The 70553-nt window shown below is 35.9% G+C and overlaps 2 protein-coding genes across 3 annotated transcripts; one reads left to right on the top strand and one right to left on the bottom strand.

Annotated features, from left to right (window-relative positions):
- The first annotated feature begins 9922 nt into the window (after nt 1-9922).
- On the top strand, nt 9923-47087 carry MYEF2 (myelin expression factor 2). 2 transcript variants are annotated; one of them, XM_074366077.1, is made up of 17 exons: nt 9923-10223; nt 15281-15489; nt 16726-16778; nt 18013-18020; nt 18123-18216; nt 21763-21954; nt 22631-22784; nt 23345-23394; nt 23514-23577; nt 28237-28338; nt 29809-29859; nt 30159-30227; nt 30539-30637; nt 30941-31012; nt 32786-32994; nt 33074-33125; nt 38850-47087. In XM_074366077.1, the coding sequence occupies exons 1-17, from the start codon at nt 10063-10065 to the stop codon at nt 39011-39013; spliced, it is 1803 nt and encodes a 600-aa protein (XP_074222178.1). In that variant the 5' UTR covers nt 9923-10062; the 3' UTR covers nt 39014-47087. The 2 variants fall into 2 exon arrangements, with proteins under 2 accessions (XP_074222178.1, XP_074222179.1); XM_074366078.1 differs by lacking the exon at nt 30941-31012 and having other exon boundaries at nt 9925-10223.
- On the bottom strand, nt 39579-49458 carry SLC24A5 (solute carrier family 24 member 5). Its single transcript, XM_074366592.1, has 6 exons — nt 49447-49458; nt 46730-46830; nt 44742-45025; nt 42419-42625; nt 40381-40482; nt 39579-39901 (listed from the first exon to the last, which is right to left on the bottom strand). The coding sequence occupies exons 1-6, from the start codon at nt 49456-49458 to the stop codon at nt 39579-39581; spliced, it is 1029 nt and encodes a 342-aa protein (XP_074222693.1).
- Nucleotides 49459-70553: the final 21095 nt, after the last annotated feature.

The raw sequence follows: 70553 nt of genomic DNA, 5'->3' as shown, positions 1-70553 counted from the left end.
AGAAAGTAAATAAATCAATTTATTTCTCTACTTTTTGGCCAAAAAATGTTGACTGCTAAGTGGATGTATATGGTTGTTTTACAGATTTGTTTTTAACAAGATACTAAAATATGGGAAAAAATGATGATCTAGTTAGCTGTGAAGATAAAAATCCAATTTATTATGACTAAATAATAAATGGTAAGATGGTAGAAGAAAATTTCAGTTTATATAACTACAGATCAGCTTTATTTCAAAACATATTGGTTCCCTGTTTCTCCTTCTATGCACTAAATAGTCCTCCTTATATGACGAGGATTTTTTCTTAAGTCAGAGAGCAGAAGTATTAATTATCTACCTTGTTAGAAGATGTGGTAACTATAGAAATTTAAAGAATATGACATCCCCACTCTAATGAATATATTCTAGAATGAGGATGTCACAAAGGACCTGGAAGTGAGAATTTCCTCCAACAAGCTAGGTTAGAATTCTTTTCAGAGGAAAATTTTGCTTGCTATGAATTCTTGCCACCCTGGTTCCGATCGACTTCTTGCTCTCAAGTTTTCTATAGTGGGATTGTCTCTTGAATTTATTAGGCTAACATGTTACCTTCAGCTTTTCATGAAAATCTACATCATGTCTGGCTTAAGTTTGTTTATTATTTCTGAGCTAAAATGTTTTCAAGTAGTTCAGCTTTTTCATTTGAAATGTTGCTATATACTCAAGTATTGGATGCTACAACTTTCAAACTAAAAAATATATTAAGACAAGTTTAAATTACTTTTGTTATAAACATTAAAAAATTGATCCAATGCTTATTTAGCTTTAGATATTGTTAAATTATTAGCTATGTTCAAAAGCCACCTGTTTGTTTTTTAAAACTGCATTCCTATTTTGAGTATCATTTTTAGGTACTCATGCCTTTTTTTTTTTTTTTCCTACATAAGTGGTTTTAATCTTTTTGGAGGATTAAGTATGATTTTGAAATTTTAATAAGAAATATATGCCCTCTCCCTAAAAATACAGATATACAGATAATTTCACTCAAAATTCAGGGCATTCATGGACCCTTAGAAGTCCATTTTTATAATCCCAAGGTAATCCAAGGAGCAGTTTAAAAATTTATGCTATACATGAATGATCCATTGTCTCAGTCTCAGTTTTGCAACCAAGTATTGACTTTCTTAAAGTCTTGTATTTTTTTTTTTTACCACCCTATTTCCTGTTTTCTTTCCTTGGAGTTCCTCCTTTAGGTCATTTTATCATGTGATCTCTAGAGAGTAGCCAATGGTGAATATGCTGAAATAGGATTAGAGAGTACTGTAATAAGATGATTAGGTTAGATTAGAAAATGAATGTGGGATTTTTGTCAACAGTGAAGAAATTACCTAAGTAAGTGGGCTCATAAGTGAATTGAGCATGATGACACTTCACTGATAATGATCTAATGCTAGTCTATTTGATGAGTCCCGTTGAAAATGAGATGTTATGTTTTGCTGGTAAACTTTTCTGCAAAGAAAAATGTACTAAATGTGTCAGTTCAGAGTGAACTATTTAAATGAAGTTTAATTTGTTTTTAATTTTACTGCCCATAAGCCTTAAATTGTTTCATTTAAAGTGTACTTCTAGTCCTTTACTACATTTACTGTTGAGTCTAATGAGTGTGATAGGGTACCTTGGGCACAATCTCCATGAGTGTAGGAGCCTTAACCACAGTATAACATTTAATTGGTTTAAGTTATTTTGCTGTGTTAAAGAAACAGAGAAACAGAATCAGTTTATTCTGCTACAGTGTATGCTTCTGTACTGTGAATCATATGTTAATATTGTAACTGGCAAATAGGGATGTCAATAGAATGTGAAAATCAATTGGCTTATACACGATTTTCCCCAATACATTAGTGTTTTGACTACAAGTAAAAGCGGCTTAACTCTAAGTCTACTTACAAAAGCTGAATGCAGTAAGCTGTGGAGGAAAGCAGTCCTATATACAATACCTATTCACTCCTTCTTCTTGGCTCAATTTGGCTGTATGCTCTGTCTTGAAAATGCATATTGAGTAGCTCCTGACCGTTATGCATTTGCCCTTGTTTCCATAATTCAACCTTTCCTTACAATTTTTCATCCTTTTTTATTAACTAAAACATTTTTGTGAAGTTCTAGATATATTGTAATGTATATTTTAAACTTGTATTTTTAACTGTGCTAGTACTTTTAATAGGTTTGTAAATATTTTTGTATTGTTCTTATGAAGTTGCATGGGTTTTACATTGGCTTTTCGCCAACATGATTTTTTTTCCCTAAATATTGCCAGTTATTTTTTTTTAATTGAAGAAACTTTATTTTTAGATTAGTTTTAGGATTATATAAAAATCAAGCAGAAAGTACAGAAAGTTTCCATATACCTCCTTCCCCTAACCCCCCAGTTTCATTTATTATTAATATCTTGCGTTAGTCTGGTACATTTATTACAACTGATAAACCAATATTGATACATTATTATTAACTAAGATCCATAGTTCACATTACAAATAACTCTCCGTGTTGTACAGTTCTTTTATGGGTCTTGCCAAATGCATGTCATCTATCTACCATTATAGTATCATAACAGAATAGTTTAACTTCTCTAAATATTCCCGTGCTCCACTTAACTCATTTCTCCCCTTCCCCCAACTCCCCTTGTTAACTCCTGGAAATGATTAATCTTTTTACTGTCTATATGCTTTTGTCTTTTCCAGAATGTATGTGTGAAGTCGTATAGACTCTGTTACATTTTTCAGACTGGCTTTCTTCATTTAACAATATGCATTTATGGTTCCTCCATGAAATTTCATGGCTTGATAGCTCATTTCCTTTTATCACTTAATAACATTCCACTGCACGGATATACCATGGTTTGTTTAGCCATTCACCTACCAAAGGACATCTTGGTTGCTTCCAATTTGGAGAAATTAAAAATAAAGGTGTTATAAACATTCATGTGCAGGTTTTTGTACAAACATAAGTTTTCAACTCATTTTGGTAAATAACTAAGACTAAGAGTGTGATTGCTGAATTGTATGGTAGAGTGTATTTCACTTTGTAAAAAACTACCATACTGTCTCTCAAAGTAGCTGTACCATTTTGCATTTCCACCAGCAATGAATGAGAGTTCCTGTTGCTTCACATTCCTCATCAGCATTTGGTGGTGTCAGTGTTTTGGATTTTAGCCATTCTAATAGCTAGGCAGTGGTATCTTACTGTCGTTTTCATTTTCAATTCTCTCATGACATAAGATATCGAGTGTCTTATGCTGATTTTCCATCTGTATGACTTCTTTGGTAAGGTGTCTGTTCAGATCTTTTCCCACTTTGTAATTGGGTGGTTTGTCTTCTTATCATTGAGTTTTACGGGTTCTTTGTATATTTTGGAAATATAGCCTTTATCAGATATGTGTTTTGCAAAGATTTTAGCCCAGTCTGAGCTTGTCTTTTTATTTTCTTAAATTGCCAGCTATTTTTAGGGAATGATTTTGTAGGACATGAGTTTTTGTTTTTAGGAATGCATGCATTGTTAAAGAAGAAACATTTGTATACTTGATATCAGATTCCTAAAACTAAGCTACCCAAACTAAGCTCACACCTCTCATAAACAAAACTAAACTGAATGAGTATTTAGTAAAATTGGAAAAGCCTACAAAGGGACCTTATCTCAATAGTACATAAAAGTTGGTATAAAATAAGTTGAAGCTAGGGGCTATTGTATATAACAATACTTGAAACCATGAAGATTTTAGGGAGAAAGTAAAACCTAATGTTTTGAGGGTTGATTAACTTTACTAATTCTTACATAGTATTCTATATAAACAGTAATTCTTATATGACTGTCCTAAGACTTTAGATAATGCTCAAAGCAATAAACAGTTGGGAAGAATAAGGTTTGATTTTTCAGAAAAGCTTTTGACATTTTGACGTATTTCCAGAAATATTAGGAGTCCAGATGCAAAAATCAAGGTTGATGTAAATGGACATTTATGCAAGTCTATATTTCCTCAATGACTTTGGGACCATCAGAACATCTATCCTGACAGTACTGCTATGTATCCTTAGTAATCTGGAGGATACGTTGGGGAACTTACAATTGAGATTTGTTAATGGTGTCAAAAGAACAACATAAATTACAAGTGTTTTTATATACTTAATCTTATTTAGAGGTGCAGGAATTCATAAGTCTAACAAATGGAATGGATGAATGAACAAATAAATATTGTCATTCTCTCTTTTGTTTTGGGGTACCTCAAAACATACCAAATAGCTTGGACACTGTGCCAGATATTACTTATTGATGCTCAGAATCATCTTCACCCTTCCCAGCTCTCCCTTGTATGAGACATTTCTCAGACGCTGTTACCAGCAGTATTCCAACCTAAATTCTGCTAATGAGAGGTGCTGGTATAAAATTTAAGGGGAGGAAGAGAAGGAGAAATTACTAATATAAACCACAGTAACCTTGTAGGTAACAGCAAATGGCAAATGAGATGTTATGCCGGCAGCTTCTGGGCATAAGGAAATTCTGAGACTTATCTGCTGCCAGATGAAACAAAGATCCTTGATGATGGTGCCCATGATTCTTGCCACTCCTAATTTTTCAAACCCTAGCGATTGCTCCTATACTTTACTCCATCAACCCTACTAATTATTGTGTAAACCTCTGTGTCTTCGTGCATTAAATTCTACATGAAATATCTACAGCTGGATCAAAAGCTTTCTTTTCCTGACCGACTACTGAATAAAGTAAGAAATGAAAATCATGGAAATAAACCTAATCATCTTTGTTTATATACATTTACAAGTTTATAGATATGTATATATATACACACGTTTTTAGCATGTTTAAATAGTTTGTGCTTTGAAGCATAGTAACATGAAGTTGCTTCAGCCTACCATTCTGCAATACATCATGAGAAAATACATAAAATATATCATATTTGTGTACTACTGAAAAACATTGTTTCCAACAAAGTAGGCTCGTAAGCAGCCATCAGGAATGGTGTAACCTTTGTCATAAAGGGTTGCAAAAGGGTAGAATTTTTGGATTCTGTTCAGCTTCATGAAACTTATGTAACAGAAATCCAGCACAATGCTTAAAAGGCAATGGGGGTTCTTTTTCTCCTCAAACAAGAAGTCTGAATATAGGCAGTCTACAAATGATTGAAGCAAATCAGTCATTACAACAAAAATTGATGACCATCAGGATTAAGTTCAACTGTGTATAATAGAAAGACTTCAAAGAGTGGTAAATTAATCAAGATAGAAATTTATTTCCTCCTATTGAAAACAAGTTTGGGGTAGGAATGTGAGGGTTGTTACTGTGACTTTATGGTGTCATCAGAGACCCTAATTCTATTTGCCTATTCTGCCATCCTCAGTACCTAGCTTCCAATCACAAGTTCACTTCATGGTCCATCATGGTTGCTATTGCTGGAGACAGACATCATTTCTCCATTCCAACCCAGCAGCAGCAGGAGGCAAGGGAAGACAACAGGGCCACTTTTCCAGTTCAGTCAGTTCCTTCTAAGAAACCTCCTATTCAGTCCTCACAACATTTCTACTCATATTGTAATAGCCACAACATAGTCATGTGGCCATGCACAGTGGCACATGAGGCTAGGAAATGTGGACTTCTAGCAATATACAGTGTCATCTTAAATAAATTTCTATTATCAAATAAGAAGAAGGATATGGATTGTGTTAGTCATTAGCTCTATCATCACCATTTGTAGGATTATCTTCAAATACGCAGGACAGTGTGTGGATTGAACCTTGTTATTCAACACTCTTAAGAAATGTATTTTTCTTTAAAAAAAATAAATAAAAATCATGTTTCTTTCATTCTAAAAAAATGTATTTTCCCTTCCAAATGTTATAATTGAAAATTGAGAATGATATTGCTAAAAAGGACAATTATTTAAGTTAAAGACTATTTGCTATAAATTAATCATTTTCATTAACACTCTTTGAGTTAGGATACCAAATTTGGAATAGTTAAAAATATTACCATACAATATCCATGGCTTTGGACAGAGAAAGCCCAATTCATGGACTTATTAAAGAGGAGGAAGTAAGTATTCCTATAGGAAGGGAAGTAGGGCAGAGTTCTTAGAAATTTGCTCTTCTGATCCTCCTTTTAATGGAGTTAGTGGGGGTGAGACGGAGGGAAAGGTAGGGTGATTTAAGAAATTAAGAAGTAGTTAAAAATTGAGACTCAAGTAAATATCTGGGAATTACAGGATTCTTTATTCTTCAGAGGGAAAAAAAACTGTCCCAATATTGCTTACAAAAATCAAAAGTAAATCTGTTAATAGGCAATGACCTTGGCATTGTAGAAAAATGAAATAATTATCCAAGGAATTCAAGCAAAACCCTTGGTATTATCTGAATTATTTGAATAATTGAGGTGAAAGTGGAATTTCTGCCTGGATTACTCAGATAATTGCCTTGATTCTAAACTTCACTTGGCTAGTAGAGAACTATGTTTTTAGAATGGTAAATGCTAAAAAATAGACTCCTGAATTAAGAAGAGTAACAGAAGGAGGGAAAAGTAGAGAGAGAGAATAATGAGTAGTTAATTGTCAGAATAAACCTGTACTTTTCTTTCCAGTGACAATAATTAACATCTACTTTTTCATCATAGAATGAATTTCTATGATGAAAAAAGGAACTATATATGAATTTCAAATATAATCCATAGTGCTTTTTAAAGTTATAAATTCCTTCTTAATTTCAATTCTCTAAAGTTTGGAAACATAGTGGCTTCAAATCCAGACATTTAATTTTGTAGAGCCAAGTAAATTGGCTTAAAAATCATACTATACTTTTTGTTTAACTTCATATTGTTGGTCTTGGCAAATTAAAAGGATGATCACATTCTAGTTGCCACTTCATTCTCTTTGGTAGCAGAACCCTAGGCAGTGAGCCCAGGTCAAAAATTATTTGCCAACCTCCCGTACAGCCGTGTGTGTCATGTGACTAAGTTCTGATCCAGGAGTGGAAGTGTTGTATGAGACTTCTGGATAGGATTCTCTTTTCTGAACTGCTTCTGGCCTCCATTGAGGACAAATGCCTAGATCTCCAGTAGCCACCTTGGGCCATAGGGAGGCGGTAAGAATGTTAGCCACACACTAGGATGGAAGATTAAGACAGAAGGAACCTGAGTCCATGGTAACTGTGGAGATACGGTACCTGCGCTGGCATACCTCCCTCTGCACTGTATTTACTTAAGAGAGTAATAAGTTCTGCCTTGCTTAAGACACTATTACTTCGAGTCTCTCTTACTAGCAGGTGAACACAATTCCTAAATGATACACATATTAAAATATTAGTTGAAAATATTTTGGAATTTTAGGGTTAAATCTCCAGATATGTATAATGGCTCTTTCTCTCAGTCTTTCTTTTTCCCTCTCTTTCTCTCTTTTTCTCCCTCCTTCCGTTACTCTATTACACATGCATGTAAACACGCACATTTCAATCTGTAAGAAAGAAAATTAGGTGGTTATGTGAGGTTGTACCAGTAATAAATTTTGTGCCATTGCAAAGGGCGACTCTTGTGGTAGGAATCGTGAGAAGATGAAAGCTAAAGCATTACTTGAGAATTTTTCAGTATGTATATAAGGGCTAAAAAAAAGTAAAGGAAGGAAGGAAAGAAAATATAGAAATGGAACATGGCAGTAGGATGTTGTAAAACTTGTTTAATTTTTGTAGATTTAGCTACGATAAGTACAATACTAATAGCAAGAGAGGGAGGAAAGATCAGCCTGTAGAGCAGTCAGATGGAATAGTAAGTGTTCATTTTCTCTTCTGAAGCTGCCCCAATTCTCTCCATCTCTTGAGATTCAGCTCTTCATTGGGGCTCTTACTGATTCGCATATAGAATTTAACCTTTGCCCTTTAGGCATTTATCAGGACCAGGGCTAAAGTACAGTGAGGGAGGTGTTTGTCTTAGGCACAATATTTAAGGAGTACCAAAAAGCTCAGTAATCAAGATAAATATTTTAATAGGATACTTTAATTAGCACACAATGGCATGAAGTCCAGTTTCCTGTTTTTGTAAATAAATTTATTTTTACACTTCACATTTATCTCTATTACAGCCCTCAAATAGTGCTTTTTATAAATGTCCCCTCCTAACAGGATAGGCCGTACTTACTTTTGTATTCCTACTACTCTGTTTTAAGCATAAAGTCCTCTTTAAAAATATTAAATTGAATCTATTGAAGGATCTTGCAAGAATATGTTATATTAGGGACTGCAGGGTTAAGTTTTTATTCTGAATTCAACAATAGCGAAAGAATTAAAGGGAGTGATGAAAGTATCTACAATTCAGTTCTATGGAAAAATCACCTGATTTCTCTTTGACTAAAACCCTGCCCAGCCTGGAGAGATAGAGAATGGTAATACTGCTTTATATTCATATAGCTCTCTGCCCTACATAAAGTGCTTTATTTTAACCCTCATCTTAATCTTGCTAGGTAGGTATTCTTATCCTTATGTATTATGGAAAGACTGAGAAGTTAAGTGACTTGCCCAAGGAGTTACAGGCAGAAAGTGGTAGAGCTGGGGTTGGAGCCCAAGTTTTCTGCGTGAAAATCCAATACCATTTCTGATACTCCAAACACTAAATCTTGGAAGCCTGACTGAGGAAAAACAGTTTATACAACAACTACAGGAGCGTGTGTTGTGTTTGTGAAACAGTATCAGTGGCACCCTAAACATGATGAGCACCAACTGCACTCATCACAAATGAATAAAATTGTTCTGATTTTTATGTGTGTGTGTTTGATGAAGTAGCTCTACTCTTCTGGCATAGGATTGGATGTTTTAAGGCTTATTTTTTTTTTCAGTTGAGGGCAGAAACCTACACATTGAAATGTCAAAGAATGGGAAAAATTGAGGAAATTATGTATTATTTGAGCATTAGTTTCTAGCTGCAGCTTTACCACTAATGTGTGCATGATGTTCTGCAGGGCATGTAAATCATATGTGTTTGCTTCTTTATGAAAGGAAGGTTTGGAAAGGTCTTTGAACTTTTCAGCTGGAAAAGTTTATTTCAATGTGAAGTATTATTATAGTACTCCCACGTTTGGAGTTGATTAAGTTTAATAGGCTTCTTTTTAATATTTAGAGGAAAAAAATCTATGACTGTATTTTAAAATTCCATAAGATAATTAAATTTCTTTGAGAGCCTATAACTGCTTCAAATATAATTTCCATCAGCATATAATAAACACAACCCCAAACCAAAACGTCCATTCTAGTGGCCAATCTAGTAGAAGATTTCTTATGAAAAGTATAGATCCTCCTCATTGATTGCTGCCTGGAGAATTAAAAACTTCAGTCTTCTTTTTGTAAGCTCATAGCTGAGTTCAAAAGGAAAGCCTTATTCTCAAGAACAACCAGAACTCAAAAGAAATCCAAAGCCATTCATTTTGGTGAATTGCAACCAGTCATCAATAACAATTTATTGAATGTCTACAAGGTGCCTAGACATTGAAGTGGCAAGTGATTTATTTGCATTATTCAGAGGATTTCTAAGGGGAATCTGAAGATTTGCAGTCGTTTTTTAAAGATGCAGAGCAGTGTGTACTTCTCTAATTTAAACTGCCCCTATATAGAATGATCAGAATAATCTGGGTTTCTGAGCCCTAGGGATTTCTAACACCCAGAGACGACTTTTTTGTAAGCGAAGACCCCATTGGGTGCTAGGCGACAAGGGGGCTGGTGGTCAGAACACGGCCCCACCAGCGGCTTCTGGGCAAGCCAGGCCCTCCCCAGCCTGGAGCAGGGCCGACTGCGGCAATAGCGGCCCTGACTCGCCACCCCATCCCTCCCTTCCCCTCAGCAGTGCCGCCCCCCACCCCCGCCCCTGCCACATCCAGCTCACACCATCTCCCAGTCTCCCAGCCCCGACCGGTTCTCGCGAGATCCGAGCAACTGAGCGCTCGGGGCCTTTTCAAATCGGGATCCGTTACCGCTTCCCCGGCCGCCGCCATTGTCGCGGTCGGAGCCCCTCAGCGCAGGCGGCCGAGGCGGAGGCCGTAGCGGCGGGATGGCGGACCCCGACAAGCCCGAGGTGCTGAGGGCCGCTGGCAACGACAGCCCGCATCAGCAGCCCGCGGAGCCGCCGGGCGAGCCCCGGCGAGAACCTCACCCCCCGGAGCAGGAGAAGCAGCCGCCGCAGCACAGCAGCAGCTCCAATGGCGTTAAAATGTATTGTCTTTTCCTCTGGGGACCGGGACTAGCTGGGGGGCGGGAAGTGGGCCGGGGGCGGGGGCCTGAAGCCGGGCTGAGCCTTGGTGGGGGGTCGCGGTCCCCGGGCCGTGGGCGGCGGGAGGTGCAGGTGCAGCCGGCCCGCTCCCAGGCCCTGCCGGCCCGCCCGCCCCGAACCGGGGGAGCCTGGGTGCGGGCCAGGGGGGCCGGCGCTCCTCCCTTGCTTCGGCCCAAGACCGCGAGTCACCCCCTCTTCCCTGACTTCGGCTGGAGAACCTTTGAGCGGAGCTCAGCGCCGCCACGGTATGCAGGAAAATGGTCCCCCTTTTAAAGGCCAGTAGTTAGTGTTCATCACTAGGGAGTAACTAGGGATGACATCATCGGACATTTCCTCCTAACCACCGAGAACGTGTGAAAGGGATAGCCCCCCATCTCACCGGCCTCCTTCTGAGCTTTATAAGTTTACTGTTCTGTTGTTTTCTAAAGTGTGCGTTCATTTCTTAACTGCTAGATACCAAGAGGAAGTTTAGTAACAGGCTGTGAGACTGAATCCATTGTGTTTCCCTTGAATCGATGAGAGGTACTTTAAAAAGGGAACTGTGCGTGTTGCCTTGCTCCGCCCCCGCCACCCCCCACCATGTTTGTCAGCCATGCAGGCTATTTTAAAAAAGCTCAGTGTGGTAGTAGGCTCTTAATTTTGGTAAAATGGTAAAGTAAGATTTTTTTTTTAATTGAGGAAAACCCCACTGCTTTTAAGATTGCAGCTGCCATCAGTGCCAATAAAGAATGTAGTCAACTCCAATCCATAATCATTTCTAGTTATAAGGAAATGCTGTGCTCTCCTTTGTTCTTGTTATATAGGGGGATATGAAGTATGGCATTTATTTGCATATGCCCAGCTCTTTAAACTTGAAGAAAGTACATTAATAATTTAGTGAAAACATACTTTTCCTTCCCTCAGTTATGCCTCAGAGTAGAAAGTAGTGAGCGTATGTTCACTTTACAATAGGAAATGTAGAAGTTCTTGCTTCTCTTTCGTACAAGAATGTTTGGAACAGTATGGTAAGACCTGGACCAGTCTGTTTAAGGGTTTATTGCAGATAAGATAAGGTAGGTCTCCCAGCTCCATTGTGAGACTCTTGCTGTCAGATGGGTTTGAATAGGACAGGCAGCATCTTCTAGGCAAAATAGAGGTACAGGTATACAAGATTTGGCCGCAGTGGAGTTTGTTCCCAGGTGGAATGCGGTGCACCTTAGTAACTGAAGAACCAGAAAGTGAGTGAAGCACCTTCTACCCCGCTTGCCAGAATGTGGGCTTTCAGAGATTTGGTATCATGAGCAGATGAAAACCAGTGGAATGGTAAATTGACAATAAGGGCTTTTTGTTTATATCTAAATATGGGCCTACCACTCTTTCCTCTGGAATAAGAAGTCCAGTCTTGAAACCCTACTATACTTGAGTAAGATTAGTGTAATAGGGTTGGTACAGATAAAGCTAGTATCTAAATCTCCATCAGATCTAAAACGCTGTAATCCCTTTTAATGTCTCATTGAGGTTTAGGTAGACTGGAGAGGACACAAGTGGGAAAAGAATCCCCTTCACTTCTGATTAAGGAAGAGGAAAATGTAAGGTGAAGACATTAAGAAATGTTACCAGTAAATATAAACATAGATTCTTTTCATATTGCTTATAATTCATCTCTCTCCCTTCCTCTTTTCCCAGAAGTTGAATAAAGAGGCTAATTTACTGTCAGAGGAGTTTCTTGTGCTGTCTATTCCTTAAGAGCATATAATGGTCCAGCTTGGGCCACTAATACCTGAGAACATTTACCTGCATCAATCTAACAACCTTTTTTGACCCTGTGCACCAGCTGGAGTAGTTAACAACCCAACACATAAACCTTGAGGTGATTTACTGTATATTTTTAATGATAAGAATTCATAGAGGTGATAAAAAAAATCACCAAATATTGCCTTAAAATCTATATTGCTTAGAAGTAAACAAAGTGCTGCTTGTCATCAAGACAAATGATTTTTACTGAGGTTAATCCATAGTAATTGAGGATGGAGACACCTGTGTCTTATTCATTTTTGTATCCCCAAGCCCTATTACTTTAAAAAGCCCAGTAAACCTTTAAGAAATGCAGAAGTGAACTTTTATGATCACGAAACTCATACACAGAGGATTTATTTGGCATGTTCACATCTTTTGACAAGAAATTAAAAGATGTTTCCCTAGGTCTAGTCTTTGTCTTTATGCCAGAATAGTATACTAGCCCTTACGTGAATGGGAGGGAAAATAGCCGTATTATAACTCTTCATTTTCCATGTGTGACTAAGTAACACCTTAGAACATTTGGCACTTGAGAGTTACATTATGATACTTGTACAACGGTGCTTGTATAACAGTGCTTGTGTAAACTATTAAGCATTGGTGCAAAGTATAGAGTTTGAAATAGAGTACTTTTTTTTTATCATATTAGGAGTAAAGAATGGAATTAGGCTTAATTTTGGATCTCATACTGTAGCATTATGCTTTTAATATCTCATTAAAACTATATGTCCTCATTTGATGTTGATATTTTTCAGAAAATGATGTTAATTTGGGTAGATGCAAATCAGTCTTAAGAGTGTATAATGTTTTTGTGTCTTAGAATCATCACAGTCTTTATTTCAAGTACATCAAAATGTATAGTTTGGAAATTACTAGATGAATAGTTTGGGAATGATCATGTGGAATTCTGGGTATAGTGCCAATATTTTGATATTATGTAGCGTCATTTCCCCAAGAATTTTCACGTGTATCTTTACTGTCTTTCCCACAGTGTATTTATGACATAGAAAATGAGCTCAGAAATTGAGTAATTATAGCTTAGTTTCTTAATAATCAGACTATACCTCTAGCAACTAAACTGATCCACCTTATTTAGATAATCTTAATTTATACATTGTAAATTAGCAGTATCGTTAAAGATGCCACTAATTGGGGAAAACTTGAAGAAATCTCTCCCTCTTGTCATCCTTTGAGTAAATACTTTAACGAGCGTATCCTATATAACATTACAGCTATTTAATGGAATTGTCAGATTGTTGTAAGCTTAACAATATCCACGTAAGAATAAAGGGACATAGCAAGTACTTCAGAACTTTGTGCAGTATTCACAATTGGTTTCATCCAGGAAGAAGATAGGCAGGGGAAGGAGTATTTTGATACAGACTACGTAGATATCTAGTCACCTGAACAAAGAGTTATTTTTAAAATATTCATTGAATTCAGCCTACTGTGTAAATAGGTTCTTTAAGGAATAAAAAACAAGGCTTTGTTCTTGTATCTACTGTACCCAGAACCAGAGACAAGGCCTCTGTGCCTTTTGGCTGCTTGCTGTCATTCACAGGAGTACCACTCTGTTCAGACAGGTAGGTACTTGCTAGAGTCAGACAGTTGAGAAGACCACTTCCAGGTGTGCCATTTCTGATGAGGGAAGATATTTGATAGTGAAGGTGTCCCTGTCAAGGTCTGAAAAGATGGCAAATCATGTTTGGCCCTAATGTGTCTTCCTTGATTTTAGTGTTTTTCTGGCATCATCTGTGCTCAGATGAGTATGGGTTCTTAGTTGACTATTATTTATTAAGTCAAAAATTAATGTTCATCAAGCACTTGCTACCATAATAGATGCTGCTGATGATACCAATGCATATAGTTTTTGTTTTCATACAGTTTTACATACTATATTTATGGCTGTGTTGTTAACTGCTCAGAACAGTAATGTCTGAAAAGTTCAATATAATGTGGAATGAGTGACTATAGTAAGAGATGTGTGTGGAGCACTACAGTGTGTAGATTCCCACAGCCTCTTGGCTTGGAAGATAATATAGAGCCTGGATTATGAAGCCTGGTTGGTTGTCAGAATAATCCAGGAAGCTTTAAAAGATTTAGATTCCTGGACAGCATTCCCAGAGATTTTTCTTAGTATATGTTTGTGAAAAATTGCTTTAAAATCAAAGTTTTAGTTAAATACTTTAAAATTCACTAGAGTAATTAGTGACTTAAAAGAAATTGTTAACTTCTGTAAAGAAAAGATCACTTTTGAAAAATAAATTGCATTTTAAAAATGTATGTCGAGATTTTTATCTTTAGGATTTACGGTAAGTGTATACTTACATGTTACAGATGCTTGGTGGATAAGTATCATGCAGTTGTAATGTGATTACGATCTTACAAATTAAGTATTCTCTTTTTTCAGTTAGGGCCTCATTAAAAAGTAGATTTATAAAATTCTGGTTCATGTTGCATTTAAGTACTGCTTCCTTCCTCCATCCTATCCCATCATTATAGGTAATACGACTAATGAAAATGGCATGATTCTATGAAGTACCCTATCCTAGTTTATAGGTTAAAACACAGAAAATACTCAGCATGAAAATAGTAGGATACCTTACCAATTTTCTAAGTTGATCAAAATTGGCAATAAACAAAAATTAGGAGTTTTATGAGAGTTAGATAGATATAGAGATAGAAATAGAGATAGAGATAGATATAACTGTGCTTTAATTATGTTTTAAGCAATGGAGAAGAAAAGTTCGAAAGGAAACCATTAACCCTTAAGAGATGAGCTTTTTCAGGGCATCATTTTGTAAATTCTGAGTTCTGAATAAGGCCCAGAAAGTTAATTCTCCATTAAAGGTGGCAGTTTTAATATACTCTAGGAATAAAATCATCCATTTTTCCCTCTTGTTAGGTTCTAGTAACATTTATTAAGTAGTATGATAAGAAAAACTGAGTGAGTGTTTGGATGCTGCAGCTATTTAATACGGAAAAAAGGAGGATTGTTAAATGAGAAGTTTGGTAATATGCCCAAATCCTTGCTTTGAAAAGGCATTAGGTAATTTCAAAGCCAGTAGGCTGACTCCCCAGCTGCTTTGCTGAGGTCGAATTTAGGGGAGAATTTTGTGAGATGAAGTGATAAATATGAAATATTTATTTAATGTAGACTTCCATTATTGCAAGCACCACTGAGGTTTTCTTTTTGTTGTTTCGGTTTGGTTTTGATTCACAGGGAGAATGATGAATCAATCAAAGAAGAGAAATCTGAATTAAAAGAAAAATCTACAGGAAATAAGAAGGCCAATAGATTTCATCCTTATTCAAAAGATAAGAATTCAGGCACTGGAGAAAAGAAGGGTCCAAATCGTAACAGAGTTTTTATTAGCAACATCCCGTATGACATGAAATGGCAAGCCATTAAAGATCTAATGAGAGAAAAAGGTAACTTTTTGATAAACCCATTATTGGATAATCTTCATATAGAACCGGGAGGGACCTAAGCAAACTTTTTTTTATTCCTCTTAGCCACACAGACTCAAAAAATTGATTTTTGTTTACTTCTTGACATATAAATTAAACTTTTCCTCTTCTTTCACTTGACACAATTTCATTATAAGGTAGTCTGGATAAATGAAGGTTTTTTTTTTTTTTTGCCATTTTAGTGGGGTAGTAGTGAGCCCAGTATATGCATGCCACCAAGAATTTTGTTAATGTGATTGCTTTGTCTAGTTGAAGTTTTTATAGATTTTTAAAGGACTATTGCATTAGGTAAGCAATACATTTTAGCTTGTTAATGTATGAATAATAAGGTCTGATCATTTTTTTCCCAAAAGCTGTTTTGTTATTTTCTTGGTGGAGTCTGGAATCTGGCTGTGGAATTCATTTTGTTTGCATTGTCATGAATGCCATGATGCTGTCTCTGCAGTTCTATACTAAAATTGCGTTACTGCTGTTGCAGTTTTGTTTTCAGAATAATCTGAAAACCTTCATTTTATATACATGGTTGATTTTGGGGAAAAATAATTTTAATACTTGATCTTGTAAAAGTGAGTTTTGTTATCTCTTGAAAAATTGAGTTTCAACAGTCCTGCAAACTATGTACTTGGTTTTGAGGCTGATCTCTTCTAATAAATTTTTAAAAATTTGCATTGGTGTATCTGTTGTAAGGTGACAACTATTTGATTGGTTTTATTCATTGACTTTATTTAGAAAGTGTGTGGCTTGCTGTGAAGCATGACTTGTAAACTTAGTTTACAGACGGCAAACATGATTGAAGACATTCAGGTAGAAAGTCACCTTAAAACAGCTGTTGTGTGTAGGCGACCAAAGTTACTTGAAAAGTGCTAATGTTGATGTTTTTAATATGATAGGCTAAGGGACTATTTGTATGTATATGTGCATTTGTTCACCAACTATATCATGCTGGCCAAAATATGATCTGTAGCATGAATTAGGTTAATATTGTTGTTAGCTTTTTTAGAGAATGTGGATGATGTACATTTCTGAAAATTAGTTAAATTTATATAGCCATTGAAGGAGGGTATGTTGGTCTGGTTTTGATTGTTGGTGAATAATAGGTGCTTTTCTGTAGAGTTGTGCACAGGTGTGCAGTAAAGCAAGATACTGGTGTTTAAATGTATTGTTTCTTGGTATCTTCCTTTTGTATGTCTTATGTAGTTGGTGAGGTTACATACGTGGAGCTCTTTAAGGATGCGGAAGGAAAATCAAGGGTAAGTGCTATGGGCAATAATCTGCTTGAGGTTTAAAAGTTCCTCAGCGGTTTACTTTTTGTAAATACTTGTACCAGTTTTTGGAAACTTAAGTTTCATTTTGTTTTACTTTATTATGCAAGATTTGAGGCTTTATACTAGCAAGTCTGACACTTATACAAACCAAATCAGCTGCCTTGAAAGGATGGTTTTTGTAAATGCTCATAAAGGGCATTCATTTTTCTAATGCTTTAAGGTAATGCTTCTTCTTAGCCAAAAGATTTTAATACAGGATTTTTTTTTGTTGTGTTTTGATGTCTTCTAGGATATTTTAAAAGTCACTGAATTGATAATATTTCCCAAGAGTTCTATGAAAGGCCTATAGCTTATAGGTGTTAACTCAGAATATATGTTTGAAACTTACACTGAAGAGCTTAATTTGGTAGCCTACAGGACTACATAAGAGGCAGTGCTCTGACCAATTGGTATGAATAACACTGATGATTAAATTGACATAGAAGGAATTGGTTGATAGTAGACTTTTTATTTTTAGCAACAAGAAAGCAGTGTAATGAAGAAATACAATGGGAAGCTTTTTGATAATGTTTAATTATACTAGTAAAAACCAGTTGGGTGCTTGAGAAATAAAAACTTTGTTATCACATTCAGATAGCACTTTGAGCAGTAATAATGACAAGAAATTATTTTTAAACAATTCTACTTATTTTTTTCTTTGGCATAGATTTTTTTTACATAGTTACAGCTGGATGCTATTAATTTGTATGCAGCCAGTTTTCTTGAATAGAGAACTTTGTTAAAAATTAATGTTTCTTATTTTAACTTTAATAAAATTGAAAATTTTACATTAAAAACTGCTTGTGCACTGTATATCTTTTGAAAATATTTGTAATAATGTAAGGATAGGTATATGAGAGCCTTCAATTATTTCCTTGAATTACTTTTGATTGAATTTATGTGATGACATTACTTTGGTTTTAAAGAAGAGTCAGCTAAAAGTAAAAATGTGCTCCAAGTTTGTTAAATGCTAGATTCTACAATCTTAAATGGATAGATCTAAAATTTACAGAAAATTTGTGATCACTTGCCTGTTATGTTCTGGAGGTTTAAAAGACAAAAAATAATTGTATTATTGCTTGCTTTTAATGATTTAAATGTTAGAATCTACCATTAACTTCATCTACTGATCCAAAACTTTTTTTCTTTTGCATGTATTGACAAATCTACCTGGATATAGGGTTGTGGGTAAGAATTTTTTTTTAAGTATCTTAAGTCAAATTTAAACTTCTGATTGGAAAAAAAATCATAGTATATAAACATTTCGTATAAATTTTTTTCCCTATTAAGTGTGGTTGAATTCAAAGATGAAGAATTTGTAAAGAAAGCACTAGAAACTATGAACAAATATGATCTTAGTGGAAGACCCTTGAATATTAAAGAGGTAAGAAATTTCTTATATTCGGAGTAACTTAAACATTTGAATATAAGGACATGTTTTCTTTGGATTTTCATCTGGAAATGATATCTGATTACAATATTCTTTAAAGCATAGATGCTTAATAAGCATTATTTAATTGGTGATAATTTTGCTTGTACATGATTTCCTATTTGCCCTTAGGCCATTATCCTATATATTTGATTTGTTCCAAGGTGATTATAAACAGAAGTGCATGATTTTAAAAAGTTAATACGACACAGAAATTTAAAGATGACAGACTTCAGGTTCTGACTTTATTTGGTATAGACATTTTCAGTTTTTAGATTATGTAGTTTGATTTGAGAAATATTGTAGATATTTTTGTAGTTGATAATTAAATGTTGCTTTATAATGCAAACACCTTATGGATTTGAATAAAATTGATATACACTTTAATAAAATTGACCTGAAATTATGCCAGATTAAAATTTAAGAGAAGTTATAAATCTTTTAGCTTCATTTATATCTGGAACTTGGAAACCCCTAAAATGGAAATGTTCCTTTTTGTATGGAATTACAGCAGTATAACTATGTTGACAAAAGAATGATCAGAGGATACATAAAAAACTGTTTACAATTAGGTATAATTGACCTTGGAAGTCATTAGCTTGAATAGCAGTCATTTTCATGTGTTTCTTTAGTTTATATTGTTACTCTTAACTGAATAGTTTGATCACAGACCTGTTATGTATATATCCTTGCTAAAGTCTGTATTAAAAAAGGATAGAGAATATAATTTTGGGACCTCGAAGAGTCTGCCAACGTGGATGCAAATCATTGGTAGTAGAACAGTACTGTCAGTCACAGTTTAGTATAGTATAGTATTAGTTTGAGTCTCAGCTCCATCACTTTCTAGCTGTGTGACTAGCGGTGTTACTTATTCTCTAAACCTTAGTAATTGTAATAATACTGCTGATAATACTTACCTTGGAGGGTTTTTATGAGGATTAATGAAATACATTTATGAGGATTAAAAGAACTCAGGCTCTGGCATTAGAGAATCTGTGTGACCCAGGATAAATTACTTGACTGCTCTACTTCTTTGTTTCCTTATCACTAAAATGGGAATAATATTAGAATCTATATGATAGTGTCAGAGGACTCAGAGTTAATATATGTAAAACACTTAATAAATGTTAACTATTTGTTACAATTGTGATACTATATAAAGCACTGAGCATAGTGCTGAAAATACTGTAACTACGTAATAAATGTTAGCAGTAACAATAATTTTGTTGTTATTCCTGTCCAAGGTGGGAATGTTACTGGTCCTTGGTCTCTTGTTCCTGGATAGCGATAATAGCTTAAAGACCGTGCTGCTGACAAATACAAGTATCCCACATACAAGTCTCCCATATTCATTTTTTGGAGTCAGCTTCTGAAGTTCACTAATTCTACTTGAGCCTGGGAGTTTATTTATTTATTTATTTTTTTTTAATATTTTAACCAGGAAATAGAGAATTGGTAGAGAGAGTTTAGACTGTTGTAGTCTGTGCCAGGCATTGATTAGGTAATTTTTGTGCATAAGCCAGGACTAATATTGCAGAAATGTGTTGATACCCTAATAATTTCCCACAAGAGTGACATTTGTAGAAGAGCCACCATTTTGGAAATTATTATTTTTATGATTATGACTTGCATTTTTATGGTATTTCCTATTCCTCTTCAAAAGATAAGTGTTATAGATTCTGTGTCTTTCTTTTTAACTGGAAAAAAAGTTTATTGGATGCTAACACCAAGCCCATGTTGTTGATGTTCTTTTAAGTTTTAGCACATTGTGGATCCTCAGTAATATTTCAGAGACCCTGTAATAGAATTCTGTGAACAGTTTGATGTAGGATACTTCCATTTTCAACTTCTTAATGAGAGAAATGATTGCGTTTAGCCTAGCTAAATGATGAGGTGTTCTTTATTCAGTTAACTTTTTTGGATTAATATCTATCTCTAAAGTTCCCTTTCTTGGAATTATCTGATTTACACATGGTGGCTAGTGTCAGTGTTGAGAAATAGTAGTTTGAGTCTAGGAAAAAGTGTATTTCCAAAGTTCATTAACAGATATTAGACTTGCATTTTTAATTTAATTAAATGAGGGTTAATAGCTGTTGTAAACTTATTATAGGCCCTCTCATAGCAATAGCAGGCAATGACTGGCAGGCTGACATCTAAGGGAAAAGAGAAATAAAAGCCATGCCATGTAGTAGGTAGTTTTATATAAATTATATTTTGTATATTCTACATGATATGTGTTTATATTTTTGTGTGTACATGTATTTATATGTGTCACATATAAAAACAAAAATATAGCAATATGCTTTAGTAATATTAAGATGTTAAGGACAGTCTATCTTAGTGGTTCATAAAGCCTCTTCCATGCTATATCCTACTGCTTCCCCCATAGGTATCCATTATTCTAAGTTTTGTATTTGTGTAAATTTTTGAAACCTTAGACCTGAAGCATTTATTATTTATTAACTTAAAAAGTTTTATGGCATTCTTTAAAGCATTTATTTCTTTGCTTTTGTATTTCTTTTTATTTCTTCATGGTGAAGAAATACATTGGAAGCCAGAATACCTTTATTCTTACATTCACTTCACCGTCTAGTCTCCCAGCCTTCCTAGAAAATTTATTAAAGTCATTCAACCTTCTTTTTTTTATCAATATTCCTAGACTGAGGCCAGCAGAGTAGGGTTGATGGTTTCATATATCATACTCATCTGGTATTGCAGATGATAGGCTGTCTGTGTGTTTGTGTGGTTTTTGTTTGTTTTTTGCACTCTGCCTAGTGAGATGAGTGAGAAGTATGTTTAAACTTGCTTTTTATGTTTTGTTTAAAGGTAGAATATTTCTTATAAAGTTAATGTACTGAAAAAAACACCAAACAATATTTAGTACCATTCTTTCCTTGGACACTTAGCCTTTCTTTATCTCCCTTCTTCCTCCATCTCAGATCATAATCACTGTTGAGGTTGGAGAGAGGTTGGAAGGTGGATAATGCATTTTGTTCAGGAATGAAATTTATACATTGTAACAGTTCCCCTTTACCCCAGTATTCCTGAGTTTTATAACAGTCTGTTCTGCTGTTGAAAACTTTGAAGTAGTGTGAATTTGGCATTGCATTGGGCATCTAGTGGTAAGAATTCACCACTACTGCATTTTGAAAAGAAAAGAGTCACAGTAAGTATTTCGTTCCTCTTTGAGTTTGGATTTATGCATATGTGCTATATACGTGTATACTTGTATGAGGGCAAAATTAAACTAATTTCAAGTTCTTAAGTGACTTTAGTGATTGGAAAGAGGTATTTAATTGATATCCCTGGAGACTGAAATCTTTTGTCTGTCCACAGGTTTTTATGGGACTGAATTCTCTGGATGAGAAAAAAGCTCACTCTTCAAGAGGGCCCGTAATTTGAGCCAGTTGGGATAGCTGCTATAGAATTTGAAGTTGTTATTTTAGAGATACAGACTTACTTACGTATCTAGTGGCATTTAACATTCAATGTGTGTTATAGGATCCTGATGGAGAAAATGCTCGTAGGGCATTGCAACGAACAGGAGGATCATTTCCAGGAGGACATGTACCCGATATGGGATCGGGATTGATGAATTTACCACCTTCCATTCTCAATAATCCAAACATTCCTCCTGAGGTTATCAGTAATTTGCAGGCTGGTAGACTTGGTTCCACAATTTTTGTTGCTAATGTAAGTTTAAGCTTTATTCTAAAATTTTGCTGTTCAGATAATTTAGTTCTAATCATGAGATCATTTAGTTAGATGAATGGACCATAGGTTTATGGAGCGTTTTGTCTACTTTTAACTGAAGTAAATGAAACAGTAATTTTTGTAAACTCAAAAACCCAATTTAAGTCTATACATATAAGGTGAGATTGTAAATACAAGTATTTAGGATTTTTTAAAAGAGAACTGTGGAATTTATAAACACTTAAGCAGTTCTTGAAATTATTTATGTTTATTATATGTGGTTTTGTTCATGTTGGTAAATGGATTTCTTTCTTTAGCTTTGTGAATGTGCACATTGTAGCTGGTTTGTTGTTTGTGCTAAGCTTTTGAACGTCAGTGATATCAACAATACTTTCAAAAATCTGAATTTCTCTCAGTAAAAGTAGATATGAAAGTTTCAAAACAGGATTGAGCAGGCTGTTTTGGGAATTAAAAAAAATTAAGGGTGAGGAACAACACAGATGTGGCTTAACTGATCTTTAACAACTTAAGATGTTTTTATTTGAATACTGTTGATATACTATTTAATAAGAATTATGGTTCTTCATATTTTTGAGAGTTTAGAAAAGATTTGTTTGTGTTATTTATGGGGAGAGGGGTTTATTAGTTATGTAACTTTATATAATTTTATATTAAGCTTGACTTCAAAGTTGGTTGGAAGAAGCTAAAGGAAGTGTTCAGCATAGCTGGAACTGTAAAGCGGGCAGATATTAAAGAAGACAAAGATGGCAAGAGCAGAGGAATGGGCACAGTCACTTTTGAACAAGCAATTGAAGCAGTTCAAGCAATTTGTATCCTGATTTACACTTTAGTATTACTTAATAAGGTTAAAGAAGCTTAATAACATTTTGTGGGGGATCATGGAATTTAAGGTTGCCTGGCTTAGAAATATGTATTAGAATTTGGTCTCCAGCACATAAAACCTTTACTATGTCCAAGTACTAAAGTCACTCTTAAAACTTGAATTAGCCATATTGTACAGGCCTAGTATGAACTTTTTTCTACTTTCTCTTCCTGCCACAACTGATTATATATATGTACATGCTGTTGACAGTTACATAATCCACTGTACATTAATACAGTTGCTTTAAATTAAGCCTTGTTAATTTTCTTTTTTCATGGTTGAATTAAAAGATTATATTTTATTTATAAATTATAAAACTACAAAGCAAAGAATTGAAGATTTTTCTTTGAATATATGGAAGAGACTAATACAAGTAAGTAAAATTTTAAAGATGTTGATTAAAATATTAGAGATAATCTGATGCCAAATAAGATTATTAAAAATGTGTTTATGTTTAAGTATAATTTTGTAGTCATCTTAACTGGCTTTCCTTGACTGAACCAACAGCTATGTTCAATGGGCAGTTTTTGTTTGATAGACCTATGCATGTGAAAATGGTGAGTTCCTGTATATCACTTTAGCTCTCTAACTTCTTCAAATGTTTTATCTGCTCTCCTCTACATTACAAATCTTTTTAGTTATATATTAACCATATAATAAACTTTTTTGCAATTAGGATGACAAGTCTGTCCCTCATGAAGACTACCGTTCACATGATAGTAAAACACCACAATTACCACGTAAGTAAAAGCTATTATAAGAAATAATACATATTATTCTTTTTCAATTTTATTACATACTAAGCAGAACTCTTTATTTTTATACATATGTGCCCAGCTGCCCATAGTTTAGTGTTTGGAGTTATGGAGATAGTTTGGCAAATTGAGTAAGAAGATGGAGAACATACATACGTGCCACTTTTTTTTCTTCTTGTAGTTTTTCCTGATTATAAAAGCAATATATACTAAAAAATTTGGTAAGCTCATACATGAGGAGGGAAGAAAGTCCTTGTAATTTTACCACACATGAGTGACCTTCATTATAACACTTTTGTGCATTTTCTTCCAGTCTTTCCTTCTGCATATATGCTTTTTTACATAATTGAGAACTACCATATAAATAATTTTGTTTGTTTTTTTTGTTTAACATTAGAGTATAAGCATTATTCAGTGTTGAAAATTCTTTCCAAATATTTTTTATTGGCTATATAGTAGTTTCTCATATGGATGCTCCATAACTATTTCACTGTTATGCATATTTAAGTGTTTTAACTTTTTTTTCCTTTAATCACCAACAGTTATTTTTCTTTTTCTTTTCCTTTCTTTTTGTATACAAATCTTTGGTATGTTGTTGGTTCTTTCCTTAAGTTTGATATCCTGAAGTATTTATAGCTTCTTGGGTATGTTCATTATTATCCAGTTGTTTCCCAAAGGATTATAAAACAGCAGTGTAATATACTTAACATCTGTGCCTCAGTGCCCCATCTGCAAGATGAGGATGCTGATAGTATATACTTCATGGGGTTGTCATGAGTATTACATGAGTTAATATATAATACACATAAAGCACTTAGAACGTTCTGGTATAATGTAAGTACTCGGTAAATACTAGCTCTTGTTGTTACTATTTTATTGTATTTTCTTTCGCTATTATCAAAGTTTTTTATTATAAAATATTTAAAATATATAGATAAATATAAAATCACTCATGTAGCTGTCATGGACCATATTTGTTTTAGGTGATTTTTCTTTAAAATCTTTTCTTTAAGATTCTACAGATAAAGTTGAGATTCTCCTCCCCTGCCACCTCCCACCAGATACCTTACCTAGAGGGAACAGCTTATGAGTAGTGTTTGTCATCTAGTTTTTAATAGTTTGATTACACATTTATGCATCCATAAGCGTTATATGAAATTGTTTTGCTGGATTTAAAATTTAATGTGACATTATATCGTACATGTTATTCTGCAGCTTGCTGTTGTTGGTTTAACATTGTTTTTGAGATTCATTTATGTTGATGGGTACAGCTCTAGCTCCTTCATCTTAACTAATAATACCACATTTTGTATGTTTTTGGTTTTTAGGTTATTTGAATTTTTTTCTTTTTGGAAGCAATACTAAGTTGGGGAGTGTTCTTTTTCTGTTAGAATAATCTGTTCTCTTAATGTTTGCTGGAAATTATTTGTAAAGCTGTCTGACCTTGGTGTGTTGTTTGGGGGAAGAGTTTTAACTACTTACTGTTCATACTTCTGTTGCTTCTTGAGTCAGTTGTAATTTCTAATTTTTGGAGAATTTTACCACTTTTGTTCATTTTCAGATTTATTGGCATAACATAGTCTCTTTAAACTTCTGCCACATCTGTAGTTCTTTTTTTAAATTCCAAAGGATTAAATTTCTCCTTTTTTTTTTTTCAGTTTTGCTTAGGGATTTGTAAATTTTTTTAGTGCTTTCAAAGAAGTCAATTTCATTTTTTGTATCTTAATTTCTGCTCTTAGTTTTATTATTTCCTTATCTCTGTTTCTTTAGGTTTAGACTCTTATTTTTATCCTGACTGCTTAAGTTAGTGTGTACTTCACTAATTTGCAGGCTCTCCTTTTTAATACAAGTAGTTATGACTATAAATTTGGCTACTATATACAAGTTTTGCCAAGGAGTACTTTTATTGTGATTTAATTTTTATTAAATTACCATTATGATTTCTTCTTAAGTCATGTATTTTTGAATTTCCAAATGTATGTTTTTTTTTTTTTCTTGTTAATTTCTAACTTAACAGTGTGGTCATAGAAGGGTCTATATGACTGTGAGTCTTTGGAATTAATTTGGATTTTGCATTGTGGCCTCATATATTATACATTTTAATGAGTATTCCAGGTGTGCATAGTGAGTGCACCGTTCTATATAGGTCTATTAAATCAAGTTTGTTAGTCATTTATATTATATCTCTGCTAATAATTTTGCCTGCTTGTGCTACCAATTATTGAGTGATGTATATGGTAAAATCCCCTGCTGTAATGGTGAATTTGTCTATTTTTTTCTTGTTTTTACTTCAACAATTTTGAAGCTAATTAAGTATGTGCATACAAGTTTAGAACTGATATATTTTCCTAGTGAATCAAGATTTTATCATTATAGGGTGATTGCATCTTTAGTAACTACCTTTAAGTATTTTTTGTCTAATAGTAATGTAGCTACAACAGCTTTGTTTTGTTTATTCACATTCATGAATTTATTTGGATTAATTCCCATTTTCTTATTTTGTGTTTTATTTTTCTACTTTTTACAAATATTTATTTTTCTCCTGTCTTGCTTTTTTAGTGGTGATATCCCAGATATTTTAATGTCTTTATAAAGTCTGAAGTTAATATAATTATTCTTTTACTCAGTAGCAGAGTGACCTTTGAATGCTCTAATCCTAATCACTTTCCTACTGAACTATATACTGTTATTGCTCATTCTTTTAGTTCTATATTGCTTTTTTCAATCCCCAGATTAAACATTATTATTACTTTCCATTTTCTTATCTCATCATTTCTCTGCTTTCATAGACTGGCACTAATTTTTTCCCCTGAAGCATGTATTTTAAAAGCTCTTTCAGTGAGGATCTGTTGTTAGTAAATTCTCTCAATTTTCATTTGTCTATATATGTCTGAAATTCAGAGATAGTTTCACTAGTTATCTAGTTTAAGGTAGTTGTTTTCTTTTGGCACTTTGAAAGTATTCCAGTCTTCCGGCTTCTATTGTTGCTATTAAGTCAGCTATCAATTTAGATAAGCTGTGCTCTTCATGTAGCTGATTTTAAGATCTTTGTCTTTGGCATGCAGTTTTATTACAATGTGGGTGTGGATTACTATTTATTGGGCTTTCACTATCTGAGAATTCAGGGTTTTTTTAAATAAATTCTGGAAAATTCTCAGCTTATGTGTCTTTGAATATTGCCTGTTCTCCCTTTGTAGGGCAGTCCTTTACTGCCTCAATCAAGTTTACCTTATCACTCAGGATGTCATCTTTTAAGGTCCGAGTGTAATCTTTTAAGATCCTGGCTTTATAAAGTAGGGGCTTCCAATTTACTTTCCCACTATTAGTACTCTTCAATTTATTTAGATAAAAGGTATCCTTTATTCATATTTCTTTTATATCTGTTCTTTTTGAGATTTATGATTCTATATACTCTTCTCTATTGAGATGTAATATGAACTTACAGACTTTGATAGAATCAGTTTGTTGTTTTAGTTAAGTTAATCATCATTAAACTCCCCATTTTTTCCTTCCGACCACCCTTCCTTTGCTCAAATTATTATCACTTAGCAGTGGGAGTCTCCCCATTTCCTATGCCTCTGATATTCTTACTTTCTGGTAAAAACAAGATTTCCCAGATCCATGAAGATTTTTCTTGTTCCAAGTCATGAGATTGGCCTACTTTCAAGAAGTCCTGGTTTCTTTTAGTGAAGAATGATGTTAGAGATGAAAACATGAGTGTTCGGTATAGATGTGAGCATTGATAGTCAGATAGGCTATTGCTTTCAGTTGAACCCTTTTTAGGGACTGAGCTGAAAAAAAATTATTCAGGTCACATTTATATTTACAGTGTAACACAATGTATCTTTAAAAAAATATGTATATTATATGTTTTTCTCAGCCCCTACAACTTAATAATTTCTATATTGACTAGCAAGAACTTTATAAAACTATGCTCAAGCTTAGTAGAACAGTGCCCACAGTCTTTAAGTTCATCAGATAATCTTCGTATAATCTTATTTTCAGTGAACTTAATTAGTTTATTTTAAGAGAGGAAGTAAAAAGAATACTGGATTTAGAGACAAAAAACTTAAATTCTAGTCTTAGCTTAATTACATAGCTGAATAGCATTGTATAAGTAACTTAAGGTCTCAAAAGTGACCTCAACTGTGGATAATAGATGTGAAAACACTTCAGGTACCATATAATTATAAATAAATATGTCAGTGATAAAACTAGGTAATATAACATTTGCTGTATTCAGTATTATGTTTAACGGTTTTTGACTTTTTAGTTTGATTTGAACTGTCTTAAAAGTAGTATTCTTAGATTTTAAGAGGATCTACACATTCCCGAAGGATTCTTATTTTCAGCTATATATGCCGTTTATAAGGTGATTTAATATTATTCAAAATTCTCTTGGTATTTCATTACTCTTTTTCAGTATGCCTTTATGTAGGGTATAAGATGGACCTGCTTTATAAAACACTTTTCATTAATAAGTGATATTATAGTTAGGCTTCAGTGTGCTGCATTCCAATACTCTTATTTATAAATTTGCAAAATTTTAGAAATACTACTGTAGGCATATAGCTTTAAAAAATTTTTGGTGCCAGTTAGTTGATCATACATGAGTTGGTAATAATATTCTTATTTGTGTTTTAGGTGGTCTTGGAGGCATTGGAATGGGACTTGGCCCAGGTGGACAGCCTATTAGTGCCAGCCAGTTGAACATAGGTGGTGTAATGGGAAACTTAGGTCCAAGTGGTGAGTATTCTTTATTATTTCTTTTTAAATGATACATTTGCTAGACTAGATATTTACTAGTTTGTAATAATGTTTAAAAGACTCTTAAGTTGAGTATTTAAGATGATACTTTAGTCTGAAAGAGGAATGAAACCTTGAGAGCAGAAAACATGAAAGAGGTTTGGCAAAGGTCAGGAGGATTTCTTTGAGGCCAGCCATGTTCTAGCTAGCCTTTTAGCACTGTGGGTTTTGAAATGTCTTTAAGGTTGAAGGAGAATATTCAAAATAGTTTGTGCCTTGTGTATTATGGATATACAGTATTTGTGAAATGGCTAAAATGCTACCATATCATAAGCAATTTAAATTTGAATATCTAGTTGGGAAGGTAGCCTTTCAGATAGCTGTTTAGCTCTTCACCTAACCTATAGTTTACTTTGAAGACTGATTTTTAAACTTTTTGTTTTCGGAACCCTTTTATACTTTTAAGATTTGTTGAGGACCCCAAAATGTTTGTTTATGTGGTTATATTTGTCAGTATTTACTGTCCTAGGAATTAAAACTTAGAAATTTTTAAAAATTACATATTTGTATAAAATAACAGTAATAAGCCCTATGTGTTAACCTAAACATCATTTTTAAGAAAATAAATTGTATTTTCCAATGTAAAAAATTAGCGAGAAAAGTGGTATTGTTTCACCTTTTTGTACATTTCTTTAATGTTTGGTTTAATACAAGCTCTTATATTTGCTTCTGCATTCAGTTTGTTACAATATCATATATCAAGTAGTTTCTGAAAAATTCCACCTTATATTTATAAGAAAATGAGAGTAAAGCAGTCAGCATCTTTTGGATAATGTTATAATAGTGTTATTTGAATAATGAAGTAGCTTTGACCTGCAAAGTTCCCCAGACCATATTTTGAGAATTGCTGTTTTAATTGTGGGACTAATAAATGCTTTCTGGTTCCTATTAATGTTGAGATGCTATAGTTACACTTAAAATTGTAAGGGGTAGTTATGGTAATCATTCTGATCTAAACAGATGGAAACTTTCTCCCTTACTCTCAGGCGCTCTACCCTCCTAAACACATACTATTTTTATTTTTAAATTTTTTACTGCTCCCTTAGCTGCCATATTTAAAGGAGTCCTTGCTTTCTGATCTTATCTCTAAATCTGCTGTAGTCATATTTATGTGTTTGAGCTGAAAAGAAAATGAACAATTACCCAGTCCTGGATATTCTCTAGCTGAATGTGTGACCAGTGACTTTTATTTCCTTATCTAATGAATATTCAAAGAGGTCTTTTTGAAGACTCATGGTTAGACAACTACTGTGGCATATTGCTGTAAACCATCCCACCTGTGCCCTGCTGCTTCCCTAGTATTCCGTTGTGACTAAACCAATGGTATCTATTTTGCTGTGTTGCATTATGTCATTCTTTAGTCATTAAAAGAAGATTTACTGAAAGCACATACTGTGTATTTTATTTGAGGTATGGGAATGGATGGTCCAGGTTTTGGAGGAATGAATAGAATTGGAGGAGGTATGTATAAGCATTTGTTTCTTTGTATGTACCCAACACCATGTTTAGTAAATTAGAAATGATGTTGAGAATTCCAAGGAAAACAAAAGCCATGGTTTATTGTTGGCTCATGTCCTAAAGACTGCTAGCAGAAATTGAGCCTGGTACATACTTAAGGGATATGGAAGGTGATATGTTAAGAAGCAGCTGCACAAGGTAGGGTGGATGAAGAGCTTACTGGTGAGACTTAACATTTACCCAGTGTACATTTCAGTTGTACAACTGACAGTCAAATCTCAAAATTAATCTTTATTCCATAGGAATTGGGTTTGGTGGTCTGGAAGCAATGAATAGCATGGGAGGATTTGGAGGAGTTGGCCGAATGGGAGGTAGGTAAATGTATGTAGTGGGATGTGTATGCTACATTTCATTTTCCTTGTTATTAAAAATTCTCCCCCTTCACATAGAAATGGGTACCATAATGTTTTCAGAAGACAGAGAACGTAAGGGCACTGGGGATGGGGACAGGCATGATGGGACTGGGATATATGTGGCATGTGAGGTAAGTTGGGTAAATCGTGGACTTTTTGTATTTGTGATTTTGCTGTCTTTACAGTTTAGTTTCAGTAAGTTTCTAAACGGATTACTTGTGTATTAATAATACTTGGAAAAGGGTTAATTTGTTGCATAATCTTTTCAGAACTATACCGAGGTGCGATGACTAGTAGCATGGAAAGAGATTTTGGACGTGGTGATATTGGAATAAATCGAGGCTTTGGAGATTCCTTTGGTAGACTTGGTAGGGTTGGCTGTTTACTTCTCCTTTTCTTTTTACAGGTTATATTTTTCAAAACTTGATTCTCTTTTTTGTGTATAAAAAATTGGAAATTTATAATGTTTCATGCAATTTATTACTTAAAGAAAAATACTTTAGGGATTTTAATGTACTGGTGCTCTTTTTCAGTATCTTCCATATTTGAACCCTAAATCTAGAAGAATTTATACTTTTTAGTTGTACATCTTCTGAGAGCATAGTACCTTGGGAATTTTAAAGTATGATTATTTAAATTAATTAGTATATTATCTTTCCATCCTTGTTTAGGCAGTGCAATGATTGGAGGGTTTGCAGGAAGAATAGGAGCTTCTAACATGGGTCCAGTAGGATCTGGAATAAGTAGGTTTAAATTTTACTAGAATTTTACAGTAATTTTTGAGTGCTTGCAAAAAACTTTGCAAGAGCAGTTATTGTAGTACAGTAATACTTTGTTCTTACATGTTATTATGTCTTGTCATAATTTAGAGAAGCTTTGATAGTTATTGAGCTTTTCTGTTTTATTGCTGTTTGACATTTCTAAACTAACACCAGAATATGTGTTAACTGTCACCCAATTCAAGAAACTTTTTGCCAACTAAAGAATCTGGGGATTTCTTTGATCATATGTCAGTCAGGAACAACTTTAGCTTAAGCATCAACTTTGTTTCCTTGGCTTATTCTCTATAACTGCTATCGGTTACTAGCTTATTCCATCGTGAATATCTTGTGTCTTTTGGTAGACACAGGTAAATTGCCTCAGATCTAACACTTCTAGAGACTTCCTGAGATTGAGGGCAAAATTGAAAGAGGTGCTTATTTCATCTCCTCTTAAACTTTTGCTGTGATAGAATCAAAAATACTGTAGTTGCAACACTGGGAAATGCCAAATTTTCTTCCATCTGTTTCCAGTACCACGTTTTAGACCTTGTATTAAGCCTTAACACATGGCTTAGTTTTTGACCTCCATTGCTTACTGAACCATGTTTCTGAGCTCTCCTGAACCATGTCTCTATGAGCTCTCTGTGCTTTATTGACTTCCTTTAATTGAAATCTCACAAATAAGAGACACAATCTACTTGAGCCGTTCTAAGAGTGAATTAAAAAATCTTTGTCAGCTGAAGATACTTCCATTTTCTCTTGCTTCTCATTTTTTCCCTTCTTTTCATTATATTTTCAGCCTTGGCCATTTTCCTGTTAATCATAGCTTCCTTGCCTTCCTTTTTCACCTCAGTGTTTATACTTCTGTTTCCCTAATTTTATATTTGCTATTCACAGAAAACCAATATGAGGGTGATGTTCATTTTTAGAACGGGGATATTAGGTGCCAGAAAAAAGGATACGTTTGAGAAAGAGTGGGATTGGAATAGTTATCGGGGACTTGATGTGTAGGAACCAAATGGGTATAAGCTACAAGCTAGAGTCTCCAGCTGTGGCTAAAGGGGTGCGATTCCATTTTTTGTTGTTGTCTCCACAAGTTCTGTATAATGTGAGAGTAAAAGTTAGGTTTTTCTATGGTTATTGAAAATTGAATTGATATGAAAAGAGAAATTGTATGTGAAACAGAAGATACTGAGGTGAAAGGTAAGCTAGGAAAGGAATATTATGTAGGAGAGTATAATGAGAGCAACATTGATATGTTGGAGTTGTAATTATTTGAATTTATCCCATATATCTTTGTTCTAACAATTACTAAGCTTGGTATTTTTTTTTTTTAAAGTGAGGATAAAAACTACTGTAACATTAATAGATAAAGTAATTGGTAGAAAATGTATGTAACTTATATGATATGTTTTATGATCAGAATATAATTTTATAGAAGTATATATGTATAATGTTGTTATGTAGCGGCTAGAATTAACAGATTCAGTTAGCCATTAACATTCAGCTAACCGAATGTATACCAAATTAAAATCTGTTTCTTGGAAGATTGTTATATTGTGTGTATGAAAATAATTTTATATTTATATATTATCTAATTACACAAATGAATTAATTTTTCTCTCCTTTTCTTTCTCAAAAATGATTCTCTCCTTCCTCTTTCTCTCTTTCTCCCTCTTCCTTCTCCTTTTCCCTCTGTTTTTAAAACAAAAACACCGAACTCCCAAATCCTCCCTTCCCTTCTTGAAAATCCAGGTGGTGGAATGGGTGGCATGAACAGTGTGACTGGAGGAATGGGGATGGGACTGGATCGGATGAGTTCCAGCTTTGATAGAATGGGACCAGGAATAGGAGCTATACTGGAAAGGAGCATCGATATGGATCGAGGATTTTTATCCGGTCCAATGGGAAGCGGAATGAGAGACAGAATAGGCTCCAAAGGCAACCAGATATTTGTCAGAAATGTAAGCAACTAAATGTAAAGGATACTTAAAATTATTTTTTTCCTTGTATATCTGTTACTAATACCTTTTTTCATTCTAGCTGCCTTTTGACTTGACTTGGCAGAAACTAAAAGAAAAATTCAGTCAGTGTGGTAAGTATGCCAATGACTGTAGATATGTTACTAATTATGGAGGAAGAATTGATTTTAAACTTTTAAACACTGTGTTTAGACCTTTACCTGTCCAGATGCTTATTCCTGGAAAGTATGACAGATCTAATTCTACTTGAAATAAGTGAATTATTTTGCTATCCTTGGATATACAGCAGTGCAAATTACTATTAAATAACAAGATTTAGAGTTGAGTCTGTCATTGTCTCCTGTAGATAAAGAAAAGGGCTTATTTTATTCCTGATTCTTAAATGGTTAATATATCATCATTGCTCACATTTACAAAGATGTTTTTTTCTGTGGGAAATATTAGTGAGTGGTATATGTGTTTCTTTGTAGTGTATGCAGTGCCTTGTCAGCATGAGCCAGTGAAATGCTGACATCCAAATGATACGGAGTTAATAGATGAGACCTGTTCTGCATACTCTGTTACCTACACAACACAGGAAACTTAGCTGATAGCATAGAACCCACTGCCTGGAATGCCTGGGACAGGTACATTCTGGTGGCCCTTCTGTTTCTTTTATAAACTGTTCTTGACTGTAAGGGTACTACCTATGCAAGCTTAATGTATTCATTAGATCTGTAGATGAGGTGGTTTAGTACTTTTGAAAGAGGGCCTTTTTTTTTGTTTTGATGAGAGAATTAGTGTGAGTGGAACAAAGTGACAGATTTCCTGCTAGTTTTTTTCTGCTATTGGATGGTAACCCAGAGACTAATCATGATAGTAAGCTATGTAAGTGAGACACTGTTTTAAAAAAATGGCTAATAAAAGTGGTGCATTCAACCCTTGAGAGTTAATGGAAAGTTAAGAGTATTTGGAATTAATCTTTGACTTTCAGAGATCATGAAGGGGTTGTACTCTTCTCTCACGAAAGAAGACTTTGTAGCCACTATCACAAACGATAGTGATCACTTGTGACCAAAGTGATTCCTCTGGATACTATTATCAGCTATGTTCTTTATTGTAATAATCTGTTCACATATTTTGTTGCCTCCCAGATAGAGGCTTTTGAGGGCAAGAAGTGTCATCTTTTTATCCTAGCACCTTTCCTTGCCTCAGTACATATGGTAGGTGTTTATTAAATATTTATGAGTGAGTTAAGCATTCTGAAACGATCTTCATTCATTTATTTGGTTATTTATTCATTAATTAAATCTATAATATTTGTAGAGTAATGCCAGTAAATGGCCAATCAGAAAGCCCTCTGATTATTGTCTATAGTGGTTATTTGTCCTTAATGCGGCAGTTACAAAGGCTGAGAAAATGTTATATTGAGAATTATGTAACCCTCAATACAAGATTTCCTCAGAATTTATAATGCAGGAAAAAATGTGTTCAGATACCCCCAAATATAGCAAGATGAGAAATAAGTGAGTATAGTAAAATAGATCTCCTTTTATTCTGCTGTCTGTAATTTCTCAGTAATACACATTTTTAAGAAGGCTGAGTATAAATAACTGACCTGTTCAGGGTTGAAACCCACATTAGTTCAGGTTGTGCTGATGAGATTAAATAGGCAGAGTCTTTAAACTTCCATACTGTCCGTGCACTTTAACTGTGCTCTGGCTTACTGTGATGCGAGACCGTAACGTTTTATAGCTGCAGTGCAGGGAGAGCCCATTCTTAGTTATTCCTGCTAAACCATGACAGATACAATGTTGTTCACAGGGCCCATTGTGTGGTTTCCTGCATCATGTGCCTGTTAACTGCATAGAAAATGGAGACTTCAGTGTTTACTGAAGCACAGACTGCTTCAAGCATGACCAGTAGACTTTAACTCTAGGATGAGTTCACAGTAAAAATAATGCAGTAACAGTAAAAACAGTATATGCAGAACATTCACAAATAGAGTCACTATCTTTTGTTTGTAAAGAAACACTGGAATTTTTTTTTGTCCCTTATAATTATAGTTTCTTGTAGAATATCTGATTTTGCTTTTTTTGGCCTGTCATTATGTTACAGCTTTATGTTGAAAGTAGATTTTGTTAAACCATTTATTTGTTTGTTTATAATTACTTTCTTTAATTTGGCCTATTTTTGGATATGCTTTTATATCAGCATTTTCCAAAGTATTCCCCACAAGAATAGTTAATAGGCTTGGTTAAATAAAGTGGGAAGGTTTCTTTTATTGCAGGATAAGTCATTTCTATAACTAGTATATGTAACAGCAGTGTTTTTGATTATTGTAGTGCTGATTTCTCATTGCATACTCTTTTGCTGTATACTGTTGCTAAACTAGCAGTCCTATTTTGTTTTCCTTGGAATCACACAAGATCAGTAGGTGTTTAAGTTATTTAAGAGTCCTCAGAGCATATAAAAAGCCAGAGAAGTTTGATTTTAATTAATTATTTTAAACTAAATTCTTTTCTCCTCAGTTATTTATCTTTAGAAGGCAAATATCTCAATTGATGTTTTTATGGAATTAAAAGAAGCTTAGAAAACAGAACTTTCTGGTTCTATACCTACTGGGTTTTTTTTTTTTTTTTTTTTTTTTGTGCAGTCCAACCATGAAACAAGTATCTATAAGCCACTTTCTCTGTAAGCTTGAATCTCCAAACTGTAAGAATGTTCTAGTATCTTAGCCAAGAGACTCTGTCAGCTAGAAAAGCCTTTAGATCATTGTGAGTTCAGGAATTTGGGGGGGGTCTGAATGATTATTCCTAAACAGAAAATTTAAGAGGGAAAAAGAGAGAAACTTGTCCTGAAAGATTGAGATACAGATTTTGCAAAAGGTAATCATATTTTCCTTTGAAGTTTTGAAGATTTCTTGCTTGAGGAAACCTTACTATTGTTAATAAAACTATGGTGGGATACTTAATGTTAAGAAAAAAACCTAAATTTTTAGGTAAATTTAGGATAACAGAGAACTTTTAATCTTAAAAGCTCTTGAAAATTCTTCACAGTCCTCTTCAAAATCACTGTAAAGTACTGCGATTTACCAAGGTATGCTTGGTTAAACTTGCTCTTTTTCAGGTCCCAGCATTCAAGATATTAAGTGGGCTCTGGAAATGACTCTGCATTTGTCCTTAAAGTTTTTTTAAAATATATTCTCCGGTTTGATTTTATGATGTTTATTAGAATATGTGATTTCTGTGTGTGTTTATTTTCTAATTTTTTCTTCCAGTTTCATTGAGATACAGTTGACATACAGCGCTGTATAAGTTTAAGATGTACAGCATAATGGTTTGACTTAGATATAAAATGATTATCACAAGCCCAGTGAACATCCATCTTCTCATAGACATTTTCCTTGTGATGAGAGCACTTAGGATTTACTCTTTTAACAACTTTCATATATAACATAGAGTGGTGTTAATTTTATTTATCATGTTGTACAGTAACATCCCTCATACTTACTTCTCTTATAAGTGGAAGCTTGTATCTCTTGACTATCTTTGTTTAATTCCCCCTTCCCACTCACCCACCGCCTCTGAAACTACAAATCTGATCTCTTTTTCTGAGTTTGTTTCTTTGCTTTTGAAATATAAATTGACCTACAACCCTGTTAGTTCCTGTTACACAACATACTTTTCAAATGATCACCACAATAAGTCTAGTTACGATATGTCACAATATAAAGAAACCACATAGCTATTGACTATTCCCCACAGTGTACATTTCACACCTGTGACTCACTTATATTGCATTTGGAAGTTTATAGCTCTTAGTCTTCTTTACCTATTTTGTTCCTTCTCCCACTCCTCTCTGCTCTGACAGCCACCAGTTTGTTCTCTGTATCTACAGCTCTGTTTCTGTTTTGTTGTTTGTTTATTTGTTTTGTTTTTTAGATTCCACATATAAGTGGAATTATACAGTATTTGTCTTTGTCTGACTTATTCCACTCAGCATAATACCCTCCAGGTCCATACATGTTGTTACAGATGGCAAGATTTCATACTTTTTTATGGCTGTGTAATATTCTAGTGTTTGTGTGTATCTTGTTTATCTGTTCATCTGTTGATGGGCACACTTAGGTTGCTTCCATATCTTGGCTATTATAATAATGCTGTAGTGAACATAGGGGCACATGTATCTTTCCTAATTAGTGTTTTTGTTTTTTTTCGGATAAATACCCAGGAGTATAACTTCTGGATCATATGACAGTCCTATTTTTAATCCTTTGCAGAATCTCCATACTGTTTTCTATAGTGGCAATGCCAATTTACATTACCACTAACAATGAAGAGGGGTATGCTTTTTACCAGTTGTAGGTTAAAAATTATTTGGATCCACTTTAACCATTGTGATAAAATTTCTCTGGGAGTTAGTCTGTTTTATAACTTTTACAACACAGTTAAAGACTCCTTGACCTGGGTTACAGATCATGGTTTTGGCTCATTATGGTATTTATTAACTTGGACCATGTAATTAATATTGAGTAAGTGATTAACTACCAGTTGGTTAAAAAAAATAAACTCAGTAATGGGGCAAGCAGGGATAGATGAATAAACAAAAGTAGAAAAGTAAGTAGTTCATGATGTTGTATAAATCATTCAGATCAAAATTTAAACAGGAAAAAAAAACTTACTCATGATTGAGATTAAAAATTCATCCCATCACTTGGAAAAAAGGCTCATGTGATTTTTGATAAGCACTTTTCTTTTCCCTTCCCCTCTTTTCTTTTTTTTCTCCCTTCCTTTATAGAACTAAATATGTCTGGCTCTCTGATTTTGTTGTCAGACTAAAATTAGCCCACAGTGATCTGGTAACTATAATATTCAAGGGGAGGGAAATATGGTAAGTAGTCACACACCTCACATCTAAATCTGTGAATTGAGTGATCATACATCCCTTTTTGCCTGGGGATAGACTCACTGTTTACATCTGCTGTTTGTGTGTGGTTATTAATAACTCTCCCTTTTACTATCTGAAGTTTCCAGTTTGGATGATGGAATTTTATGGCCACATATTTTGATAAATGATATCCATTTACTTCAAATACTAGTCTGTATAGAATCAGTGATGATAGTAACTATATGAAAACAATTGTCTGTTTTTACTCCTCCTCCTGGAAGCTTCTCTGAGGTTCTTCTTTGTGCTCTTCTCATCATTGTTTTTTATCTTTATTGATTTAAGTCTATAGTATCTCTCCCGTGCCTGTTTCCATAGCATACTTGGTGCCACTCTTTCATTTGGAGTTCAAATTGTAATATTGAATGTATGACTTTGGCACTGTGGTTAAAAAGCAGAATTAGTGGAGCCCTTTATGGCCTGGTAAAAATTAAATTTCTGGGCAGTTACTACTATTTTCAGGGATAAAAGGGAAGGAAGAGAGATTAGGGTATGGGCCATAAAGCAGCAGTTTTTTTTCTAAAAATAGTTTTGTTTGAATTTGTAAGTTTGTCATTAGGCATGGTGACTTGGTGTCATTTTGTGCTAGCTTACCTTATCTTGCTATAAAGTTCACTTCAGGAAAAAGGATTTAGCATAAAAATTTTGCTTTAATATTAAATGCTTAGCAAATTTATTTTGATTTCAATTTTGTGTGCTACAACCTGTGTATATTCATTATTTTGTATGAATTGCATTATATTCAGAATATAGAATGATGAGAATAATACTTATATGATGTGCTATTTTAAAATCATTAATGTTAATGTTTTTAGCCAAGTTACTTGTCACTTTGTTGGCTATGAAAAAACTTCAAGCCTGTGTAGTGAAATGGTACCTGTTTAAACTGAATAGTAATTGTTTTTTTCCAGGTCATGTAATGTTTGCAGAAATAAAAATGGAGAATGGAAAGTCAAAAGGCTGTGGAACAGTCAGATTTGACTCCCCAGAATCAGCTGAAAAAGCCTGCAGAATAATGAATGGCATAAAAATCAGTGGCAGAGAAATTGATGTTCGCTTGGATCGTAATGCATAATTTGAAACCACGGTTGGAACATTCTTACATCTGTTTTGCTGAATCTCCTAGTAAAAGTCATTTTTTAAGTAATACTGAATGCTTACAGAAGTTGTAAAAATGAACTTTTAAAACTCCCACCAGCTTTTAACAGTATAATGTTAAATATACTGTGATTTTTGTTAATCTCAAGTTTGGGTTTTTAAAGACAGCAAGTCTGGTCATTCAGTTTAAATGAATGGTTATACTATTTTTAATGAAATAAGCCATTTTCTTGTTATTTTCAGTTCTACATAGTGGGGTTTGTTTGTTCAAGTGTCCCCAGCTTTTATCAACTTATTGTAAGGTAAAAACATAGATGGTTTTTTCAAAACTTCTGTTTTATATATGTAATTGTCCTTGAAAAGAAAGGGCTCAGACAAATTAGGATATGATTTTGGTTGGATTTAAATTACTTTTTGTTGGCGATAAAGAAGTTTTAGATTCCAAAGTTTAGGAAGTTTTTTATTTGACTTAAATGAAGAAATGGAGTTTTCCTTCTCTGCCCCTCCACATTGTTCACAGTTTTCACATAACACTATTAACATTAACCTCCACAGCCCCTTGTTTTATTATTTCCAATGATTCCAAGTTCATAAAGAACTGATAATGTAGCAAGCCCCAAGTATAACAACAGGCAGACTGCCCCCAACTTTCTGTCTAGTTTCCAGCCATTGAGATGAACTGCTAAGAAAAGTAAAATAATTGAAATGTTGAGAAAGATAGTTATGTAAGTTAGTCCTCCACTGTTCACTTCTACAGGAGCTGATGCATTTACAAATGCAGTTTTAATAAACCATGGAACGCCTAGGCACAGCATATCAAACACATTGGATCCCACGATGTTAGACATAGCCATATCTCCTTTGCCTGTAAGAAAAGCATGTTGTTAAAATGTGCATACCAATACTGTATTTTATTAATAAGCTTCATAAAAAGAAAAACACTGGATACTTTTTGTTTTGGAAAATTGTATTGGAGCAAAAGTCTTACTGAATTTGTATTTTTTAATTTTGGGGGGGTTAGTATTTAAAGTCTTAACATTTATTTATCTAATAATTATTTATTAAACCATTTTTCAATAAGGTATGTAGATTACTTGTTGCTTTTCATTCTAACATGGTTAATTATTATTTAATGCACATTTCAGATGAAAATTGTTTGGGGGATTAGATTTAGTGAAATTAATCTGCTGTTAAATAGTAAATCTTTCCTCTTGAGTCACTCTTTTTCTTTTTTTCTTCAAAGTATGCTACTAAGGAGATAAATATTCTAAAGATACCTTTGCTCAGTGTATTTCAGCCAGGCTTTAAGAATGGGCATTGCAGCTTGAGGGACCTTGTTCTTACCTTTTCTTGCAACCAGCACACTTGCGATTGTGTCTGGTATGCTTGTTCCTGCTGCTAATAAAGTAAGGCCCATTACTGTATCTGGAATTTCTAATGTTTCCCCTGTAATAAACATAGATATTACAAGTTACAAATCTTATAGATTCACTGACTGTTCTCTGTAGATATTTCAGATATTTCTTTCCTGAACAAAAAGAAGGTGGGCACATTTTAGATTTCAGAACCAAAATGTACTTAGATTTTAGCTGGCAAAATATTTGAATCATATTAGTAAATTGGGTAACCTGGGTAGCACAGATTTTTAATGATGGATATCTAAAGATAGCTAAAGATACCAAGGAGTAATTTCCCTCCCTGGTATGCTTACAGAAGTTTTTGATATTTTGATGTTATCAAGGCCATTGCTTAATATATGCTAATGAGATTGATCATTTTCTCTCTTTCTTTTTAAAAACATTTTTCCTAAAGAGGTCAGATTTAAGCAAATTATGGATACCTTTTTTAAAACTGTAAATGTGTTAACATGGTATGCATTTTTAAAGTCGTACTTTAGTGATATACTTTAATTTACTGTTTTCTTTGGGAAAGTACCATAAATCTTAGGAAAACAAAATAGGATTCTCCTCTAGTCTTTCCAACGTTATGGTCCCAGTTCAGTACTTCTGTTAAACCTGATGTCAATTCAACATTTTTCATAAATGTATTCATTTTGGGAAACAGAACTAGAGGAAAGTTTTTTAGAAAGTACATGTAACTGCTCTTAATATTGTTATTGAAAACTTCCTTTAGAATCTTTACCTTCTTTCTTTTTCTTAAAATGTCAATTAAAAGAACTTCAAGTAGCATATTTATTGCATGCTTGTATATTGATATTGGAATTGTAATTGGTTGTTAATTTTTGTTCCTGCTTTACCAGACTTCATATGTACACAAATAACACTAATACTTTTCATCGTCGGGGCTGTTCTATGATACAGTACTTGATTTTGCTCTTTTCTTGTTTTCCTAATGTCAAATGTGATCTGGCTGAGAAAATTTAGAGTTTTAATATGCAAGATATTGGACTTTTTCATCTTACTCATTAAAAAAAAAAAGAAAAAAAATATTCCTAGAATACCTTACTATTCTGAGTCACATACTAATTTGGGAAAAGTCAGAGGTCAGCAAACTTGTTTTTGAAAGGGCCAGATAGTAATTATCTTAGACTTTGTGGCTGTATGATCTCCATTGCAGTTTTTCAGTTCTGCCAGTGTAGTGTGAAAGCACCCATAGGGAATATGTAAATGGATGGGCAAGATTATATGTTCAGTAGAACTTCACTTGCAAAAACAGAAGATCCAGTGATTTGGGCACAAAGGTAGTATTTTGCTCACCTCTGATATAGGTCCATTCAGGTTAACCTTTTTGGGAGAAATTCCTAATTTTTTTGTTCTATGTTTATATTCAGTTTTTCCTTCTGAACTAGGAGTTTTGTGGGACTAGAGCTGGTTATGGCCAAGCAGTAATAGTTAAATCTTAATCATGAAGGTAGTAGAAACCTAAAATGAGACTTTATTTTATACCCTGTTTACTCATTTCATAGTACTTTTATATTGCCATATTAAAAAGCAAAATAAAATATAATCCAGTTAAACAGTGAACACCCATTGTTTTCTCCAAACACTGGCAACCTGCTATATTTTTTGTTAGGGAATGGAATTCAATATAAAGACTATATTGTAGTCCCATGCAATGTGAGTTAATTATTAGCATAAGAAAGACATTCTGTGAATTTGATTTCATTTATAAAATGATCCTTTGACTTGTAGCCCTGGGCTGTATAATCATATCCCTGTTATGTGATATGAAACTCACAAAACCTGAATGATCTTGTTGGTATATTAATACTTAATCTTTTGTAAATAGCACTAATCTTTAGTCTTTGCTGAAAAAAAATTGCTCTTTAGCTAGACTACATTTAGTGAATATATGCTGACTGTTCTTATATAAAACTGATTGTTTTATTTCTAAATTATTTTCTTGTACTTGAGATACATACCAGTTATTGTGACCATCCAAACTAGGACATATGTGAATGCGGATATCCACAATGCTGACATGAAAAAGGTTATCACAAAATAATTTTTCCAAAACTTTCTTCTACAATCTGGTGTGGTTAGAAAAAGTAGTATAATAATCGGAAGGGATAGTACCCAAAAAATTCTTTTTAAGTCTGCTTCAGGCATGTTGAAAACACTTGGTGGATCTGTTAAGGAAAAATTAAACGATTTTGAGTTTTCTCAAACGGCCAGTTAAGTTAGAAATGTCCATTTAGAAAGCTATATTGAAATAAATTAGCTGTATCAGTTTTTAAGAGGCTATTTAAAACATTCAAATACCTCATTACTGATATTGCTGGCGAACAGAAACTAATTGAGACTTCAGGGCAGATGGTATAAAAATGTCAGCATTTTCTCAGCATTTTTCGATTTAGGGCTTTGAATCCATCAAAGTGGCTTGGTCATTCACTAAATGTGTTAGAGACATAATGTTTAGGAGGTGTCAGTTCAACATCTCTTGATTTTCCACAGTGTGGATAATCTTATAGTAATTTTTGCTTATAGGATTAACCTGGCATCTTAGCCACCTCGGTTGTCTCCATTTCCCAATACTGATGATTCCGCTAGCCTGCCTTGTGTATCAGATAATGTATACTTAGGGAGTATTTATACTCCCTATAATTATAGCAGAAATCTTTTTATTAAGTTTAATATTTCTAATTCAATTGTAAGTGATTGTGGGGATCTTGTTTCATTATTTTCTTTCATTAATTTCTAAACACAGAATTCACAATTTTTGGAATGAACCTTAAGGAAGTAGAGACTAGTATAGAATCTTTAATGTAACTTATAAAACTTGAGTATGTTTCTTTATTCAATTTGTTTCATTAAGTTAGTGGAAGACAATAATAATATATTGGATAAAAATGGGGATTAACTTTAAAATTGTTTAAAATTTGTGACTTATTTTTAGAATACTATATGTTAGATCAGATCACATTACATTAGTGCTAGTAAAATAACTCACAAAAACTTTTTTGCCAAACCTCAGCCAATGGGCCAGTAAGTAACATTAGATATAGTTTTAGTGTAATAAAAAAATCTGGGACTGGTTCTTTTGAGTTCTTGGTCACAAAATGTAACTTATAGATGTATACCTCTTATACCTGCAAAGACTAGAAACTATAATTTTAAGAAGGGAAAAAGTTATGTTTAAATTTCTTTAAGTAATAAGTGAGAATAAGTTCCCTGTCTAAAGTACTAAATAAAATTTAAACTGTTTCTTACAACCACTTTATAAAAAAAAACCCCATAAATTTGTATTTCTGGTCGTAGCTAAATTTGACTTCCTACTAAACATTTACTTAAATATTTTGCTACTGCTTCAAATGACATGCTTAAACTCAACTATTTCCTTCCTTCTTTCTTTTTCCTCACACCAGCCCTTCTTCCTAAATTCCTAGTATTTGTAAGTGGTGTTCTTACTTTTTTGGTCAGTCATGACCGAAGCCTCAAAATTATCTCTGCTCCCTTTTCTGGCCCTATGTAACCCTGCAGTTGCCTAGTATTGGTGATGCTTCCTCTGCATTGTCTCACGTCTGTTCTCTTTCAGTCCTACTGCCTTCACTCTGTCTACACAGACACTAAGCACATGAGTTGTTTTAGTAGCCTCTTAAGGGCCTGCATGTCCTTTATCCCATATTTCAGTTCTGATAACTTCCCTGCTCACAAGCCTGCAAGCACTCTTAATCTAGCATTTATGACTGTCCTATTCCTTTCTGTCCTGCTTTCCTCTGCGTCCACACTGTGTACATTCTGTGCTCCAGTTATGTTAGTCTTTGGGTAAGCCTTTTGCTCATGTTACTTGCTTGTCAATCCATGGAATACTCTTTACTGTTATCTCTGAGTGATCTGCTTATGACTAATAAGTAACAGCTATTGAAGTCTTTATTAGTCTAATAATAGTTGTTACTTAGTCATAAAGCACGTTGTTAGTTAAAATCTTACTCTTCTGCAAGGCTTAGTTTTAATGCTCCCTTTTCTGTGGTAGTCTTTCCTATGTAACCATCCTCATCAAATTTTATACCATCTGTCTCATTTAGGAACCACAGTTACTCTTTCTTTCTCTTTACAGTAGTTAAACTTTAATATTTTAGCTTTTTTGCTTTCCCTGCCCCCAAAGTGTCAGAAGCTTCTTTAAGGATAGGGCTGCCTCTTCATCATCTCTGAGTCCCCATTGTGTTTTTTAAACTTAATAGGTATATAGTACTTGTGTTTGTGTTGCTAGTGAATACTTAATAGTGGGCAGAATGTGGTTATTACCTTCAGAAACCTGATTAAGACCATGTACGCTTACAGAAAGCTGGGAGTAGCCAGAATCTTCGTGAAATATTCCACTGTCGGTTCTTGATTGCCGACGGATGAATGGTTGATCCTCATCTTCCCATCCCATCAGTGGCTGCTGTTCACTTCTCTCTTCCATAGCTTTGGCGAGACAGGTACAGCAAGGACTGCATTTCTTTATAATATATTGATTAATTTTAATGTCAAAACACAGCACCAAAACATATAATCCGTATATCAAAAGTAGTGAAGTTCCTTCATACCTATAAATTAGAGAAATTTGTGTGTTTGTAAATTAAAAGTGGAAGTTATTTTAGAGTTAATAGCTCTAGGGCATTATCTGCTTAATTTTTTAATGCAGCAATAGAACAAAGAAATATGCTAGATATATTTTGGTTTTGTAGATATGTCCAGACTTAGTTACAGCATTATTAAACATTTATTGATGAAAGTTTGACACTGTCCTTTATATTTCAAAACCAAGGATTATAAACTCCTGTCTTCATTTGTAGATCCCTTCCAAATGGCAGGCATAAAAATTTCTTTGAAAATAATAATAATTACAGATTTTCAAAGCAAAAGTGAAACAAATGATTGTGATTAGCTCTCCACCTCAGTTCATTGGAAGAGTATAATTATAAGAGAAAATAGTATATATTCTTTTCAGTTGTTCTAGTATGGGGATTTTGTGTAAAATATTCAGAATATGTTAGGCTTTGGCTGGAGCTTTTCAGTTTGCTATACAGAGTTTTTTTTTGATGATTTTAATGTAAATGAATTTGGCTTGCATTCACAAGAAAACAAGAATATTCTCAAAAATAAAATGATACCTAAGGCACTGAGAACTGTTTTCCTATACTCTGGTTTGCTATTTAAAGAATTGTGATTAGCTAATACCATCACACTTGAACCTTGCACTTACCTTTTATTTTATAGCCAGTGAATCTCTGCTACAGCTTAAAAGCACAGAGTTCTTGGTTTCCCTAATGGAGGGATCATTAGCTTGGATACTCTCACAGTCATTGTCCCCTTTCAGACAACTGCTGAGTCCCAGAAGCATCCCTGTTGTAACCAAAAGTCTTTCCTTGCGAGAGAGACTAGGTTTCAGGATGATTCACTTAGAAATGTTGCTCCCTGCTAGATTTAAAGCTTCTTGACAGCAGCTATTTATGCAGTGCTGCCAAGTAGTGTTCTAGAAGGGTGCTGTTTACCTCATTTTCTGTTTTTCTAGTGTCCTCTGGCACTGGCAGTGTACAACTCATGTGGCTGTGTTTTACATTTCTTTATCCCTTAATACTCCTAGCATACTGATAAGCACTTAGTAGATATTTGGTACTTATTGACTGAAAAAGTTACTCTCTCCACTAAGTCATCCTCCATTTTCATTTTCTTGGAACAGTAAGACATGGGGAGATTATAAAGAAAGCAAACAATTTTTAATACTGAAACTTAAACATTTTTGATTTTTAGAGGAAGCAAGCTGTAGTTCCTCTTGCTAAATGAACATCAGAGAAAGTTGGAGGAATTTAAAGGGATTTTTTTTACTTCCTTGTTCATCTTCTCTCTCCAATCTTATGACCACAGCCACTTCTAACCTAGGCAAGGTAAACAATCCAGTAGATAACAAATTTGCCTGTTGGGGTTTTAATGAACAACAAAAGTTGGGAGACTTCCTGAACAGGCAGTCAGTGGGGAGAAGGAAGGGTGGTAAATCCAGTGGTTAGTGAGACCAGAAGGGAGACTGACTTGACTAAAAAGAAATCGCAAAGAAGGGAGAAGAACCCAACCAGCGATTGTGATGAGGAGGTTAGCTCGGAGACCTACTGGGAAATGGTATGGACGTCGCAGATACTAGAGAAGTAACTGAAATGTTTCTGAAAAAAAAGAAATGTTACCAAACCATCAGAATTTTATAAAATATTTTCTGTAATTGTTTTATGTAAGAGTTATGATTGTTTCAAACTTACCAGTAAACTTGGTTGTCAAATATTATGGCAAGAACTGCCGCTACGCTAATCGCATATGCCGCACAGTCTCTGAATAGGGGCCAACATGATAGCGTTGAAACCTGCAAAATGGTGATTAATTTACTGTTTCCATTACACTGTAAATTCTTCAAGTACTTGCTTAGTCTAATACTAAAATTGTATATTTGTAGCTAAATATTATCTTTTGCATATTGCTTAGAGAAAAAAGAATTTTAAGAAAAATTGTGTTTCTAAACCGACTCTGATTTTCATAAACTTGACCAAGAGTTATTTGTGGGTTAACTTAAAATTGAATACATGTTGTTTTTCTACTGATTAATAAATTTAGTTGAACACATTACTAGTGCCTTGTTTGTTCTAGCCTGTGAACAGTCCTTGTCATTTGTCAAGACAATAAATTCTGTTGAATGAAGTTTTCTTACCACATTAGACAGTAAGCCACAGGCTGCACAGATGCCAAGGAGATTATAAATTGCAGATCCAAGAATTGTGCTAATGCCAATGTCACCCTTTGTAATAAATACACCTATGAGCAAGATGGTAGGTAAGTTAGTGTTGACTTGGAGAGGATAAAATCACACCAAATATGCAAAAAATATAACGAGCGATAGTTACCTAGGAAAGCAGTAACTAGTTCAGGAGCTGAGCTACCGGCTGCCATGAAAGTTGCACCTGCAACATCCTGAGACAATCCAAAGGCTGAAGACAAATGAAATTATGTTATGCCTGGTAAAGTGACAAATGAAAGATAGAACTTTGTAACGAAATGCAATAGGTGTCAAAATACATCTTCACAGAAAAGCACTAACACTAACTTCAACTGGAAAAATAAAATGTAGGTTAAAAATAGAGGAATGCAGTGTTTTGCTTGCTTTATTAATTCATTACTTAATGCCTCTGCGGAAAGAGAGAAGGCCAGGAGAGTATTGGAACTGCGCTGCAACTCAGTATCCTGAGTGCCACAATATGGGATTTTTTTGGGACCTAGAAAAGATTCCTTTATAGTTATAGGGCTTGTGGGTGTATGGCAACCATATGACTTCTTTAAAACTATACTGTCAATGGTGCTCCAATGGGAGCTGAGAAAATAAAGTAGTCCAGGAGTCCTAATCTACTTGAAAGAGGAACAAAGTGAAATACTGGTAGTTTTTAAGGTCTATAAGTGAAGCTGAATTAAGGAGCTTATTCACAAATTGTCGATTTCAACCTTGTCTAAATACAAATGAGAAAAAATTAAAAACTCAATAAGGTTTTCTATTGTATAATTATAGTCTATTGATTTGAAATGTGGAATCATCAAAACTTTGCTCGAGTAGGAAATATAAGAAAATACTACTATTCAAATAGTTTGTGTATATCCCTCAGACTTAAAAAGCATGCAAGTCCATTCTCTAATGATTAATAGGATGAGAGTCTTAAGAAATTTTTGACCCTTTCAACTTTAGAGCTAAGGGACATACTCTGGGAAGGAAAGAGGAAGCCATGTTGAAGAAACTGCCTTGCTTTGGGAAGGCTGACACCAAGTTGCATCAGGTCCCCCACCAGCCTTCACTGGCAGACTTAAAAATAGCCGCGACAGAGACAGCATGCTAGGCATTATTTGCCCTAGGTCACAAAGTTAATGTCAAAGTTAGATCTAAAATTCAGGTTCCCAATCCTCTGCTAATGTTTATTGTTTACTGTACCTATTGGTTTTTGACAGTCTTCCCAGACCCTCAAACTTAGGTGTGCTTGGTGGAGGCTCTGTCACCTGTGATAGATGTTTCCTTATTACTTCTTGCCTTTAGGGACCATTACTGCTTAACAAACCCCCAAAGCTATGAGAGGTATAAAATGATTTTTCTTTTAAGCCACTAGTTTTGGGGTTTGTTAAGCAGTGGAAGATAACTGGAACCCTATTTGTTGTATTTACTGAATACCTACCATGCCGAATGCTTTTTTTATGTGCTAGGAATGTGGCAGTAACAGAACAGACAAATGCTTCTGCTCTTCTGGAGTTTAATTCTAGTGAGAAAAGACAGACAAAGTAAGCAAAATATGTATTATGTCAGAAGGAGCAAAAGCAGAGTTGGAGGTGGATATCAAATGTCATAGAGGAAAGATTGTAATTTTAGCTTGGGTAACCAGAAAGGACTTCACTGAGATGGTAACTTTACCAAGACTTCACAGTGAAGGAGCTAGCCCCACACAGACCTGGGATAGGCATATTCTAGGCAGCTGGAGTAAGTACAAAGGTTTTGCGGTAGAAGCTAGCCTGGGTGTTTAAGAAACAGAAAAAGGCCAGAGTGTATGGGGTGAAGTGTGTGAAGGGGAGCTGCAGATGGTGAGATCAAAGGTAATAGGTGGCCAGATCATGGAAGGCCTTGTGGATCCTAGTAAGGACTTCGGCTTTTATTATGAAAAATACGGCAGTGCTTGGAAAGCCATCCACAATACTGCCTGCTGATGATACCAGCCCCAGTCATCTTTTTTATCCCCGGGGGGTTACCTGGTGTCAGCGGCCCAACCAGCTCTAGTCAGAGCCATTTTGCCACCTGTTAAGCCTCCATTGTGAAGAGTCCTCTCAGGACAGTTGGAATTACCTAACCCAGGTCCTCTATCTTACTCTCCACTATTTGCCTTTGGTCATGTTGCTTGATGGACATCTACCTGTGATGACTGATGAAGAGAGACTAGTAATAATTTATGTAACTTACCGTTCCTAGCATTTCTTACACTGGTTAGAATGATTTTGTATATAGAAATAATACATATATATTATTTACACTCTTACTAAACTCTGATATATAGTAGAATCAATTGACCATAAACCTGAAATAGAACAAAATGAAGCATATTGTCTGTGATTAACTTTTTTCATTTTATGTAAGAAGTAAACAATGTCTTACATTCATGATATATAACTCATTTTCATATACATAAATTAATAATCTCAACCATCCTCAGATATGAGTGGTGACATTTCCATTTTACAGTTAAAGAAACAGGTCCAGAAAGGTAAGTAACTCAAAGCTGCATGGAGAGTAAGGATCTTAAATGTGAGGAGTTAGGGCATAAACCCCATCTGCTGGTTCTAAGTCCAGTGCTATTTCTCTCTCACCCTAAAACCCAACATAAGAATGGCGCTTAGTTATAACGTGGGGGGTGATTGAGTCATTTTCTTCCTTGCCTTGGGCACTGGTACATGACTACTCCTATTCCATTTCTACCTCGGGGGAAAAATAGCTAATGGGAATCAGGAATACTTCAGAAGTTTCCCAGCATATTCCAGACAATATATACATTTAGTGATGTTGGATATTACCACGAGTCCTCTTCTCAAATCAAATCAGGGCTAGTTAATATATGGAAGAAATTGGAAAAGAGCAAAATGCTTTACCTTGAAGTAACTGTCTAAACTCGGGGCAGCTTCATTTAATGCTGGCTGAAGAATGCTTCATTAGAAAAATTCAGTCTCAGGAGAGAAAATGTGATCTATCTAGCTGATGCAAGGGAAGAAACAGGTGGCCCTACTGAACACTTTCATTTTCAAAAAGTAGTAACAATAAAGCTTGTTGCTAGGCACTGGGCTCTATTTGAGTTATGAAAAGAAAGGTTTTGTATAGATGGATGTGTAAAACTTCAAAGATATTTTAACAAGTTGTATCTTCAGGTTCAAAGCATATTTTGTAAAATGGTTTATACCTTTGAACTTTAGAATAGACTGGCTTTGTCTTCACTGACCTTTGGGTAGCATTTCTCTCTGCTATAGTTTATTATTCAAGATAAATTTTTCTGTTTTTTTTTTTTTTCCTCCCCAGAGCTATTAGTTTCTTCCTCTCTATTACTCTACAGGGATAATCACATTTCCTTCAGGATATAGTGGAAATGTTTAAGGTGAGTTTTCTTTATAGGTTTAGATATTACATTATTTATATAAAGTGGAAGTTTATGATAGTAAACTGATTACTAAAACTCATCACTTTCTCTTAAACGTGTTCTCTTCTATGATACCATGTTGGAAAGTTTGTGACAGTTTTTGAAAATCCTCTTCTGGAAATATAATACAGTAGAAAGGGTTTTAAACTAAAATGGAGACCTGGATTCAGGCCCTGCCAGTACCTTAATGTGAGACTTCAGATAAGTCATTCAGCCAAGCTGTGTATTTTGCCATATGAAAAAAAAAACACACACTGGACTACACAATCTTTAAGATATCTTCTAATGTTATCAGTTTTTACTCAAAATGTGAGCTATGCATTTTATGCCATAAGACTCTGTACCACTTCTTACTGTTAAATAAATTCCTTTTATAATTAAAAAAAAAACCTACATTATTGTAAATTTAGAAGGTGGAGGAGGGGAGAGGATCATTTATGCTTTCACCATTGTATTTTAACCACTGCTACTGGCTTTTATGTGTTTCCAGTCCTTTTGACAATGCACATTTTTTTTTAACAGAGTTACAATAGTAGGCTACATGCAATTTGGTGATTTCTGACACAGTTTTATAAAGTCCTCAATGACAGCAAATTTTCATGCTCTGTGAATGGATTCATGTTTTGGAAGCAATCAAAAGTCATTCAGACCCAACTCTAGTGACCAAGTTGGGTAGTCATGCTGATTAATTCTATTTAAGATCCAAAATGAAGTTTGACAGCAAACCATTTTTTTTTTTAAGTGAAGTACGGTCGGTTTACAATGTTGTGTTAATTTCTAGTGTACAGCATAGTGATTACTACTCAACCAATGTTTTTTATGATTTGCAAAATTGGTTCTGACATTAACTTCAAATATATTTCTAGGCATATTTTGAGTGACATCAGCATCATTGGAATAAATGCCTAGCCTCTCAGTGCATAACTGCATATATATGATCTGTGATGCTTTGAACAATAAATCAAAATATTTTGAGTACTTTACAGTTATTATCTCATATTTTGTCTAGATATAACTAAATAAATTCTGAAACCCTGTATAATGCTTTGAAAGGCCTGATTCCACTCAAAAAGGACTCCCCATGCCCTAATCTAACTGCTATAGCTGTGCTATAATATTAATTTCCATCTGCCCTAAATCTATCCCGTAAAGCATACTCAAGACATTTTATCTCCAAACTTCACAATTACCTGAGTTTTGCCTCCGTAACTTGCCCAAGGGCACATTGGTAGTAGCTCCGCAGATGGGATGGGCACCTAGATCTTCCCGAGTTTAAAAAGCTGCTCTTTCAGTTACCCATGTAGGTAAAGTGAAGAGATTAATACATAGCTTTATTATGATGACGATTAACGGCATTGCCTGTTCCTGCAATACCATCTCAGTGAGATCCAGACCACTTGGCACTTACTTAGACCCATACACCTAGGGCAGATTTAGATGCAACCCAAGGGGACCATAATATATTTATTTATTTATATTTAAAATTTAGATTAGATTAGAGGAAAAAGAAAAAGAGGGTGAAAATGCCCTTAAGAAGAGAATGGGTGCCTGCGTGGCAGGGAGGAATTACTCTTCTTAGATTCTTTGTTCTTTGGGAAGGCTTTGCCTCTGTAAATTTCATAAGGATTAAGAATCAAACAATCCCCTGAAACTGTCGGCTATCCAAATGCCATACTCACAGAATTATCTGACTCTCTTTCAATTTTTCAATTTAAAACCAATTCTACCTGGAATTAAAGCTTGCATTTCTTTCTTATTGTCTGTTTCTGAAACATAAAGTAGAACATGGGCAAATATTAGTTCAAAGCATAGTGAATGAGAATAATTTTCCAATAAAAAAGTAAATATATTATTTAAGTTTGTTTCCCAAAACCTTATTAAGATCATTTTCACTTAAGGCACGTTATACTTCAAAGGATCAGCATGGTGGAGGGACCAGAATTTCTAACTCAAGAGCATATTAGTTTAACAGTTAAAGAGAAAAGTTTCAAAACTAGCTCACTGTGGACTTTGGGCTATATCAAGTGACCAGTCATGAAGGCGTCTCCGTTTTCTATCTAGTTAGCTTGGAAAAAGTTAAAGAAGGGTTCTCCAAACAGTGGCTAAATAACTGTAGGAGATCCTCAGTACCTATCAAAACGGTATATATGAGACTGACACGCTACCTACTGCGCTAACGAGGCACCTAACTTCTATCAAAATTCATTAAATTATACATCTGAAATATGTGCACTTTAAAGGAATTATACCACAATAAAGGTGTTTTAAAAAATAAAAAACACAAAACACAGTCAGAGGGATCCCATACAATATGCAGCAAAAACAAACAAAAACGATACATAAAAAGGATCTGTACTGAACTTTTGTGTTTCTAAAACAACTGCTTATAAAGATGAGAGGTAATAGTACTATTTGGGCTGTAAGTTAATACAGTTTATATTATATATAAATGTGTTCAAAGAATCATTAGCCTGTCTTCCTTTAGGACCTAAATGAATAAAAAAGAAGATTGGATTAGAGGAAGGGGGTCTAGCAATAGCATTTTCTCGTATTGGTTCTACATCGTTAAGATGACAGAAAAATGTCTCATGTTGTCTAAGAGAGGTAGGTGCTTGCTTTCCCAGGGCTGAGGTGGGGAGGAAAGGTTGTGTGACTTTTATAATCTTGAGTAGAGCAAGAAAGGAAAAGATCCTTGCTGGAAGCCTCAAGTAGTGGTGGTTCTAGAGGAAACTGCCAGACCAACATATATTGCTACAAATGAAGAGCATTTGCTTGCTTGAGCTGGGCCTGGCCTGACTATCAGCAAGAGGCTGTGGCCTCCACCACCTCCAACTTATCTCCTGCATGGAGACTCCAGTCCTGTGCTTCTTCTAGTCTTCACCTTGCTGAAGACCCTTGTGCTAACCAAATGAACCACTGCTAGTGATTTGAGGAGGGGTCATGGGGTGATGGGGGCAGGGGTGGGCTAGCAGCCTGCCAGCTCCATCACTGTATCCTAGGCTGGGACTCAGAACATGGACACCACAGAAAGTCATTGCCTCATACATAATGGTTTGGTCCCACAGGACTATACTATAATTTCGTGTCCATCTTAGACAAAATGTTTAGTTCTCAGAATCTAATTATTGTGGGTAACTGTTTTACAACATTAATTTACAAGCCCCAATAGGTTGCTAAAATTCTAAACTGATTTTTTTTAAGTGACTCAGCGGATCCTCATTATTTTGTGATATACTTCATCTATACTTAAAATGAATATTCAATGTATTTTGGGGGGCAAAACTTTCAGTGCCCTTGGGAGGAAAACACCTTTTTTAAGATTGTTCAAATAGAATAGTTTTTCTGAAACAACCCTGTTAAGGCAGCTAATCTCAAACAAGGACGAGTAAAATTATATCACATAGCAATCGAGAACATTCTTGGGTTTTGGCATTAGAGAGAGCAGGGCTCTGCTGTGTAATGGCTATGTAGTCTTGAGAAATTATATGTCCTGTCAGCCTCAGTTTTTTAATCAGTAAAACCAGACTGATAGTCCTGATTTTGTAGGGGTTTTGTGAAGACCATATATAATTTAGAACCATGCTTGGTCTTCTATAGTTGTTTTGTGATAAATGACTACAATAAATACATAAATAATTAATCACATTTCAGTACACTGTAGAATGCTCAGTAAATTTTTTTGAGGATTATATTAATACTTACTTGTTGAGTGCACCCATTATAACTCAGTGCTTATCAAAGAACTCTAGGGGAATGTAAAGCATTTGCAAACTTTTTGAAGCTAGTTTCTGTGGACGTAAACAAATTCTGCGGAAGTTGTTTTTTATTGCTGATGTCCTAATTTGGACAAGATCATGCTAAGACCTTGAAAGGAGAAATGACAGAATTAATTTGTAGGCATTTAAAAATGAATTGAACTAGCACTCTGTCTATCTCATTTTGTTGCCAGTATTTTCAATACTCAAGAGCAGGGTCAATTCTTAGCAGCTGAAGACGATTTGGCAGTGGCATGGGCATCCATCAATCACACATCCATAATAGCGACTGTATTATATTTCAGAGCAAAGAGCGATTCGCTTGAGAAATGCATGTTTGCTGATGACGTTGTAAAGTAATTCCACAAGTGGCATCGTGGAAGTCATGATTATAGATATTCCATGAAGTCACTTAATGAAGATTATTTTGAAGAAGCAATCTAAATTTTAATGCAGTAGTTTCTTCTGCAGGGCCAGAAAAGTTATTTATTTATTTACTACTCCCAAGACAGGTTTTTATTTGAAAAATTCTTAATGGATGTATTCTTTCAGTCAAGTAAGTCATTGTTTGGAAATGTGAAAGCAAAAAACAACAACAACAAAAAACATTTAAAAAATTTTCCACAAAGAGAAAGGTTCTAGGTGGGGGACTTAGTACCCTGAATTTTAAATTTCTTAGTTTTATGTAATTAACATGGTGTAGTTTATCTAATAAAAAGTACGGTACTGGCACATGCATGAACAAACCGATCATTACCATCAACTTTAGCAAAAATGGTATTGTATCCTATAGCAAAGCAAATTATTAGTGGAAGAAATTTTAAAATATTTAAAAAAAATAAATAAATGTTTTTAAAAAAGAAACTATAAGTAAAAGAAAAGATGACAACTTTTCTGACGTAGGGATAAAAAGGTCTTTCTACGTGTAAAACCAAAAGGAGAATCATAAAGAAAAATATTTATAAACTTACTTAAAAATATGTTTACATCAGTGTGATAAACACATAAAATACAAAACCAAACAACAAACCATAAAAAGCATAGAACATAAAAATTATATGAGAAAGAGTTAATATCCCTATATTTAAAAAAAAATCTTGGAAATCAATAAGATAAAGGCTAATTTCCCTATATTAAAAAAAAAAATCTTGGAAATCAATAAGATAAAGGCAAAGACTTCTCCTATTAGAACATGGGCAAAAAAAAGGCAAAACCACAGATTTCAATACACATATAAAATGTTCAACCTCACAAATAATGAGATAAATACATATTTAATAAAATAAATTTCCATTTTTAGGCAGTTAAACAAAGGCATTTAAAATGATGTTATTCGTGGTTTTCTGGAATGGAAGCTACCACACATTGTGGAGATTCACATTGGCACACCTTTTGTGACAGGCCTTGGTCAATGTATAAGATAGAGCTTAAAATATGCACAGCTCTGCATCTTTATCAGAAAATGATCAGAGAAGCTTGCAAAGATCTGATACAAATATGGGCATAACATTATTTAGACCAAAAAAAATTTTTTAAATATAAAGAGATCAAAAATTTTAAAAATTGTGATAAATTTTTATTGGGTGCTTACTATGTATAAACACCAGTGTTGGGTGCTCAAATCACTTACAGAATCAGGAACTATTGTGATACCATTAAAAAAATCATGTTTTTGAAGAGTATTTAATAATATGGGGAAATGTACCCAATAAAATATTATATGAGGAAAAGGAAAAGGCTCAAAAGGCCTTTGTATGTATAGAAAGATCCAAAAAACTGAAAAGAAATATACCAAATGGTAACTGTGAGGATCTCTGGGTGATGGGTTTTTTTTTTTTTTTAATTTCGTTTTTCTCTTTTGGGGGGGGGGATTAGGTTTATTTATTTTTAGAGGAGGTACTAGGGACTGAACCCAGGACCTTGTGCATGCTAGGCATGCACTCTACCATTTGAGCTATACCCTCCCCCATCTCTGGGTGATGGAAATCTAGGGGAGATTACTTTTTTCTTCTATTTTTCTCACATTTCATCAATCTAAGTAAAAATATGTTATAAAGTAATTTAATTTCTATTAAAGAAATATATCAATGTCAAGGCCAAATGTAAAATAAATGTAAAAATATATGTATGTTAAATAATAATAATTATAATTAACTTACACTAGACTGTTCTATAATTTCTTTTTCCATTAAAGAAATATTTGTTAAGTGCCTCCACTATTGCCAGATCCTGTTTTAGGTCCTAAGGACGCTGCTATTCTGCACTGAACAAGAGAGACTATGACTCACATTTCAGCAGGGGTTGGGGGTGGGGCCATGGCAAAGGGGAAAAGGAGAGGGTTTACATTCATGCTCTTTCCCAGCAAGGTGTGGGGTGTGGGTGGGGGGTAGGAGGATGCGATTTCTGTGCAATCCTGTGAGTATGCAGTAGGAAATTAACTCTTAACTTTGACCTTCTTTGAAGTGAGCATTCTCAGCCAATTAAACTAACCAAGCCAGAGACAGAGACTGGAAACGCTGGCACTTTTGCTTATCTGTCATAAAACATCATTGATATCCCGAGTTTAGGGACCACTGCACCCATGTAAGGTCTGTACTTGGAATCCTGGGCGATGTACAAGACCAAAGGGATAGAACTGAGGGACTTGAACTGGCAAATCTTATTTTCAGAAACCAGTAACTGAGCTTAATTTCTAATGACCTGATGCCTGAGGTCACTTTACATAAGCTGCAGGGCCTATTTATTTACTTACTGATTCACAAACACGAATTAGTTTCCTTACTTGTAGGAGCCTGGGAAAGAGAAGAGAGGGGAGGGCGGCCCTTAAAGGCATCTGTTTGCCATCTACCTTTCTAAAAACGTTATAATGTAAAACTGATAAAAGGTTTTTGAAGTATCAGATGGCAAGTATTAAGAGCCCAATGTATTAAGAGTGCCAAGTGTGCCAAGTGCATCGATGTGAGACTTGGAACAGGTTACTGACAGCCAGGCGGTGCAGTAGACAAACCGGAAGTTTCTGGAGATAAGCAGTGTAATGATAGTTGCTTTGTGCTCATTTAGAGGTGCTCTGCTGCACATTAACCACCAAGGGAAACCACGCTCAGCCACTTCCTTGAGGTACGGGGCCCCATGACACAGGAGTCAGTGCCCTGCGACCCGCTGAGATGGGCGGGACTGGTGCTGAGCTACCTCCAAGACAGCTGTCTACATGGGTGGCACCACTGTTCTGGAAGGTTACAGGGGAGATCCCCAGCTACTTACACTCACTGATGATTTCCAAGGAGGGCAGGAAGTACCCGTCACAGACAATAGACACGGCCATGAACATGTACAGGATAATTAGGAAGTAGATAATGATGCCTCCATCTGCGACCTCCTGTTTTGTGAAAAACCCTTCAGGAAACTCTGATGATGGCGACACAACACATTGGGTGCTATTTCCTGGTAAGGAAAAGGAGGTGAAAATGTGAAGGATGTTAGAGTTACACACTCCAAGTCCACAAAGAAATTCCTTAAGAAAACTAAGTGTGCAGTTTCTGGGTGGGATTTTAAGAACCCTGGTGAAAATGTATAAAGCACTTTTGAATATGATGTAATTGTGGATCCCTAAAAGAATTGGTCTTTGGGACCCGAAAGAGGGGCTTTAATGAAATAAGATAATGATGGTGGAAGAATTAAAAAGAGGAGACCATAAAATCAGTCTTCCTTGTCTGCTTCACTTCTAAAAGGGAATTCTGAACCCCTGTTCCCCCTCAGAAACTGTAGCTCTGAAGATGAAGACGTCTAGTATCTGTGCAATTTCATTTTCCTATTTCAGAGCCCAAGCCGTCCACAAAGCCAAAGCCCAGCAAGAATCACTCATCCACCATAACAGAGGGAATTCCTAGGAAGGATTTCTTTTTCCATGACAAAATCTCTGACAATAAAAACCGGAGACTCTCCTGCTTCATGACATCTGTGAATTACTTCGGAGCTGTCTTTGAGAACTTATTCGAGGGATCAAAAGTGTTTGATACCCTACCAAACGCCAGAAATCAGAGCAAATACAGCAGGAAGCATAAACAAAAGTGAGTCAAGTGAGAATTTCCCTCTCTTTGTTCGTCCTGTATGTGGCAGCAGCCAGAGGGGTAGCCGACCCCAGTGTCCACCTACCTGGAGCCCTTGGGAGGCGCTGGGTCAGGGAGGCACCTGGGAGAGGCAGGTGTGCACTGGCCCAGAGGATGCCGAGGAGCAAGGCCCTTCTTGCCCACCGCGGGCCCCCTTCTGTCTGCATTTCTGCAGTGCTCTTACTGCAGTGTGCAGACTTGGGAAGGGAGAAGAGGAGGATTAAGCTGGATCATGTGAGGAGGCTCCTTCCTGCCCAGTGCCCTGCCCAGGGCACATTGCAGCAAGGCCAGCGCAAGAGGGAGGGTGATCTGAGCCAGCCAAGCTTCTCTGATCGGGTATCCTGAGCCCCAGAGAGGCTGGAGGAGGTAGGGCGGAGAGCAGATAGCCCCGTGGCCCCTCGTTCCTGAGGGCAGGTCCAGGCGGTTTGCTGTTTGTGAGGGATTTCACTTATCGTGTTCCTACTGGCTCTGCTTTTGACTTTCTGTAGATTTGGAAGGACCTGAGTTTGCAACTGCTTTCACCTCTCTCTCCAGCCTTTGCTTCTAGAAGTTGTTGGAGGTGGTGTATGTGCATTCTTTGGCGAGGTTGCCACTTTTATATTTCTGTTTTGGCTTCTCATCTTCTCTCCAATTAGGGCTAGAGGCAGGAAGTCACTTAGGAGGCTCCCGCAATAATCTAGTGGAAAAATGATGGTGGCTTGAAGCAGAGCTGTGACAGTGGGGATGGAGAGACATGGGCCGCTTCAAGAACTAGTAAGGGACATAGAGGATGGGTGCTATTTGACCACTGATTAGCTGTGCTCTCTGCCAGAGGTTGTAAAATACAAATCTGACAAGCCAGGGAATGTTCAAATATAAACTACAATCTTCCTTACACTAGCATTTACTGGGCTTGCCAAGATGTTAAAAGTTTCTGGCAGTATGGTAACACGTGGCTAATGGCACAGGCTCTGGAGCCAGACCATGTGGTTCGAGTCCTAGCATTGCTGTTTACTAGCTGCGTGACCTTGGGCAAATTGCTTACCCTCTCTGTTCCTCGGTTCCACTCTCTGTAAAGTGGGAAGGTGATAGTACCACTTCTGTTTGGGTTGTTTGAGGGTTACATAAATGAATCCACAGCCTCTGCCAGATGGTCAATGTTATCTATTTATCTATCTATCTTTACTATTATTATTACTATCATTGTATTATTTTTGATTGAGATAGAAGCTTCTTGGCCACAAAGGAGTACTTTAGTTTTGCAACTTTCGTGGTTCCTTTGCTTTGCACAAAAGGCATAAAAATTGCTAAGTTTTAAATTTAGAAACTGGGTTTTTCTGGTGGAAAGGAGTAAGTTGCTTCCGGATGTTTGTCATCTTGAGTTGGTAAAAATTCTCAAACACCCTTTTGGTTTGCTGGGAATTGGTACCCATCATAAACCTCTCCGAAACTGTCATTTCCAGGAACTGACTATCCTGGTATGTGTGGTTGTGGTTGTGAGGGTGGGATGATGAGGCACTCTAGGGTGGCCCAGTAACAGCAGATTCTCAGCAAGCAGAGTTCCGGCTGCTGGTGCCTGCAGGAGGTGGCGCCCTGGACCACTGGACTGTGGCCTCAGTGCAGGCAGTGGCTAAGCCCAGGGGAAGAGACCACTTCTTTGTGTAAATGGAAGTGTCTCACAAGCATTTCTTCTCCAGAATGCAGTAGTTCAACCAATTAATAAAACTAAACATTATAAACAAACAAAATAACAGAAAAATTCAACCCCACAGTGAATATTTCCAACATACATTGTTAATCCAGGAAACAGTGCAAGTATCTGAAGCTATAAACCAATTCCAGTGAGACAATTACAATGGAACCTTGCACACAGTAGGTATTTGGTAAGCATTTGCTGATTGATTACATTGTAATGATTTTTGAAAACATACTCCCAGAATACACATGTACTTGTTCCAAACAAACTATCCAATAAAATATGGATGTGTCAAAAAAAGAGAATTTAGGAAGCTAATTAGATTTGCTTTCTACGTTTATTCTTCATTTTGCAAAAGGGTTTTTAAAAAGCTTTGTATTGTAAAATAAAACACAGATAAAAAAGCCACATAAAAGAAATGTATAGTTTATTGTTATACTATTATTGCTGTTATTTTATTTTCATGAGATGGACTCCCTTATAAACACCCCAGGTCAAGAAATAAAACTTTGCCAGCCATTTCAGAAATCCTTTCATGTGCATCAGTCCCAACTTATCCTTCTTTCTGGAAGTAATCAGGCTCCTTACTTCTAGAGAAGTTACTTCCATGTGCGTGTCTTTTTAATAGTTTATCACCCATCCCTAACTGGGTGCATCCTTAGAATACTATAGCTTAGCTTAAAAAAAAAAAAAAAGAAGTCTTTTAAGCCTCTTTTAGTTTATAGGTTTCCCTTCCTTCTCTTCTTTTCCTTATAATTTATCTGTTGGAAAACCTCAGGGTATTTGATCTGCAGAATTTTCCGCAGTCCTGATTTTGTTGATTGTATCCTATGGTATAGCTCAGTATGTTCCTCCATTTTCTATATTTTTGTCAATTGACAGCTGGATGCAAAGGCTTGATCAGAATCAGTTCTGTCTCTTTGCCAAGAATAACTCTGCTTGCTCAGAATCCATCATGTTGCTTTGTTCTCATTATGGTAGTGGTGAGGTCTTTCCTCAGAAAACACACGATGTCTGCTTGTCTCTCTTTTGGTGATATCAGCAGCCACTCATGCTCATTACCTAAATCCATTTGTTCTTTAGAACTTGCAAAATAATGGCATTCTAATTCTATAATTTACTCTTCATTTATTACTTGGGATATTTTACAATAAGATGATTTCTATCATCCACTCTTGAGTACCCATAGGTACCTGGTTTATATAGAAAAGACAATATATGTACTTGATTCTTTTCCTCTTATTTCAGTTCACAGGATAATTGGTTCTTTATCTTCCTCCCAAAATAACCAATTTGATTTAAACAATTATCATGAATTAGAGTATTTACCTATATTTGATGGGTTCCAACTGCAATTGTTATCCTTTCTGAAGTTCGAATTGCCTCGTCTTTAGCCAGTGGGAGGCTCACCAGATTGACATGATCTTAATAGTTTTTGATAGCTTCCTTACTACCTAATGTAAAAAAAATGTTCTCAGCTCATCTTACACATCAAACCAGCCATTCTCCAAAATGCCTTTTTTTTTAAAGTGGAAAATAAGACCAGCATCTAAGAATCTGGGTTGCTGGGATTCTCACTGCTAATGGGTTGCTCATTGTCTTTCTGTCACAGACACACACACACACACACCCCTCTTAGTAAAATACATTGTGAGTTCATACTAGTACTTCTCATTCAAGAGTCCTGGTTCTCAAGTACTTAGAGGACAATAGAATTAGAATATCCAGTGTTTCATAACTACTCATTTGCCAGTCCTATTTCTATATATGAGCCTCAAATAATGATATTGATACCACCACCACTCATATCATTACCAAGAAGGGTTTTAAACTTTTGCGTGTGCTCTTTGCATTCTCTTTCTATTCTAAGAGCTATAGCCTATCTAACCACAGTCGCCTGAGCATATGGTCATTAAATATATTTGTTCTCCCTTTAACCTTCTTCTAGTCTTGGTACTGCAAATAACTACATTTTGAATGCTTGCCGCTGTTCTTAGGTCGACGTTTCTCTGAAGTTTTGATGCTTGAAATGTATATGCTAGTAGATTCTTTGGAAGGGCTCATGGGACCAATATTCCCTGAGTGCTTTCATGTTGATAACATTATTAAACTCCGAGTTGTGGTTTGTACTCACAATGAAAATTAAAAGAAAGAAAGAAAGAAGGAAGCCCAGAACAAACCATCTCCCAAAATAGCCAAGTCAGTTAACCTGTTAAAATCAGTGCACAGGTGGTTACTGAGTTGTAATCAAGGTACAGACTGGTAGTCATTTTTTTCCCTTTGAGGAATAAAACTGTCAGAATTATCTTCAGCTCTTCTTGCTCACTGACCATTTCACACTTACCGTCTTCTCCCAGATACCTGGACCTCTGCTGAGTTAGCCCCTGTTAGGCTTGGGAGTCAAAGTTAACAGTTCTGTTTACTCAGCATGAGGTATTCATGTGCATCATTCAGTGTAATTCTCCCACTAACCCTAGTAGGATAGAGAAGTAGTTTTCACTGGCTGCTCAGTAGAAGTATCTGTGGCCTTTTAAATTCCTGATGATTTGAAGCTTACCCAGACCAATTAAATCAAAATCTATGGGAATGGCTTAGGCATGGGGGCTTTTTTTAAATTGAAGTACAATCAGTTACAATGTGGCAATTTCTGGTGTACAGCACAATGTCCCAGTCATGCACATACTTACATATACATAGGCATTTTCACATTATTTTTCATTAAAGGTTATTATAAGACATTGAATATAGTTCCTTGTGCTATACAGAAGAAACTTATTTGTTTTTTTTTAAATCTGTTTTTATATATAGTGGCTAACAGTTGCAGATCTCAAACTCCCAAATTTATCCCTTCCCATCCCCTTTCCCCCGGTAACCATAAGTTTGTTTTCTATGTCTGTGAGTCTGTTTCTGTTTTATAAATAAGTTCATTTGTCTTTTTTTTTTTTTTAGGATTCCACATATAAGTGATATAACATGGTATTTTTCTTTTTCTTTCTGGCTTACTTCACTTAGAAGGACCATCTCTAGGTCCATCCATGTTGCTGCAAATGGCATTATTTTATTCTTTTTTATGGCTGAGTAGTAGTATTCCATTGTAAAAATATACCACAACTTCTTTAGCCAGTCATCTGTCACTGGACATCTAGGTTGCTTCCATGTCTTGGCTATTGTATATAGTGTTGCTAGGCATGGATATGTTTAAAAATTTCCTGGGTGATTCTAGGAGTATTGGGAACGGCTGGGATGGATATTTTTATCCCTGTTTTATGGATGATAGATTGAGTGAATTGCCCAATACCTAAGGTTACATGGCTCCCAACTAAGTGTCAGAGCCAGGATGCAAAGGTCTGTCTAATGCCAAAGTGCAGGAATGTCCTTATCTGCTAACCTGAGCCAGCTCCTCTGAATGTAAGTTTCATGAGGGCAAAACTGTGTCTGTCTAATTTCCTCCTGCACTTCTAGTGTTGAACACAGTGCTAGGCACATGGTGGGCATCTACTAAATATTGTTGAATGAAGGAGTGAATGAAACAAGGAATTCCATAATGACTTTTCCCTGACAAAGTCCACAGGACCCAATAAGAATACACAGGCTCTTTTACAAGTTGGCCCTTTTGTCTCATCTAGGTGATATCTGCTCAGTTCTCCAGGCATTTGTCTGACGTATCCCCCAACCAGGAGGCTCAGTCAGCTCTCCGCCAGTTGACGCTTCCAACATGCTGGGCTTTCCAGCTTCCTGTTGGAGGGAATATGGGAAGATCTACAATGAGGGGCCCTGTGAAACTGGTCATTTGAAAAGAGATTTTGACTTTCCTTCATGGAATGAGAGCTAGGAATGTTGGCCAGCCCCTGCCTTATTATCTGCACCCCAGCACTGGCATTTTTTTTTTTTTTTGTAGGTGTCCTTGACTACTGTGAAGAGGAGGGAAGGAAGCAGATTGCTATTCTCATGCTCTGACTCCAACTTGTCATTATTACCTTTTTATTTTTTAACTTTTTGTTGAAATATATAATATGCCTACAGAAAGGGGCACATATTTTGCCATTGCTTTTTGCTCTTTAAACACATAGAGTCAAGCCCTATGGATAACCCTTAATCAGGTGAGTGATTGTCACCACGTTAGGAGCCACCTGAGGGCTGGGGCTGAGTGAATGTTGGCCGTAAGTGCACCGTTACAGGGAGCCCTCTGTGTCTCAGTTGCTGCTTTCCTTGAGGAAAGTAGCCTGGGAATCTGCACTGCAAGGAGATTTCAGCTCAGTCTCCTGGAGCACCTTCATTTTTTATCTCTAACCATCATAGCGGTTGCTAGCTGGGGCCACAGCCATGACTGTGGGTGAGCAGCAAGCAAGTCAATGGTTCACATATTCACAAGGTACCCGTCAACTTTGGCACACCCTCATCCTTAGTGAGCTTACCAGCAAAAATCAGGGTCAAGCATAGGCCGGCTTAGAGTAAGACTGAACGTTTCCAATTTTCAACCCAGGTCAGATTAGTTTCATTCACTGCCGTGTGGGTCCAACTCAGTGGTAATTACTTTCAGTTCCTAGAAGGCCTTCACAGTCTTCTCAAAATCTGTATTTTTATTTTTTCTTTTATTGGAGGGCACATTCCAATTCTCTGGATACTAAAGGGGAAGTTCACATTTTGCAGGTCAAATATCACTTAAAATAAAAAACATTTTAGAGTGAAAATAATTTTTGAATCAGCTAAGCCTGGGTTAAAGCTTCCTCCTCCAGTCTTTCTGACACTCAGTAAATGGGAACAATACCACACACTTTTTGGGCTATTTGATTACAGACATAGAACATAAACATTCATCTCCTTTGATGTGGGGTTGGATTGTGATGTAAAATGTATTTTTTAGGGCAAAAAAAATTTGCAAGACACTGTAGCTAAGTTATCCTGGCAAATAAAAGCAGAAAATAACCACACACACACACACACACACAAAACCCCCTAGAACTCCATGAGAGCACATTTTATGGCCCCAGAACTTGGCAGAGTGTTTAGCTCTCAGTGAAATTGACTGCACTGGGCAGGTCACGAGCTGCAGGAAAAAAACAATGAATAGATAGGAATTTCATTAGCTGTCTTTACAAACAGTGGCATTTTGCTTTTGGCCTACATTTTGATACTTGTTAGACCTACTTCATTTGTGCTAGCCTTACTCTGGCTTTGTACTCAGAGTTTAAATAACAGCCTTCCCCAAGTGCTTCAGGACGTGGTGGTTTAATAAGCGATTTGGAAAAAGGCCTACCTCAGCCTGGGTTCGTCATTTTCTCCTCCAGTTCTATTTCACTGGGGTGTTCGGAGGGGTGGCAAGTGAGACAAGAAGTGGGTGGGGGGGCTCGACTCGAACGTGCTGGAATGAGATTTATGGTCTTCACTTTAATATAATAAACCCCCTCAGGGTCTGAGTTAGCATCATCCTTTTTCTTTAGTCTGCTCGGTGAAGGCTGCCATCCCTGCATGGGGTGATTGATGCCTCCTTTACTCTAAATAATCGGGACAAGGCATTCATCAGAGGTTCTTCCAAATTTGCTGGGCTTAGAATTTCTGAGCCCTAGAGCTCAGAAGCACTGAACATAAGAGAATCTGGTCCCGAAAAGGGAATGCCAGTAAGCACGTTGTCTCCTCTCCATGCCGGGATAGGTTATACACATCACTTCATGAGCTTCAAAGTCCTTCCTTGGCAAGCAGCGGCGGAGATGGTCAGAGCTCTGCTGCTTTTGTCGTGGGGGGTATGCAGCTGGGGGAGGTAGGGGAGTTGACCAAGAAGATTGGTACCCAGTGCCCGTGAGCCGGGACTGCTGTTGGTGCTGTGAATGGGGTCCCGCCGTGTGAATCCATCTCCTGCAGGCACGGCCGGCACAAGTCTCAGGGAAAAGGGCCCTCACTTTCCAGGCTGCGAGGCAGGTCATCTCAGGCTGCCCCGTCCTCGGCTGGATAATCCCAAAGAACCAGAAATGTATTACTTTTTTCTCGAACCTGAGGACACACATATTTCACCTCTTGTCCTTCTCTCCCTCTTTTTCCAGTTCTTCCCCAAACTAGAAGTTTCCTGTGGGATACATGGATGTGGACCCCCCAGACACCCCTCGAAGGATGACTCTTCTCCCCAGCACTGGCGGTGCTGTCAGCAGAAGGGACTGCCCGAGCGGCAGAGCTGCCTCACCGGAGACCAGCCCACTCCCAGGGCAGCCCCCGTCTCAGTAAGGCCGGGGAGCAGATGCCCAGCCCACCTAGCTCCGCACAGACAGCTCTGATGGGCAGCGCTCATTCCACAGCTCCCTGCTGGTTGGATCAAGGCTTCTTTGGACCTGCCTTGAAATTCAGCTTCTTTAACTTCCAAATCCTACTTCCTTCCTTTTCTCTCACAGGTGCTGAGCCACAATAACCATCTTACACCCCAAACTCCATCTGAGTGGCAGGTTCAGAGAGCTTTACCTGGGACAGGACTCAGCCTACCTGGTAGCTTGGGAGAGTCTGATCTCAAAACTCCAAACTTGATTCTTGATATGTGAACAGTGAGTTTTAGATTTGAGGAAACACTTTTTTCTTTCAACAAATCTTGGCTCTCAACAATGGTGTCATCTATGGATGGAGAAAACAAATTAAATTTGAAACTCAACATTGAGGAATAACTCCTTAGTTCTAGGCTGTGTCTATCCTTTTCTTGAAGCAATGAATACCACAGATCCCATGGGTGGGCAGGTTTCTGGAAAATGTCTAAAGGATGTATTGTCTGCAGCCCACTTTTCTCCCTCAATCTTCCTGAAAGATACGGCCCTGGTTGTCATCCTTGATTGCTACTGCTCATATCCCCGGCCACCTCTGTCAGTCACCGAGTCTGGATAACTCTTCCTCCTAAGCATCTCTTGCGTCAATACACTCCTCTCCATAGCCGTTGCTACCATCACCTGTTGCCCAGACTTCTGGAGTAGCCTCCTGACAAGGGGGTCATCTCTCTTGCCGCCCTACGGTCAGCTGTCCTTCTAACACCTGTGTGTCAAATGGGCAGCTGAATTCAGGAGCACACAGATCGGAGGCGCAGCCTTGTAGGAAAGGAGGAGCCAGCGAGTGAATTTCAGAAAGAGGGTCGCTGAGGCAGGAAGAAAACCAAAGGAATGTGGTATTGTCAGAGAAGAAGATGGGCAGTCTCCAAGGAGGACTGGTTAGAGGTTGAGGTGAAATACAAAACAATCCATTGTATTTGGCAGCCCAGAGATCGCGAGTGACTTTAACAGAGAAGTTTCACTGGAGTAAAATTGGAATAAACCTGAGAAGGAAAGAAAACAGAGGGTTTTTTTTTTCTTATGTGAACAAGAAATTGAGCATCTGGAGGGGAATATTGGGCGAGGGATTTGGGGTTTTGTTCGTTTGTCTGTATTTACCAGGAGACAGACTTTCTATAGCACGTTTGTGCACTGATGAAGATGATCCAAACACAAGCAGAACTGAAAATGCAGCAAAGAGCAGGGAATCCTGAGAAGGTGCAGGGCTCAGGTTTCCAGACCTCGAGAGGGTAGATGGACCTTTGCTGGAGAAGCTCTGCTTCCTCCATTGAAACAAGAGAAACGGAGAAGATGGATATAGAGTCACAGATTAGGCGGGGAGGAAGATAGAGAAATTCTTACCTGATGGTTTCTGTATTTTCATCATAAAGAACATTTAAAATGACACATAATTCATATTTGAAGAGGGTTTGAGAAGAGAAACTGTAGAAGGTATGAAATAGTCAATTACGAGATCGGAAAACAAGAGGATAGTATTTTGTTCAGGTTTTCGATCATGAATTTAAAGTGAAACTGGTCAGCCATATTTTGTGTGTGTGTTTATCCTCCAGTAACATTTCATCTTTAAAATGCAGGTGTGGATAAACTGGACTCCGCAGGTGTGTTTTACTCCAAATAAGTGTTGACGGAAGAGAGAGGTACAAAGGAGGAGAGGTAATGAGACCGTGGCTGATGGTTTGGAGATACCGGCGAGGTTAAAGAACCATGTGGGTGAGCTGGAGCAGGGGAGGAGGTATGAGTTAGAAGTCGATTTTTCTGAAGCAGATTTGCAGGTGGTGCTGATTGCAGTAATAACCAGGTCGTGTGTGATAATAAGGCTAGATCAGCTGTAGTAAAGTGGAGGAAAATGCAGCGGGAGCGGAGATGGTCAAGGAGCTGAAGATCCAGAGTTTGGATGTCCTCTCATCTTGCACACATGAGTTGTTTGTCTATCTTTCCAACAAGTATGTTCTTCTCTGTAGGATGGGGTGACATTTGTCTTGTCACTGCTCCCTCCCTCATGCCCAGCATGGTACCTAACCCATAAAATGCTTGATAAATATTTACTGAATGAACAAATAAGTCCAGTCTTTTAAAAATTCTAAAAGGTATTCCTGAGTCGAGAGCTGCATCCTGGGACGCCACTGTCTCGACTCCTCATGGACCACTTTTTGTGAGCTGCCTTGTGGGTAATGACGTTTACTGCTGCTGCGGGTGCTGTGAGAAGCGCTCCTGTTCAGTTCTCCGTGGCATTTGATCCAGGGGGTTGCTGAGGAAGTAATTCACTCCCTTACGCAGTATTCCCTTCGTTAGGACACACAAGGGGAATTTTTCTAGGATTTCATTGCTAGGAAGACTTGTAACTCTCCTAAGTAAACTGACAATCTGGGAGTTTCATAAGCAGATATGTTTTCCTCTTTGCTCCACCCATTACAACCAGAACTGTGGCTCAGCAATTACGCAGAAAAACATGGTGTCCATTTCTTAGAAGTTATTTTACACTTTGCCTTATATTATCGTTTTCTGATTTCCTCATCTCAGTGATTTCTTCTCACATTCCTTTTTCTATTCTAGAATCTTTCTTAAATATTTAATGCTAAAGTGTGTTTCCCCACGGTTCAGCTGGATGAAATGGTCTCTTGACCACCTCAGCTGGTGCAAGCTTCCGGTGATCATGTGGAAAGCAAGCCTGTTATAAACTGTAATAGCAAAGATTCAAATTAGGACCATGTGTAAAAAATACATGTTTCTGAGGATTTAGATTTACTGAGCTAATAATCTTTTTGGGTTAAGCTTATGAATTTCTACAATAAATAATATTCAACATGTCATCTATTTCGGACAATGCCAGGTACAAAACTGCTTACAAAAAGTAAACACACTTCTGAGCATTTATCAATTAAATCCAAAGCTCCTAGCTGAGACTTTATTAATTTGATTAAGGAATTTTATGAATTTTTTGAGCATACATTTGCTTAATCAAATAATTTAAGAAGGGTTAAAAAGAACTAAATCTTGAGTAAAGACCCTAGGAGCTTACAAGAAATGCAAATGCGATAACAAAGCAGAGATCGTGATGAATAAGGACAGAAGCCACTGTGGGACGAGAAGAGAGTAGGAGTAAGTCAAGGGAAGCGCGATGGGGCTAACCACACAGAGCACTGAACACAGAGGTGTACACGCTGTTAAGAAAATGAAAGGGAAGAACGGAGGAAACATGTACAGCTGTGAGCTTTGCCATACACCACATTGGAGAGTCATTAGGTAAATTAAGTACATTAAATATTGTCCTTATGGAAAGTATATTCCAGAGCACTAGTTGACACATACTGTGTTTTATAAGAGCTGTTTCCTGATAGGGATGCGAAGCTGCAGGACCGAGGACGGGTGCAGTTCGGCTCAGGCGCTCACGCGCACAGTGGGGCTGAGACCAGACCCACTGCGTGTCTTTGGTTCGAGGCAACTGTACGCGTCTCTCTGTGAAGTCTGATCACCAGTCTCATTAAGAGCTGTGTATGAGAAGAGTGACATTGTTCGTTGTGTTTACCGTGAAATGTCTGAACAAGCAAATAGAAAGGCATTAAAATTTTATCAACAACAGTAAAAATATTCCAGAATGATGTTATGTTAGTACAGCTAGTTTTACATAGTTTTGTAAAATATCTACAACCCTTTTCTGGGAGAAACTGGGTTATTCATTAAAGAACGTAGGAAAAGGACTACATAAAGGCAGGTTTTCATTGCTGGATTACGAAATGACTTCGGGGTGGAATGTTTATTATTGATACTATTAGAACTACTAGTTATCATTCGCTGTGTGCTTCTAACATGCTATGCAATGTGCTGAGCATTTTTGTGCCTTATTCACTTAATCCTCATGGCAATCGGATGCTAGATACAGTCACTACCCCCACTCAGGCCTTGAACAAGTATTTACTGAGTTCCTAATATGTGCTGGCAACTTCTCTAGAGTGAGTGAGATGAACACCCTGCTTTCTTGGAGCTTCCCCACTCATGGAGGACTACGGACAAAGAAGCTAATGAACCGTGGAGAGTAATGCACACCAGGAAGAA

This window comes from Camelus bactrianus, chromosome 6 (genome assembly GCF_048773025.1).
Source record: "Camelus bactrianus isolate YW-2024 breed Bactrian camel chromosome 6, ASM4877302v1, whole genome shotgun sequence".
Lineage (NCBI taxonomy): Eukaryota > Metazoa > Chordata > Mammalia > Artiodactyla > Camelidae > Camelus > Camelus bactrianus.
Note: the sequence above shows the minus strand (reverse complement) of the source record. Positions and strands in the feature narration are given on the sequence as shown.

Excerpts from the sequence above, each read along its gene's own strand:
- MYEF2 (XM_074366077.1), top strand. The coding sequence starts at position 10,063 with ATGGCGGACCCCGACAAGCCCGAGGTGCTGAGGGCCGCTGGCAACGAC. Across the intron at positions 28,339-29,808 it reads GGGAAACTTAGGTCCAAGTG|GTATGGGAATGGATGGTCCA; the intron begins GTGAGTATTCTT and ends ATTTTATTTGAG. Across the intron at positions 30,638-30,940 it reads AGATTCCTTTGGTAGACTTG|GCAGTGCAATGATTGGAGGG; the intron begins GTAGGGTTGGCT and ends ATCCTTGTTTAG.
- SLC24A5 (XM_074366592.1), bottom strand. Across the intron at positions 42,626-44,741 it reads TCTTAATCAGGTTTCTGAAG|ATCCACCAAGTGTTTTCAAC; the intron begins GTAATAACCACA and ends TTTCCTTAACAG. Across the intron at positions 40,483-42,418 it reads TTGGATGGTCACAATAACTG|GGGAAACATTAGAAATTCCA; the intron begins GTATGTATCTCA and ends TGTTTATTACAG.